We start from the raw sequence: 60,948 nt of genomic DNA, 5'->3' as shown, positions 1-60,948 counted from the left end.
TCCTCGGGTAAGGTAGTCACCCATCCTTCATAATTTTCAAAATCTCTACTGCATCTTTCCGTCTCTACCTTTCAGTGTGTATAACAATGCTTACATTGAAAATGTTTCTCTAATTCTATTCACAGGAGAGGCACATGTGCATCAAGTCCAAAGGAAATACCAAATTTCATTGACAAAAAAGGACAGACGCTGACCTCTCATGATACAGACAGAGAGGTTGTACATCTTCTAAAAACATTGTATATGTCTGCAAACTATGGTTAGTAGGAACATCTTCAAAACAAGAACCTAGAACTAACCATTTATCATGCAAGTTCACAGACGTGTAAACTCACGAGTATATGTAAACACATAATTACACAGATTCTCTTGCATTGATTACTTTTCATATATTAGTAATTCATTCCTTATTAATCAGTTCTCAAATCTTTACAAGAATACAAGAACATGAATACTGATACATTGGTGATATATGTATACAAATGTAAAGAAAAAGACTATTTTTCTGCAGATATTAATGAAACAATAAACTACAGGTAGTTGGTAAGTTTAACGAGAAAATTGATTTGGAACAATGTAACGCACAAGGGGCGACGTGCTACCAATGGACTGAACCAGGGTACGTGAAGTGGCCGGGGGAAATCATAGCAGGTCTTTGAGGCCTGGTTGAGGATAGGGAGCTGTGGTTTCGGTGTATTACACAAAGGAGTTAGAGATTGGGTCAGCGAATCCAGTCTTTCATCGTCTGCTCCTGGCACTACCCCGCTAACGAGGGAAACTACGGACAAGTATGAAAAGACACTGTCTCTGATGACATATAGTTAGATATGTGATCACTGGGTATGTCTGACGCGGGTTTGGAATTATGAAAATTTGGTTACATATGGACAACCATGCGACAACGTATTACGGGCCACGGCTGATGACGGGGCCAAACTTGAAGGAAAGTTACAATGGTCATTGGGCTACAGATAATTTCTGAACAGCTGCTGTTCGTTGGCCTACAGCTGATCATGGGGTTACAGCTGACGCTAGGAACGATCAGGTCATAGGGCTACGGGTTACAAGATGACAATTGGTTACCTAACTACAGATGGCTACGTAGACCGTCTGATGCCGAGAAGAAGCTGGTCACGGGACTACAGACAGCCAGAAGACAGTAGATATTCACAGGTGACAGGTACTACAGCTGTTCAAGTGACTGCAGTTGGTTAAGAAACTTTAGTTTTTTATGGTGACAGTTGATGATGGGGTTACTGCTAATGATGGGGTTACAGCTGATGATGGGGTTACAGCTAATGATGGGGTTACAGCTGATGATGGGTTTATAGCTGATGATGGGATTACAACTCTTAATGTAATTACAGCTGACGATGGGACTACAGCTGATAATGGGGCGACAGTTGACGAGTGGACTACAGATGGTGATAAGACTATAACTGAGGGGACTACAGCTGGTCTCCCTTTCCCCTACGACGTCCCCAGTTGGCGAGATGCTTAACCTTGGAGATAACCAGCTGACGGAGGCTTTGGCGGAAGTTGGAGCCGCAGATGGTGTAAAGGAGGAAGTTGACGGCGAAGTGCAGGTAATAGAGGCACAGAAAGACCTCCTGTACTTGGACCAGTTCCTCTGACTGCGTCAGGTGATGGTTGGCTTCCTCCTCCTGACGGTACTTCAGGACCATGTACACACGCACCAGGTAGCTACAACCAGCCGACATACACGGAAAAATAAATGGTTGTATTTAATAATATTTGCATTGAACACACATATTTCATATATATATATATATATATATATATATATATATATATATATATATATATATATATATATATATATATATATAGTTTTTGATACTGATGTTACTATCTGAAGGAAAGAAATAACTATCATCTTGACAGTCTGCTAGTTGTACTGTCGTCTTCAAATCTCTAGAGGTTTTAATAAATTCTCCCGATGCCACATTATCTGGTGTAATCAAATCGTTACTAAGAGAAAATCAACATAGTTTCCAATGTCCTGCAAAGTTCTTGTGCAATGGACTCTGTAGTATAGAAAAATTGCAAATTGCTAACAGTCAGAATAGTGGCTCGTAATCCCTATCATAAAAGGTAAACAACCGAAAAATACATAAGCTCGTCTACCTTCCTGAACAGAAGGTAAACAAATAGAATCATTCTTGTCAGCAAGGAAATATCACAGGTTCGTAGTATAAACACGAGTCCATACTATTATTAATTTATTTTTAAGGTTTAAGCGCGTGGAAGAAACTGTTGTACGGTGGTGCAGAAATGTCTTTATGTACTCACCAGTTACGGTAAAGTCCTGACAACGAAACAGCGAGTAGGCAGACGCAGGGGAAGTTATGATATAAATACATAATAATGGCGATTAAAAAGGGAAAAGATTGATATTGCATGAGTGTTGGATATGGACACATTTAACTATTTAGAAACACATGAATATAACAAAGCTGTGGCAGACATTTGAGGGACATAGGTAGATAGTAATGGGATAGATGAGAACATTAGATACTCATCTATTAAGCAGAGACCAAATAATTTACATATTGAGGTAGTGTGAGATTATGACATATATACGTTAAAGACGCCGAGAAACGGCAGCTGGGTAGTTAAGAGACAGAAAGGAGCAACGGCACAAGTAAGTAAGGAGACATAATTCGATACTGTACAACAAATGTTACATTGTTGATATGGTCAGAAATTTAAAAAGGATTTAGCAGTGAATTATTGGGGGAGACAAAATACATGAAGATAACAAGAAATGTGTAGTTATTGGTGTGCATATCCTGGACTTACAAAAGATGTACTTTCTGAGGAAAACTTTGGTGAAGACAAAACATTAAAGAAGGAAACCTCAGCTCTGACCCGTTTGTTTGCATACCACCTTACTTACCATATATGTCAAGATGTATTATATGTATTAGACATGCAGATGAAGCATTTTGAGTCCCATGTTGGCCCCTAAGTTTGTTGTGAGAATTTGAATTAAATTATTAGTGGTAGATAAACATTCATAAGATATTGATATCTTTGAATTGAGAATATTAGGGAATAAGCATATCATTGAGAAGCAGACATTTGTGAGAAATTAATGATCCTTCATCGAGTGAACCACCACAGCATGCATATCATTTACCTCACTATTATTTTTATTATTATTATTATTTTGCTTTGTCGCTGTCTCACGCATTAGCAAGGTAGCGCAAGGAAATATACGAAAGAATGGCCCAACCCACCCACACACACATGTATATACATACACGTCCACACAGGCAAATATACATACCTATACATCTCAATGTATACATATATATACACACACAGATATATACATATATACACATGTACATAATTCATACTATCTGCCCTTATTCATTCCCATCGCCACCCCGCCACACATGGAATAACCCCCTCCCCCCTCATGTGTGTGAGGTAGCGCTAGGAAAAGACAACAGAGGCCACATTCAATCACACTCAGTCTCTAGCTGTCATGTAATAATGCACCGAAACCACAGCTCCCTTTCCACATCCAGGTCCCATAGAACTTTAAATGGTTTACCCCAGACGCTTCACATGCCCAGGTTCAATCCATTGACAGCACGTCGACCCCGGTATACCACATTGTTCCAATTCACTCTAATCCTTGCATGCCTTTCACCCTCCTGCATGTTCAGGCCCCAATCACTTAAAATCTTTTTCACTCCATCTTTCCACCTCCAATTTGGTTTCCCACTTCTCCTCGTTCCCTCCACCTCTGACACATATATCCTCTTGGTCAGTCTTTCCTCACTCTTTCTCTCCATGTGACCAAACCATTTCAAAACACCCTCTTCTGCTCTCTCAACCACACTCTTTTTATTACCACACATCTCTCTTACCCTATTATTACTTACTCGATCAAACCACCTCACATCACATATTGTCCTCAAACATCTCATTTCCAGCACATCCACCCTCCTGCGCACAACTCTATCCATAGCCCATGCCTCGCAACCATACAACATTGTTGGAACCACTATTCCTTCAAACATAGCCATTTTTGCTTTCCGAGATAATGTTCTCGACTTCCACACATTCTTCAAGGCTCCCAGAATTTTCGCCCCCTCCCCCACCCTATGATTCACCTCCATTTCCATGGTTCCATCCGCTGCCAAATCCACTCCCAGATATCTAAAACACTTCACTTCCTCCAGTTTTTCTCCATTCAAACTTACCTCCCAATTGACTTGACCCTCAACCCTACTGTACCTAATACCTTGCTTTTATTCATATTTACTCTCAACTTTCTTCTTTCACACACTTTACCAAACTCAGTCACCAGCTTCTGCAGTTTCTCACATGAATCAGCCACCAGCGCTGTATCATCAGCGAACAACAACTGACTCACTTCCCGAGCTTTCTCATCCACACCAGACTGCATACTTGCCCCTCTTTCCAAAACTCTTGCATTCACCTCCCTAACAACCCAATCCATAAACAAATTAAACAACCATGGAGACATCACACACCCCTGCCGCAAACCTACATTCACTGAGAACCAATCACTTTCCTCTCTTCCTACACGTACACATGCCTTACATCCTCGATAAAAACTTTTCACTGCTTCTAACAACTTGCCTCCCACACCATATATTCTTAATACCTTCCACAGAGCATCTCTATCAACTGTATCATATACCTTATTCAGATCCATAAATGCTACATACAAATCCATTTCTTTTTTTAAGTATTTCTCACATACATTCTTCAAAGCAAATACCTGATCCACACATCCTCTACCACTTCTGAAACCACACTGCTCTTCCCCAATTTGATGCTCTGTACATGCCTTCACCCTCTCAATCAATACCCTCCCATATAATTTACCAGGAATACAAAACAAACTTATACCTCACTACTGTTTGTGATATATTGGGTTCAAACACTGCCCATGTAACTTTTCAAATGACAGGTTCTTTTATTCAAGGCATTCATGTGGTAGTTCACTTGATGACATTTTGTTGGCTTTATATGGCTCACAGAATATTGCATTAGTGAACAGATGAGTGGATAGGGTAGACAGATACTCCCAAGATTTTTTATTTGTTCATATACACTAGAATAGTTTGAGTTAGTGAGGTAAAGAAAAGCCATAACGAGACAATGATAGATAGTGAGGGAAATGGGTTGTGAGATTTAATGAAAGGGAATAAGATGGCACTGTAAGAGAGATCATAAAAGATAGTATATGAGACAAGATTTTGTAGAGAAAATGAGAGATCATAAGATAAAAAGAAATAGGAGCTGATGATGAAGAGAACGAGAGAGACAGACACCATGAGAGAGATAAAAAGACATCAAAGAGATAAAAGCAGAGGTAGAGATACTTTAACACTGAGAATGACAGAGGCTGTAGGATAGATGCTAAGACAAGCAGAAAGAGATAATGAGCATTAAGGAGAGACAGATTATGAGAGACAGTAAGAAGCATTAGCAACAGGAAATGTGAAAGGGATAGTCAGAGGGAAAGGATGAGACACCTACCTTGGCAATTGTAGAACGATGAACATAGTGGAGATAAGGATGAGCATCTTGCTTATGTTGTTGTGGGCATGGTCTCTGGTGTGAGTATGGTCTCTAGTGTGAACATAGTCTCTGGTATGGATATGGTCTCTGGTGGGAGCATTGTCATTAGTCTGGGTATGGTCTCTGAGGGAATGGTTTCTTGTATGCATATGGTTTTGTATGTGGGCATGGTATCTAGAGTTAGTGTGAATGTGATCTTTAGTGGTGGTAAGAGCTATATCTCTGGTGGTATGTGTACGTTCTCTAGAAGTATTGTGAGTGAACTTTCGATTATTGGTATTGGCATGGTCTCTGTTGGTGAAAGAAGCATGGTCTCTAGGAAATGCTGTGGTGGTGTTGGAATGGTCTTTTACAGTCTTGTGAGTGTGGTGTCTGGTGGAGAGGGGGCAGTCAGTAGTCATGGTGGTGATGCTGTGGTCTCTAGCAATGATGTGGGTATGGTTCCTGTTGATGTGACTGTGGTCTCCTTTTGTTTGGATGTGGTCTTTTATATTATCCTTAGTATGGGCATAGACTCTTTTGGTTTTGGAGCTGGGGTCTTGAATGTTGGTGTAGTTGTTGTCTTTAGTGGTAGTGTGAATACAGTTTTTTGTGTTAGTATGAACTTGGCGCCAATTTTTAGTATTACTGTGATCTAGAGTGGTCTGGGCTAGGTTCTTACTGATTTGGGTTTGGTCTTTGGTGAGTTTGTCATGATCTTTAAGGATCTGGGCATGGTCTCTCCTGATCTGGTTGTAAGTTCTATTGGCTTGTGTGTAACCCCTGATCCTATGGGTGTGGTCTGTGATGGTCTTGTTGTGAGCCTTGTTGGTCTGGTTGTTGCCTTGAGTGGTCTGAGTGTGGTCTTTGGTGGCCTTGACATGGTCCTCAGGGGTCTGGGTATGGTCTTTGGTGGCTTGGATGTGGTCTCTTATGGCTTGGGTGTGGCCTATAGTGGTCTGAGTGTAGTCTCTGTCCTGGATGGGGTCTCTGGTGGCCTTGACACGGTCCTTAAAACTCTGGGCGTGGCCCTGAGGGGTTTGGGTATGGTCTCTGATGGCCAGAACGTGATCTTGGTGATATGAAATGGAAAGTCAGGTGGTCTGATAAAGGATTATTTTCAGTTTAGGAAGAAAAGAACAGCACCCACTACATTAGACAGATAACTCTTTTGGGGAACCTTTAATGTACATGTGTGGAAATGACAAAAACCCTATTCAGGGCAAAATGAAAATCTTGGGAAATAGATAAACAGCAGTAGAGGTTGTAATAGATATTCTGATCTGCAGAAGAACTTTACTGGTTTCCAAACTAGCACATGTGTCAGAAATTGGAATTTCATACTCTGTCAGACATATCTGGCAGTCTTATGAATTAAATGTAAAGATTGCCTTTAGTTTGATTACCATGACATGTAGTACAGTAGAGGCATGCAAGTGAAAGGAATAAACTCGTATAACAGTTGTTTAGAAAACAGTTTGCTACTGGTGTGATAGTATCTTATCAACTGAGCAGACTAAATTACTCTTAAGGTCTCAAGTTGTAACATGGAAGACACTGCTGATTAGTATCCTTTTTGGTCGTGAGAGATTCTTTGGACACTCGTGTGTTTTGTGAGGTTAGAAACCTGGATAAAGGATTCTCCAAGATATATGAAAAATGGGAAGGTAACAGAAGAAAACAAAAATTATGCCCCTACACACATTCCAGCTAGCATTATCAGTAGTGCTTTGAAGCTTTGCATGGCCAGCAATGATCAGTCTTTTATGAGTTAACATATCACCCAGAAACGTCAGCCCTTCCATTTGGGAAGGCCTGAGATATACTGAAGCTAAGATTGTTGTGAGTGCTTGTATTGTGCAAAGAGGACCCAATGACCTGGTGATCTTTATAAGGCTTGTGGATGTCAAGAATATGCTCATAATGTAAGGGAAAATGAGATGAGTGATGGTTCTTCTGCATCAGCACCAGAAACAATGGCTGATAATAATACTATCTCTTTTTAAACCAGGTATTCCCAATCACCAATCCTTTTTCAGCACACAAATCTACAAGCTCTTCACCATTTCCATTTACAACACTGAACACCCCATGTACGCTAATTATTCCCTCAACTGCCGCATTACTCTTTGGTAACTATAATGTGTAATAATTTTCTGATAATATATATACGAGAACACTTTTTTCTTTTTGATGGTATAATGCATACTTCTGGTCGGTATTTTTCTTTCATTGGGTTCAGCATTGCATTTTATCAGTTGGTCGGAAAGATTTGGGGAATATTCATATTATAGCAGATTTTTACTGATTGCATGAGTATTAGCTTTATTCATACGCTTCACTGGATTGTAATGGGTCCATTCCTAGGTATGTCTTTAGTTGTACAGCGTTATTTCTAATATCAGTCACATAGTTCTTTAACTTTTTAAAATGGAGTTTTTAAAACAGTAAAGATACCTTAAAAGTGTATTGTCATCACTTATTGTTTTACTTTGTGCTTATTTCAGTGTCCTTGATTTTTAGTGAGAAAAAATATTTAACTGAAATTAGGGAAATAATGGATATGGGGGAGGAACTATAAACATATATAAGAGTACTTAAATGGCAATAGAACCAAAGAAATTGGAAAACTTTCTTTCTGATTACAGCAGGAAAGGCAAAAAAATGATCCAGTTTAAAAACTACTGTCATCTTGATGGAAGGGATAAGGCTTGGAATCCTTTAGAAATTATTTCACCACAAAATTTGTTTTTTGGCAGTGAAATTCACAGATACACAAAGATCTGTACATCAGCACTTCACCATTCATTATAAAGAGAATTTTTTTTTACACTTTTGGGTTAGAATTGGACCTTCAAATTGTTTTGAAGGAAATTTGGGTTAAAAAATGTTTTCATGATAAACAAACTTTCATTTATCTTAAATGATCAGAATGTTTATATGAAAGTGGCAAACATAAATGTAACTTTAATACTACCTTTGTTGATATACTATTAGTCATAAAAGGTTAGGGTAGGTCGAATAGGGTGAGGTTGATGTTCAGGTAGGTCAAACAGGTGAAGGTAATTGTGAGTACTTACCCTGAGCAAGATCTTCAGAAAATGACCAGACTTGGTCCTTGTTGCTTCCCTTCATCTGACTTGTAGATAAGTCATTAAGCTGGCTTGTGGTTGGGTCACTTATGTGACCTGAAGATGAGCATTTACTCTGACTTGATGACTCATTCATCTGGTCAGGAAATGTGTCCGTGACCTGACTAATAGGGGACTTCAACGTCTGACCTAATTGTGAATCACTGATATGACTTGTGTATGAGTTACCAAACTGTTCAGAGTGTAAGTTATTTGCTTGACTTGGAGATGACTCAACAACTTGGACAAGGGATAAGTCACTGACTGGACTTACAAGTGGATCACTTGCTTGTTCTGAACTTGTTTTAGTAAGCAAGTGTGGAGTTGAACCAGTGATGTGCCCTAAATGAGTGGGGACTGAATCCATGGTGTGTGTGTGCTTAGATGTGGCAAAAGAAGGTGTAGATGTAGTAAGATTGAAGGAAGAGGTGGCATTATAGTGTGCTGATACAGCAGAATAGGATTTAGAAGTAGCAATGAATGTGGTAGACATGGTGGCATTGGATGTACATTTTGGAACAAGGGTTGAAATCTTGGTAACACATAGTGTTAGTGTGACTCCACATGGGGTAGATATGACTTCATGGCTTTGAGAATGGTGTGAGGATGGTTGAGGTGCAGGCAAGAGGGGTCTAAGTGGTGTCTCTCCAGTTCCTTCACACTAGATTAGTGGGAAAAGAAAAAACTCTAGATAGTTTCATAATATATATATATATATATATATATATATATATATATATATATATATATATATATATTATATTTTTTTTTCATTTTGCTTTGTCGCTGTCTCCCGCGTTTGCGAGGTAGCGCAAGGAAACAGACGAAAGAAATGGCCCAACCCACCCCCATACACATGTATATACATACACATCCACACACGCAAATATACATACCTATACATCTCACTGTACACATATATATACACACTCAGACACATACATATATACCCATGCACACAATTCATACTGTCTGCCTTTACTCATTTCCATCGCCACCTCGCCACACATGGAATACCATCCTCCTTCCCCCTCATGTGTGCGAGGTAGCGCTAGGAAAAGACAACAAAGGCCCCATTCGTTCACACTCAGTCTCTAGCTATCATGCAATAATGCCCGAAACCACAGCTCCCTTTCCACATCCAGGCCCCACACAACTTTCCATGGTTTACCCCAGACGCTTTACATGCCCTGATTCAATCCACTGACAGCACATCAACCCTGGTATACCACATTGATCCAATTCACTCTATTCCTTGCCCTCCTTTCACCCTCCTGCATGTTCAGGCCCCGATCACACAAAATCTTTTTCACTCCATCTTTCCACCTCCAATTTGGTCTCCCTCTTCTCCTCGTTCCCTCCACCTCCGACACATATATCCTCTTGGTCAATCTTTCCTCACTCATTCTCTCCATGTGACCAAACCATTTCAAAACACCCTCTTCTGCTCTCTCAACCACGCTCTTTTTATTTCCACACATCTCTCTTACCCTTACGTTACTTACTCGATCAAACCACCTCACACCACACATTGTCCTCAAACATCTCATTTCCAGCACATCCATCCTCCTGCGCACAACTCTATCCATAGTCCACGCCTCGCAACCATACAACATTGTTGGAACCACTATTCCTTCAAACATACCCATTTTTGCTTTCCGAGATAATGTTCTTGACTTCAACACATTCTTCAAGGCTCCCAGAATTTTTGCCCCCTCCCCCACCCTATGATCCACTTCCGCTTCCATGGTTCCATCCGCTGCCAGATCCACTCCCAGATATCTAAAACACTTCACTTCCTCCAGTTTTTCTCCATTCAAACTCACCTCCCAATTGACTTGACCCTCAACCCTACTGTACCTAATAACCTTGCTCTTATTCACATTTACTCTTAACTTTCTTCTTTCACACACTTTACCAAACTCAGTCACCATAAATATAGTATAAGAACAGGAGAAGAATCATGTTTTGTTTAATTATTCTAAAGATTATGACCATTGTACTAACTGGAGTAACCCCAATTCAGTTATTAACTGTAAATCCTTTCATACAAAAAATATAGAATCTTCTATTATCAAATACGCAAAGAATTGTAAAATTGATGTTAGTGAAGGTCAATATAAACTTGATAGCTTTGTTGTAGGCATAATTTGTATACAGTTCCCTTTCTTGTCCACACAAAAAAAATTCTATGACAGATATGATGCCAGATAAGAACACCAATGACCCAAACACCACCATCCAGTAACGCTTGTTTACCAGTGGCGTTTTAGCTACATCTCTTCCCTGTATATCACAGACTGTTCTACATCTATCTCATTCTTGTATCTGCCCCAACGATGTGATCATTACACGAAAGTGCACTTGGGAATTTTTCATGTTTCAATTTCTTAGTGGTTTTATGCATTTACTAGATCACACACACTGCTATATATATATATATATATATATATATATATATATATATATATATATATATGTTTAATTTGTTTATGGATGGGGTTGTTAGGGAGGTGAATGCAAGAGTTTTGGAAAGAGGGGCAAGAATGAAGTCTGTTGTGGATGAGAGAACTTGTGAAGTGAGTCAGTTGTTCGCTGATGATACAGCACTGGTGGCTGATTCATGTGAGAAACTGCAGAAGCTGGTGACTGAGTTTGGTAAAGTGTGTGAAAGAAGAAACTTAAGAGTAAATGTGAATAAGAGCAAGGTTATTAGGTACAGTAGGGTTGAGGGTCAAGTCAATTGGGAGGTAAGTTTGAATGGAGAAAAACTGGAGGAAGTAAAGTGTTTTAGATATCTGGGAGTGGATCTGGCAGCGGATGGAACCATGGAAGTGGAAGTGAATCATAGGGTGGGGGAGGGGGCGAAAATCCTGGGAGCCTTGAAGAATGTGTGGAAGTCGAGAACATTATCTCGGAAAGCAAAAATGGGTATGTTTGCAGGAATAGTGGTTCCAACAATGTTGTATGGTTGCGAGGCGTGGGCTATAGATAGAGTTGTGCGCAGGAGGGTGGATGTGCTGGAAATGAGATGTTTGAGGACAATGTGTGGTGTGAGATGGTTTGATCGAGTAAGTAATGTAAGGGTAAGAGAGATGTTTGGAAATAAAAAGAGCGTGGTTGAGAGAGCAGAAGAGGGTGTTTTGAAATGGTTTGGGCACATGGAGAGAATGAGTGAGGAAAGATTGACCAAGAGGATATATGTGTCGGAGGTGGAGGGAACGAGGAGAAGAGGGAGACCAAATTGGAGGTGGAAAGATGGAGTGAAAAAGATTTTGAGTGATCGGGGCCTGAACATGCAGGAGCGTGAAAGGCGGGCAAGGAATAGAGTGAATTGGATCGATGTGGTATACCGGGGTTGACGTGCTGTCAGTGGATTGAATCAGGGCATGTGAAGCGTCTGGGGTAAACCATGGAAAGTTGTGTGGGGCCTGGATGTGGAAAGGGAGCTGTGGTTTCGGGCATTATTGCATGTCAGCTAGAGACAGTGTGAACGAATGAGGCCTTTGTTGTCTTTTCCTAGCGCTACCTCGCACACATGAGGGGGAGGGGGATGGTATTCCATGTGTGGCGAGGTGGCGATGGGAATGAATAAAGGCAGACAGTGCGAATTGTGTGCATGGTTATATATGTATGTGTCTGTGTATATATATATGTGTACATTGAGATGTATAGGTATGTATATTTGCGTGTGTGGACATGTGTGTATATAGATGTGTAGGGGTTTGGGTTGGCCATTTCTTTGTCTGTTTCCTTGCGTTCCCTCGCAATGCGGGAACAGGACAAGCAAAATAATAAAAAAAAGAAATTTTTATTTATATATATATATATAAAATTTAAATTATTTTTTTTTTTTATTTGCTTTGTCGCTGTCTCCTGGTTAGCGAGGTAGCACAAGGAAACAGATGAAAGAAGGGCCCCAAACCCCACCCACATAACATTTATACTAACCATCCACACATGCAAATATACATACCTATAATCTAACATAAAATTTATTTTTATATACACCATATTTTATATATAACATTACATTAATTTTTCTGTTCCCTTCTCTTGCACGCCCATAAATTAACCCTCCCATGTCAGAGTAGCCATAGGAAAAGAACAACAAAGGCCCACACCTCATCTCATGGTTTAAATTACAAACACTTAAATTTAAAATTCCAAAAAAAAATTTTTAAAATTTTTTAAAAAAGGGTTTTTGGGGTTTTGAAAAACCCCCCCCCCCCCAAAAAACCCCACCCCCCCCCCCCTGTTTTAAAACCCCACACAAATAATTAACCCCCACTAAAATTTTTTTTTTTAAAAAAAAAAAAAATTTTTTTTTTTTTAAAAAAATCTTTTCCTCCCCTTCCCATTAAAAAAAAACCCTTTTAAAAAACCCCCCCCCCAAAACCAAACAAAAAAAAAAAAACCCCAAAACCCCCCCCAAAAAATTTAAAATTTTTTTTTTTTTTTTTCCCCCCCCCCCCTTAAAAAAAAAACCCCCAAAAGAACCCCCCCCCCAAAAATACCATTATTTACACTCCACCCCTAAAAAACAAAACACCCCCAATTTTTCCCCAAACCCACAAAAAGTACAAAATTTTTCCCCTTTTTTTCTGGCCCCCCCCAAAAAAAAGGAAAAACCCCCTCGTCTGTTGGCGGGGTAGCGTAGGAAAAACAACAAAGGTCACATTTTCAATCATTTCCAGTTTTAAAAAACCCCCCAACACAGCTCCTTTTTCACATCCAGGCACCACAAAACTTTCCATGGTTTACCCCAGACGCTTCACATGCCCTGGTTCAATCCATTGACAGCACGTCGACCCCGGTATACCACATCGTTCCAATTCACTCTATTCCTTGCATGCCTTTTAACCTCCTGCATATTCAGGCCCCGATCACTCAGTTTCTTTTTCACTCCATCTTTCCACCTCCAATTTGGTCTCCCACTTCTCCTCGTTCCCTCCACCTCTGACACATATATCCTCTTTGTCAATCTTTCCTCACTCATTCTCTCCATGTGACTAAACCATTTCAAAACACCCTCTTCTTCTCTCTCAACCACACTCTTTTTATTACCACACATTTCTCTTTTCCTTTCATTACTTACTCGATCAAACCACCTCACACCACATATTGTCCTCAAACATCTCATTTCCAGCACATCCACCCTCCTCCGCACAACTCTATCTATAGCCCACGCCTTGCAACAATATAACATTGTTGGAACCACCATTCCTTCAAACATACCCATTTTTGCTTTCTAAGATAATGTTCTCGACTTCCACACATTTTTCAGTGCTTCCAGAACATTCACCCCCTCCCCACCTTATGATTCACTTCTGCTTCCATGGTTCCATCCGCTGCTAAATCCACTCCCAGATATCTAAAACACTTCACTTCCTCCAGTTTTTCTCCATTCAAACGTACCTCCCAATTGACTCAAATGTACCTCCCAATTGACTTGTCCCTCAACCCTACTGTACCTAATAACCTTGGTCTTATTCCCATTTACTCTCAGCTTTCTTCTTTCACACACTTTACCAACTCAGTCACCAGCTTCTGCAGTTGCTCACCCGAATCAGCCACCAGCGCTGTATCATCAGTGAACAACAACTGACTCACTTCCCAAGCTCTCTCATCGACAACAGACTGCATACTTGCTCCTCTTTCCAAAACTCTTGCATTCACCACCTAACAACCCCATCCATAAAGAAATTAAACAACCAAGGAGACATCATGCACCCCTGCCACAAACCAACATTTACTGAGAACCAATCACATCCCTCTCCTCCTACACGTACACATGCCTTACATCCTCAATAAAATCTTTTCCCTGCTTCTAACAACTTACCTACCACACCATGTATTCTTAATACCTTCCACAGAGCATCTCTATCAACTCTTATCATATGCCTTCTCCAGACCCATAAATGCTACATACAAATCCATTTGCTTTTCTAAGTATTTCTCACATACATTCTTCAAAGCAAACACCTGATCCACACATCCTCTACCGCTTCTGAAACCACACTGCTCTTCCCCAATCTGATGCTTTATACATGCCTTCACCCTCTCAATCAATACCCTCCCATATAATTTCCCAGGAATACTCAACAAACTTATACCTCTGTAATTTGAGCACTCACTTTTATCCACTTTGCCTTTGTACAATGTATGTATATACATGTATGTATATACATGTATATGTGGGTCGGTTGGGCTATTCTTTCGTTTGTTTCCTTGCGCTACCTCGCTAACGCGGGAGACAGCAACAAAGTATAACAGATAGATGAATATATATATATGACAAGTTTTCAACAACTTTACTAATTACTCACATATGAAAAGAGCTCTTAATTTAAAATTTCTTAAAATAGCTTTCTGAATCTGTTCTGATTTTGGAGATTGGAAGACAAAAGCAAATATGTAACAGTTTTTTTTAAAGAATTCTATATTAGTCATCTATTATGATTATAGTTTGTCATGTTTATTAAATCCTGATATATCTTAGAAAAGTCTGGAGAACTGGTAGTGAATGGAATTAGATTTGAAAGCTTAAAAAGTTCTGCAAAAGAAGAAAAATGCACATTTCAACTGTATATTGGCTTAAGCCAGTATAGAATTTGACAGTATAAAAATGAAGGTCTGCATTGTAGTACTGCTAATCCACTGATGTGTTCCAAGGTACATAGAACTGATCATGATGTACATTTCAGGCCTCACAACATAATGCAAACCTTGAAAGACACTGAAGGCTCCATCACACTGATCATGATGCATATCCAGACTCCATTATACAGCTCTTACCTTGAAATCTGTTCATAGTTCCAAAACACTGACCGTGATGCATATTCCAAGCTCCATGAAAAATAACCAGCCATGAGGTAGGTTTAGGGAATCTCATCACACTTATCTCTTGTTTATGTGTTCCAGGTTTCACAACACAAAACCATCCTTTAAAAAGATTAAGGCTCCTATAAAGCATGTTGTTGACAGAAGCAGTCCAGGGAAGTATTATCGTCCTGACTTAGGATTTTTGAAGTGATGCGTAGAACAATCTTACACCTGAATGTTAATAAACAGTAAACAGCGAGTCCCCAGGAAAATATTATCATCCTGACGTAGGAGTGCAGAAATTGTAATGACATGACAAGCACTCAACAGTCACCCTTGCAATCAAGTCTTAAACTCCACTCCACCAGGCATACACCCATTAGAAACTAAACTCCCTAAGCATGTTCAAATTACACTTTCTCATTTGCATTCTGGACACCAACCATTTCTCCAACATTACAAATACTACTACATCATATCACAAGACTCATCATGCCCATGATGCTGAACATTTACTTCTTAGCTGTCCTCCACTCTCTTCACACCACCACACTTCTTGACCCATGGTCCCACCCAGTCGATGTGACCATCTCCTGAGCAATGCAGGAGCCTCAAAGCAGGGGATCCCAGGACAGACAGATTAGTAATTACCTATATGTAATTACCTTGAACTGAACTTCACATTCAACAGAATAACTTTTGCCTTAAAGTATATTTCATGCTTCCCAACATGGCACTTGCCTTGAAGCATGTTTCAGGGCCCATAATGTAACAGTCATCTTGAAGCATGTTTCAGGATCAACAGCATGATACTCACCTTCCTGGAAGAGTCACTGTGGGTCTCTGTGTTGTGGAAAATCCTGGAGAAAGTCCAAAGCCGCCAGACAATGAGGGAGTTCATGACAACAATAAGGATGAAAGGCAGGAATACCATGAGGATGAGGTCTGCCAGGGATAACACGGCCATAACTCGCTTGTACTCTGGGTAGAAGCCACAGTCTGCTATCTGTCGAGGAATGACCTCTTTGATCAAAAGTATGCAACCATTTGGTATCATACCCACGAGTAGTACTGTTGGGGTCAAGAGCTGCACCATTATGTTCATTTAATTAAGGTTAGATGGCAGAGTTGTGCGAGGCTGTGATATCCAAGTATCAAGGTCAGGGGTTTTGGAGAAGACTTGTTAAACTGCTAAAAGTTGCCAACATTTTCATAGTAAGTGAAATAACATTTTTTTTTCAAATTAACAGTAACACTGCTAATAAGAAAACATACAAGGTCAAATAGGTAACTTGAACCAGATGAAAAATTTGACAGAGTTTTAGGGGAATATCAAGTTAAGCCAGCTCATGGCATATTGATTTAATAAATTGCTAGTCAGGTATTGAACCAGAATCATGACAGATAACCATTGTAACAATGATTAAAGCAAGAGGTGTTAGATATTTTAGCTAATCCCTGAATATTGCAATATCAGCATAACATATTTGAGAAAATCATTTGAATCAGTTATAACAAAATCAATAGGTACATATTTAAATAATCATGATTTAAGAATTCAGAACATAGCTGTACTATTGGACAAGCATGTTTAACAAAACTGCTCCCTTTCTACTCTAGTGTTTTTGAATATTTGACAATGGTTAGGATTGTGAGATAATTTTCTTGATTTAAGCACAGCACATGAGAACTGAGTAAGAAAAGTAGGAGGTCAAAGTACAGGAGAAGAGGTACAAAATTGGAAGTCAGCATTAATGGAGTGAAAAAGGAGCAGGGTCCATTTCTCAATGAAGTAGCTCAGGGCTTGGTCCTAGAGAGACTGCTATTCATAACATGTGGGAAGGACAAATAACAAGAGACCTGATGGTCCAAGACAAGGTTATCTGCATTATAAGCTAATTCTGTGACAGAAACAGAATAGCAAAGCAGAAGGCACCTTCCCACCCATTTTTTATCCTGCTCAAATGTTGGCAGGAAAGAGAAATAAGGGGGAATTTTATGGGAGACAAGGTATGATATTACAGTAGTGCAAGGTCAGGTATCAGAGGACTGTAATAAGTTCAAGGATAAAAATATCACAAGATCATAAAGAAACACAAGGTTGGGGCAAAATTAACAAGTTCTAGTTCATTGTAACAAAATATCAGGGATCAAAGTTCTGGGTCATTGTAACAATATCAGGGATCAAAGTAACTAGTTCAGTGGTCAAAGTAACGCTAAGTCAGGGGATCTAAGTAAAACAGAGTGTCAAAAGTAACACAAAGCCAGGGATCATTTTGACAAAAGTTGTCAATGTTCTTCAACCTTAAAATGATTTATGATTTGATCAATAGGTACAGGTGCACTATACCCTGAGGTACACTTACATTGGCAGGTGTACCGTAGATAACCAGCAGGTACAGATAAGATACTGCATTGGCTAAAACGATGATGCAAATGGCGCACTTGGCTCGGCCCACAGTACAGATGGTGGACCGCCGCAGTGGGTACTGTACTGCAATGCACCGCTCCAGGGTGTAAGCCACCGTCAACCTGCCAGATATAAGGCTTAATTCAGGATGGTTATTTCCACATGATGGTTTGTTGTCCGTGTGGATAGTTTTCCTCATGAAGATGGGTTAGTTGTCAGAGTGAGTGGTTATTTCCATGTGAAAATAGGTGCTTACCCATGTGGGTTATTTCCACACGAAGGGAAGGTAGGTGTTCATGTGGGTAATTACATTGTGGTACATTAGTATTATGTGTGGGTGGTAATTTGTACATATAATTTGGTTAGCTGTATGTGAAACTTTTCAGTACAATAGGTTTTAAGCCCTGTACATTTGCTATGGCTTTGGCTGACCACTTATTACTTATTTGTATTGTAAAGTATGGGAAGAGGATTCTACACTGAGGGGCCCCATTTCCTGATTTTTTTTATGCTATCAAGTAGACTTTTAAACATTTCTTATTTCCTTTATTCCATTCCAGCCTTCCACTTCCCTTACGTTGAAACAAAACTTCTTTATATCCTTTCTAAAAAGATCTTTGTCATGGCCTTTAGTTATTCTGGTGCAGCATCTTTCAACATGTCCAAATGATTTGGAAAATGAACTTTGTAATTAGGTCACCCCTTCCTCTACTCTCCTCCATGGTGGACATACTTTTAGCCCTTGGCCTATCATTGTAATTCAGCTCTCTTAATTCAAGTACCAACTTAGTTGCCTTTTTCTGAACCTTTTCTGTTAAATCTTTTTGTCTTTTAAGACGTATAAGCAGTTTTAATATAATATATGTTGTGTTTTACTTGCTTTTGGATCTATCCTTTGACCCCTTCTGATGTATGGTATCCTAACCTAACCTCAGGTGACTTACCAGACGCTGATGCTGTTGGTGGTGGAGCCAATAAAATTGATGAGCTTGCAGGCAAGGGCTGAGTCGAGGATGTCCAACCTGAGGGCAGTGAAGGCATCATGGTGCAGGAGCCAGCGCAGCAGGAGAAGGAGAAGGAACACAGTGTCTGAAGCAGCCATGGCTGCTAGGAAGAATGATGAGGAACGTCGCCGGAGACGTGTCCTGAGGAACACCGCCCCACTGATCACATTTCCCACCACACCTGCTGGGCAGGGCCAGGACTATTCATCCCAGGTTTTGGTTCTAATAGTAATAGTAATCATTTAATTCTAAGATATTGTTTTACCTCCACATAGACTTCCCATTTCTTATTTTTTTGGTAGGATATCTCTGCTCTGTCCTCTTAAAAAAGAAGAGAAAAAAGTAGTAGAATATTTAATGCAAGCTTTGTAATGATACCATTATCATTACAAAGCTTGGTGTAGCAGTTAGTGTTTCTGACCTAGGACACATTCACAGGTCACCCAGGGTCAAGAGCATAGTTATGGCAGTTGGCCCATTTCAACCCAGCTGTTCATCCACCCTTAGGAGATGGCTGATAAAATGGGTAACTTGCTCATGCTAGGAAGTACCAGGAGAGACTGAGTACAGAATGGAAAAAGGTGAGAACAAAGGACGTAAGGGGAGTGGGGGAGGAATAGGATGTATTTAGGGAAGCAGTGATGGCTTGCACAAAAGATGCTTGTGGCATGAGAAGAGTGGGAGGTGGGCAGATTAGAAAGGATAGTGAGTGGTGGGATGAAGAAGTAAGATTATTAGTGAAAGAGAAGAGAGAGGCATTTGGATGATTTTTTGCACGGAAATAATGCAAATGACTGGGAGATGTATAAAAGAAAGAGGCAGGAGGTCAAGATAAAGGTGCAAGAGGTGAAAAAGGGGGCAAATTAGAGTTGGGATGAGAGAGTATCATTAAATTTTAGGGAGAATAAAAAGATGTTTTGGAAGAAGGTAAATAAAGTGCGTAAGACAAGGGAACAAATGGGAACTTCAGTGAAGGGGGCAAATGGGGAGGTGATAACAAGTAGTGGTGATGTGAGAAGGAGATGGTGTGAGTATTTTGAAAGTTTATTGAATGTGTTTGATGACAGAGTGGCAGATATAGGGTGTTTTGGTCGAGGTGGTGTGCAATGTGAGAGGGTTAGGGAGAATGATTTGGTAAACAAAGAAGAGGTAGTAAAAGCTTTGCGGAAGATGAGAGCTGGCAAGGCAGTGGGTTTGGATGTTATTGCAGTGAAATTTATTAATAGAGGGGGTGATTGTATTGTTGACTGGTTGGTAAGGTTATTTAATGTATGTATGACTCATGGTGAGGTGCCTTAGGATTGGAGGAATGCTTGCAGAGTGCCATTGTACAAAGGCAAAGGGGATAGAAGTGAGTGCTCAAATTACAGAGGTATAGGTTTGTTGAGTATTCCTGTGAAATTTATGGGAGGTTATTGATTGAGAGGGTGAAGGCATGTACAGAGCATCAGATTGGGGAAGAGCAGTGAGGTTTCAGAAGTGGTAGAGGATGTGTGGATCAGGTGTTTGCTTTGAAGAATGTGAGAAATACTTAGAAAAGCAAATGGATTTGTTTATAGCATTTATGGATCTGGAGAAGGCATATGATAGAGTTGATAGAGATGCTCTGTGGAAGGTATTAAGAATATATGGTGTGGGGGCAAGTTGTAGAAGCAGTGAAAAGTTTTTATCGAGGATGTAAGGCGGGAGACAGCAACAAAGTATAATACATAAATAAATAGAATAATATATTATTATTATTATTATACTTTGTCGCTGTCTCCCGCGTTTGCGAGGTAGCGCAAGGAAACAGACGAAAGAAATGGCCCCCCCCCCCATACACATGTATATACATACGTCCACACACGCAAATATACATACCTACACAGCTTTCCATGGTTTACCCCAGACGCTTCACATGCCTTGATTCAATCCACTGACAACACGTCAACCCCGGTATACCACATCGCTCCAATTCACTCTATTCCTTGCCCTCCTTTCACCCTCCTGCATGTTCAGGCCCCGATCACACAAAATCTTTTTCACTCCATCTTTCCACCTCCAATTTGGTCTCCCTCTTCTCCTCGTTCCCTCCACCTCCGACACATATATCCTCTTGGTCAATCTTTCCTCACTCATTCTCTCCATGTGCCCAAACCAAAAATAGAATAATAATGAATGATAAATATCTCTCTCAGCACAGATTCATGATGTGGAGTCTGTCATTCAAAGCAGAAATATATTTGGCTAAATGCATGTTACTGTGAGAAGTAAGGAAGGTGAGTTGCTGAATCAAAGGAGGAAGTGAAAGGAAGATGGAAAGTGTTTTGAAGAACTGATGAACATGAGAGAAAGTGAGGCTATGCCAGTGCTAATGACATGACAGACCAATGGGCTACCATACTTATGAACTGCAAGATTAATAGGCTGTTGTAATGGGCTGTCAGACAATTGGGCTGTTTGACTAAATGAGCTGATGGACAAATAGGCTGTCAAAGTAATGGGCTGCTGGGCATATGATTAGTCAGACCAAAGTAATGGGCTGCCAGACTAATGACCTTTTGGACTAATAAGTTGTTAGACTAATTGGCTGATGGACTTTTGAGCTGCCATGTTAATGAGCTGATAAAGTTATGGACTAAAGGTGAACTACTGGGTTGTCTGATTGAGAGGGTGTTGGACGACTAGGCTGTCAGTCATATGAGCTGTCACCTAATGACTTGTTGGACTGATGGGTGTATGGATTACACAGCGGTCTTCACTATGTACAGCCTCTAGCCAGGTCGTCTCAGGTCACCCATGGTCAAGTTAGGTTATGTTCAGGTAGCTCAGATTAATTTTGGTCAGGTTCATAATATGATCATTTACACTAATTTAAGATCTGCCATGGTCAGGTAAGGACAGTAATAGTCAGTAAAGCCTAGGTTTTGTTATGCTTGGTCGCCTCAGGTCAAATGAGGTAAATCAGGTAGGGTTAGGCGAGGTCGATAGCTTACCGACGACAATGATGACCGGAATGTAGTAGAGATGAAGGAGGTAGATCACCCTCGGCTTTCGTGGCTCCTCTTCCTCACCCATCCTCACATTCGACCAAGGTTACCTGTGTGACCACAGTTTGAACAGGTGAATATTACGAGAAATTAGTCAGACACATGACTGATACAGGTCGAGAACATGCCTTAAACCAAGAGGTCAAAATGAGGAGAGGAATGTGTCCCCAACGATGGGCAAAGAACCTGTCTGAAACAGTTGTAGTGATCTAAGGTCACCATAATGACGTAGCCATTGACTGGGTGACAGCCTGTGACCTCTCCTGACTTAATACTCTTAGGAATAATGTATTTGGTGGCCCATCCTACACATCTGCACCTGTAGCATTAATCCCTCGCCACAATGAAGCCTGCCATGAAGATGGAACGTCAGGATGTCGCATTGGGACCTGCTGACGGAGGAGACTCCCTAAGGGCGGCATGAGTCTGGAGTCAAATGACCAAGACTTCAGGTACCGGAGTGGTACACTTGTCTCGTAGTGAGCCAAGTGCCTGACTGGTTTGCTGCGGTGATACACGGGTATATAAGAGGCGGTGAGATCAGGTCTGTGAGGGATAGCTGTTCCTAAAGAGAGTTAGAGACGTCGAAGCCGATTGTCGCAAGCTTCTGATCTCTCTCCATGCTGGTGGACTTGAGGTTAAGTCAGTAAGAGCGGCGCTTCTTGAGGAAAGGGTCAGGTCATGTATAATTACAGAGAGATTTTGACCTGCTACCACCGACAACGAGTGTGGGTGGAAGGGATTAATGTTGCAAGTGCAGATGTGTAGGATGGGCCACCAAACACATTATTAGGTCAGGTAAGGTCACAGGCTGTCACCCAGTCAATGGCGACGTCATTAAAGTGACCTTGGATTACTACATAGGAAATTAACGTGTGAAAAATCAGGTGAAGAACATCAGAAACGGGGAAAAAAGTAATGTTATGATGAGGATCACCTCAAAAGCATTGGAGAAAAACGTAGAAATAAGTAAAACAAATAAGTAAGTAAAGAAAATAAGTATGTGCATCTGAACATGTCAAGATGTTGAAATCAGGTTTGACCACGAGAGAAACAGGTTAGAATACGCCAGAAACAGAACTGAGTCATTGTTGGTTAAAGAACTCGTAATTACGCAGTGGCCCAGGATAAGTGAGGATTACGTTTGAAATACGTGAAATAGGAGTAGTTCTGGTGAGCTATGGCGATGTGTGGCTGCCTGTGGTGATTTGTGGTGGGACATTGGTCATGTGTAGAAAGTTTAAGTATAATGTTTGGTGGCTACGGTGATATCTGATAGGCTGTGGCGATGTGTGGTGGCGTATGGCGGGCTGTTGTGGTGTTGTGCTGTTGAGGTGCGTGGCGGGCAATGATAGTGTGTCGAGCTGTGGTGGGCTATGGATGTGTGGCGTGTTTTTGAGGTGTGTGGCGAGCTATGGTGAAGTGTGGCGTGCTGTGGTGGTGTGTGGTGGGCTGTGATGAGTGTGGGGTGCTGTGGTTGGCTATGGATGAGTATGGCGTGCTCTGGTGGTATGTGGTGGAATATGGTTATGTGTGGCGTGTTGTGGTGGTGGGCAATGAATGAGTGTGGCGTGGTGTTTGGTGGGTTGTTGGGGTGTCCGGCAAGCTGTGGAGGTGTGCGGTAAGCTGTGGTGATGTGTAGCGGTGTGTGGTGGTGTATGATGGGCTGTGGAGGTGTATGGCGGGCTGTGGTTGTACATGGAAGGCTGTTGTGCTGTGTGGTGGGCTTTGTAGCAGATTGTGGTGGTGTGTCGCGGGCTGTTGTGATGTTGCGGTCTTTGTTGGTGTGTGGCGAGCTGTGGTTTTGTCTAGCGGGCTTTTGAGGTTTGTGACGGGCTTTATTTCTGTGGGGCAGGCTGTGGAAGTGTGTGGGAACTGTTGGGTGTAGGGAGGGCTGTGGTGTGTAGCGGGCTGTGGAGCTTATTGGCGGGATGTGTTCCTGTGTGTGTATGGCGGGCTGTGTGATTACTGTTTGCATTTTATACTCGTGTTGTCCCGTGTCTTGACCCTATATATATATATGTACCATGTGTTCTATTCCTGTGTATTTATGCATACACACATAGCTAACGTATGTCAAGTGTGTGGCGAGCTGTGGTGCTGTGTTTGGCGGGTTGTGGTGGTGTTTGGTTGGTTGTGGTGACGTGTGGCAGGCTGTGGTTGTGTATGGCTGGATTTAATGGTGTGTGTAGGCCTGTGGTTATGTGCACAGTACGGGGCCCATCTCTCGAACACTATCTACTATCATAACAACCCCTGAATGTGTTTGCTGTCTACATTAACAATGTCCTCCTGTCTGTTCCATTCATCCTCCACTCTCATACTGTAAATGTACATATTTCCATGTTAATAAGATTCTAACTAAATTTCATGTTATGTTCTCTGGTTGTTCTATCTCTGTCTCACAAAGAACTGTCCACTGTTCACATGGTCAGTCTCTATGAAAATCTTAGAGGTTGTTATCAGGTCATCCTTCTCCCTTGTCCCTAAATTTCAAGCTTCCAGTCTGTCCCTGAAGCGTAGCCTCTTATTTCTGGTATAATCTTTGTCCCCCCCACCCCTCTCTCGACCTCCTCCTCATACGTTGTGAATGGTTCATTCGATGAGGTGAACTCACTTGAGAAGCATATTCTTGTGTTGGTCTTATTATGTAGAATATGAAAAGCTAGCTAACCCTTTCCTTATCCATCCATCTCTTCTGAGTTATTGTGATGTTTGCCAGCAGACAGTTTTCTCTCCTTTATTCTCTAGACACGGAACTCTGGCCACAGGTAACTTACGGTCGATGTCTACTCCCATGTTCTTCTCATACAGAATCGTGAAACTTATTTTCAGTGAAGTAATAATCACATTCAGGCCGCCATTCACTTTACCCCATGCTCATAACTTTGCTTTTGCTTGGGTTGAGTTTCATCAACCACCCTATAAGCTGCTGCAATCCTTCTTGCTCTCCATCTCTCGTATGACCGTTACATCATCTAAACATATCTAGGTAGGATTTCATTCCTTCAGGCAAGTCATTAATACAAATAATAAAAAGTAATGTCCCAGAACAGAACTCCGTGACACTCCGCTGGTCACCTCAACCCATGCGGATTTTCCAGCAAGATGCGTCTGTTTCCTCCCACTGAATTTCCCCTTTATTCCCTCCTACAGGTTATCCAACCTCTTGATCAGCCACTATTTGGTACGGGGGGGGGGAGTAATGTTGGTATGTGGTGGTGGGTTTTGTTAGTATGTTCCGGACTGTAGGACCTGGTATGTGGTGGGCTGTGTTGTGCGACGGATTGTGGTGTGTGGTGGGCTGTGTTGTGCGACGGATTGTGGTGTGAGGTGGGCTGTGTTGTGCGACGGATTGTGGCGGTAGTGTGTGGTGGGCTGTGGTTATTGCCATACTCACGGCCAGGAGAGACGCGCGTCTGGCTGGGCCGACGGGAGGAGACCAAGTGATTCCCTTGCCGGCTCCGACACCTCCCACGGGGAGAGGATAATTGTAAAAGGGGAAGGGGAAGGCCGGGGGGGAGGGGGTGCTTTGAGAGGAAGGGGTGGACAGGGGTAGCAGAAACTGATGGGGAGGGGGGGGGGGGGGAGATGTTGTGGCGAAAGTTGAGGTAAAACGTGGGGGGGGGGGGATGTTGTAGCGAAAGTTGAGGTAAAAGGTAAGGTAGACATTAATCTTATCTTTTGAGTTTAAAGAAAAAGCTGCTGGGTATGGTTGATGGGGAAAGGGGGATTTCGACGGGCAAGGGGGCGTGGATTAATATGAGGTAGAGGGAAAATATTGGAGTAAAGAGAAAGGATGATCATGGTGAGAAAAGGATACAGAAATAGGTGGGAAGGGATCAGGGATAAAGTGGCAGAGCAAGTTAGAGGGGAAATATCGAGGAGCGCCAGCCCCATTCTAACAAAACATTTTATTAGCTAGGTGGTTGAAAGTAATCCAATAAGGGTCTAACATAACTCTGGAGGCATGTAAAAGGCTTTTTCTATTATGCGATGGGGATTTGCTTCCCCTTTTTTGTAAAAAATCCAAAATATATGGTTTTTGGAGGGAATTCCCTTATGGTGATATTTACCCTACCTACATTGGTTTACAAGCAGCCAAAGTTTGTGATAGTTTTGCATTGAAATCTTTGACGTCAGTCATGAGTAGTATAAAGTTTGTTACACGGAAATGTAATTCTTGTACAGAAATTACTTACATGCTTTGTATTTCAGTACATCGACTTGATTTGTGTATGACAGGGCTTGACCAGCTTCCTAATCCATGAGAATTTAAGACTAGAATTTAATTTTTTTTCATCTCTGCTTGTCTTAATAGTCAATTTCTTTAATGAATATAAAGGATAAAACTTGTGTGCTCACAAATGTACAGCAGGTATCAAGGATAGTGAGCTAAGATTGTGATAGCTTTTACTGGAAGACTTAAAATTCATAAAAAGACATTAGTTGACCATGATAATTATGATAGTGAAAGATTTTGTGGTTTTATAGAACCCACAGAGGCATATTCGTTCTTTTTACAAGATAATGTTACAGTGGATTAGAAGTGGAAAATGTAACATGGTGTTCTACTTCAGGAGGTTGATGAATATGAGAAATGTGAAAGTACAGTACAGAAAAAGCAAGAAACCAGAAACTGCAGCAAAAAGCTTCTTCTAAGCATTTGTTTAAAATAGAGTGAGATGTTAATACCTAAAGTACAATGGATATCAGATATAAAGGTGGTTGGGGGATGAAATTTTAGAATCTGGCATGTATGAAAGATGAAATGTCTAGACAGTCATGAAAATATGAGCAAGAGATATTTATTGTAAAATGAGAAATGCAAATGAAGTATAAGACCAATGCAGTGGATAATTACAAGTTTTGTCCAAAATTAGGATGTTACAATAATACCAAGTATGTTCATCTAGTCAAGAGGTGGAATTACAGAACTGTCAAAGAAAGGAGATACAAGAGTTGAGAGGTTTTCGATAATGAGTTGGATGGAAACTGGATCTTGGAAGCATTAAACTTCAAAAGATTTCGTGTATCCCACTAAGATATCCTGTCCAAGTCTGAGTTTATTGAGGAAGCTGTGTCAAGATAAGCTGCAGATCGAGTGAGGGAGAGGAAACAGAATGGAAAGATGTGGATGAATGCAGTGTTGAGTTGTCAGCATATGATTATTTGGATTATTTATGGAGTGAACATTGTTGAAAAAAAAAGAGAAAAAGTGTGGTGGACAGGACAGAACCTTAAGGAACACTGGTGTTGATGGTGAAAAAGGGGGTAGGTTGGCCCATCAACAACCACAGAGATATATCAACCAGAGAGGAAGCTAGATATGAAGGACCAAAGTGAGGGAAGGAAGCCAAAAGAGGAGAGCATGAGTCAAACTGAAATATGTTGCTCCTGCTATGTTCCATTTGGGAAAAAAATGTTTCAAGAATGAATAGGGATCATTAGAGTTGTACATGAGAGAAGTAAGATGCAGTCTGTCTACTTTCGAATGGAAAAGTGGTGATATAATCACTTCATGTTTATAGATGGCTTTAATTGTGATCGAATATTTTCATTATCTGCAATTACATAACAGCAAGGAGGCACAACAGATATATTTGGGAGTTACAAGAAGTACGTATAGGAAGCACATGAAACTCACCAAGAAGGCACTGGAACGAAACCTTGACACAAGGAACACCTTAGAGGTACGTGCAAATTCCTGTTCCAAATCACTAGTCATTGTAAACATTATGTAAACAAAGATACAAAAGCTGATATTTGATCTCTGCATGAGAAACAATGGTACTGAATAAAAATTTGTTTGACAAACTTAAAAAATTTATTCCCTTTGTAAATCTACAAACTGCCACAGTAACATCAGACATCAGAAGGCACTGTCAATGCACAAGGGATGCTAAAATATATGGACATTGATGCCAAGGCATCTTCGTTGTGAAGCAACCATATTTATAAACCTCTTGCATTTCACCTTGCCTAATTATTTATTCAACTGAAAACAAAAATACCAATGTTTACAGTACTTAGTATTTGTTTTTTCATTCAGCTACTCATACTTTATAAACAGCTGAATTATCTTGTCAATTTACCTAGAATTTCAAGACACTAGACAATAGCTGTGCATGATAAAAGTTGAGCATCATATTATTGAAGTGGATGTCATGGTGACAACTCCAGGTTTTTATAAAATACATTTGTAATAATAATTCTGTTAAGTTTACATCATTACCGTGAGAAAATAAGATGAAGAACACAGCTACACTGATACAGCCAAAATCCAGAAATGTAGTAATAAGTCCAATTCAAAAAACTTTTTTTTACAAAGTAACAAGAGTCACAACAGCACTCTGATGAACTATGTAGACAAAAGTCATTTAGTCATTTATTCTAAGATTTTCCACAAATAACAGAAGTATTACAATATCATTCTGAGAATGAACACTAATAAATCTATTTGTAATCTTTTAATCTAATACGTTTATGACTAAGAAAGATTCTTACAGATTACGCATAGCAGATGTACAGTAGCAATATAAATGAAAGATTCATCTTGCATCATTTAATTCCATGAAATTTAGTCATGTTTAAACTTACTGAAAATTTATCAATCTCATGTACGAACTTCACAAGAGCAAAACAAACTGAACTTCCCACAGCATTGCCAGAGAAATTTATGAAATAACTGTACTAATCTAGATTTAAGGTACTATTCCCCCACTACCACCATAATTTTCATTTAATTATCCTTAATTTATTGGTTTCACATTATCATCACAACAAAACTAATCTCAAGTATGTGTTACAATAAAGAATGGTATAGTGTACATTTCAGTTTCATACAAGTTTCAAGAATCTATATCACAGTGGATGATACAAATAATTTTTTGTCAAATTAAATGTTTGTGTGGACTTAGAAAACTAAATAAAAAGATTTGTAGGTGGCAGTTATAAAAAAAAAATAAGTAGCTTTTACTTATCATATTTGCCATGATTATATTTTAGACACATCCACAACAACACATATATCTCTTTAAGTTGTATATAATATTGTGTTGGGTGTTGAATGCATTGGGTGCTTGTCACAGCTCTACTCACAAACAAGTCATTTCTATTGCCATTAAGTATAAGCAGAAGAGAAATCTTGTATCAGATAAAAATTACAATGTAAATTTCATTTCTACCAATACCAATGCAAGATAATGAGGAATCTCTGTTTTCAAACTCATATATCTGTTACTGACAGTGACAAATATCTGAGACTACGACCACTGTTAATAAATCAATTACAGATATCCACATGGATTTCAGCTACTATGAACAGACATTTGTTCCAAAGGATACTATAGCTTTGTAAAAGCTTCTATAGCAAACATCCCAATGGCTGTTTAAAAAAAAAAAAAAAAAAAATTAATGGCTACTGTACTTAATAAACCAATGACTATTGTATCTTCAGCAATCCATTCTTGTGGACACTAAATTTCAAGAACCTCCCTTATGGGCTAATTCATTTCATAAACTTAAGCTGAAAGTTACTCTCAGTAACCATTCTCATGGCAACTGTATTCTGATAACCATCTAACTGGCTGTTATATTTTAAAGACACTGCCAGGCTCCACCTGCACGCTGTTACACTGTGAATGAAAAGTCACTTTCAATGAGACTGTGTCACTGTCAATGGATAAAAAGGGGGAGTACAGTCTTGTCCATTAACTTCTCATGCCAAAGGAGTCCATAATTTCCCTATTCCTAACTGAAGCGCAACCTTGAAGCTACAGGAGCCCCACAAATGGGGTCGGGTTGTGTAATTTAAGATTTACATTTCAGGAAACATTTAAAAAACACTTTTTCATAATAATTTACTTAATACTAGCTGAAGTATTAACAAAAGCTTGTTAGTCTGTAATCCCAAAAGGCCATGCACACAAACATGTAAAGTACCAGTTACATTAAAAGATCACCCTCATTGTGCAATATAACACACCATCCTTTTACTAATATAATATACCATCTTTACTCAATTGCCAGTTTTGCCTCAAGTTTACCACTACTCCTGCAATGATAATGTTATTCTCTACAGATGAAGCACTAGCATAGTTAGTTAGAATGAAAACTGCAGTGAACTTATTCAGGGAAGAACCTAACAATATTCATGAGTTGTTATGTGTTACTCATGCAGGGTTGGACTCCATAAAAATATTTTGTGCTTTACATTTTTACATGTGTTAAATAAATATGTATATCTTGAAGCTGCTACATTCAAGGCTAAAATCATGCATATTTCTTATGAAATCATAAAAACACACAAAGGCTTTATCAACATGTAACTTTATACCAAACCCACACACTGGCACTGTATGGATCCCTGGCAAAATAAAATCTATGTTTGAGCGGGAACTTGCCAGTGCTGGTTACTGACTTGAATGGCAAGATAACGAGCGAATACAAGTCTGAGAAGCAGGTAATTTCACAAATTACCAGCTTCAACTCTAAAAATGTATATTATGTGAATAAATTCATTTGCTCCTTACATAGTTCATAATTTTGTAAACTGTCAAAAAACAAGCAGGCTGGAGGAGCTGCCATCATCATTGTGGGAACATGATCCCAGCATTCTTACATCTATTTTATATCATCTATAAATACAGTACAATACTTACATCACAACCTCAATGAATATAACTACCTTATAAATATATTACTACATTATGCCCTTTTAGAAAGATATCTAAAACCTACGATATCACTGGATGAAAGACAATTTCCACAGATGTGAACTGAAGTTGTCAACCTATACCCGACATGGGATAAGTAAGAAATATTTAGTCAGAAACATACTGAACATATCTGAGACATCTATCAAGAACCTTCCTGAGATAAAACTCAGATTTCTACATTTTGGTATGATATTTTCTGGTAAACTTTGCTACTCAATAATGCCAAAGCTCTCAATTATTCACATCTTAGATTAATACAAAGAGAAACTAAAATTCTGTAATTTATTTTCTGAAATTTAGATCTGAGTGAATTCTATATTATGCATAGATAATTATGACTTTAGTATATCTTAAAAATTACAATTTTGTGTAGGCGTACACACTCAAGTTTATATCAGTCATTTTACTCACAAAATTGCAATGTCAGCACATCTCAAAAATTTCAATTTTGTGTAAGGGTCCACATTCAGTCTTTATCAGTCATTATACTCATAAAACTACAACTTCAGCATATCTTAAAAATCTTTTACCACTTTGTGAAGGGGTACACACTCAAACAGTGTCTATCATCAATATTATCATTTCAAAACAATGTGTTTGTACAGAATATTCTCGAAGTGTATTTTAGTTACAGATCCCAACATACTTCCCAATTATTACTCCAAACTTTTGCATATTATACTTCATTGCTGATTCATCTTTATTATCTATATTTTCATGCTCATGAGGGAGATTTGATGTCAACTTAACACCTTTATATGTAATATCTATTCTTAAGGTAATATAATCTACATCATCTCTTATTAATATACCACTTGCTGTTATGCTTCTTTTGTATTCTTCCTAACCATGGCTCATAGAATATATATATATATCTCTCTCTATATATATATATATATATATATATATATATATATATATATATATATATATATAAAGTTATTAGAAGCAGTGAAAAGTTTTTATTGAGGATGTAAGGCATGTGTATGAGTAGGAAGAGAGGAAAGTGATTGGTACTCAGTGAATGTTGGTTTGCCGCAGGGGTGCGTGATGTCTCCATGGTGGTTTAATTTGTTTAAGGATGGGGTTATTAGGGAGGTGAATGCAAGATTTTTGGAAAGAGGGGCAAGTATGAAGTCTGTTGTGGATGATAGAGCTCGGGAAGTGAGTCAGATGTTGTTTGCTGATGATACAGCGCTGGTGGCTGATTCGGGTAAGAAACTGCAGAAGCTGGTGAGCTGGTGACTGAGTTCGGTAAGGTGTGTGAAAGAAGAAAGCTGAGAGTAAATGTGAATAAGAGCAAGGTTATTAGGTACTGTAGGGTTGAGCCACGTCAATTGGGAGGTAAGTTTGAATGGAGAAAAACTGGAGGAAGTGAAGTGTTTTAGATATCTGGGAGTGGATTTGGCAGCGGATGGAACCATGGAAGCTGAAGTAAGTCACAGGGTGGGGGAGGGGGCGAATGTTCTGGGAGCATTGAAAAATGTGTGGAAGGCAAGAACATTATCTCGGAAAGCAAAAATGGGTATGTTTGAAGGAATAGTGGTTCCGACAATGTTATATGGTTTCAAGACGTGGGCAATAGATAGAGTTGTGAGGAGGAAGGTGGATATGCTGGAAATGAGATGTTTGAGGACAATATGTGGTGTGAGGTGGTTTGACCAAGTAAGTAATGAAAGGGTAAGAGGGATGTGTGGTAATGATAAAAAGAATGGGGTTGAGAGAGCAGAAGAGGGTGTTTTGAAATGGTTTGGTCACAGAGAGAATGAGTGAGGAAAGATTGACAAAGAGGATATATGTGTCAGAGGTGGAGGGAACAAGAAGTGGGAAACCAAATTGGAGGTGGAAGGATGGAGTGAAAAAGATTTTGAGTGATCAGGGCCTGAATATGCAGGAGGGTGAAAAGCATGCAAGGAATGGAGTGAATTGGAACAATGTGGTATACTGGGGTCGACGTGCTGTCATTGGATTGAACCAGGGCATGTGAAGCGTCTGGGGTAAACCATGGAAAGTTTTGTGGGGCCTGAATGTGGAAAGGGAGCTGTGATTTCGGTGCATTACACATGACAGCTAGAGACTGAGTGTGAATGAACGTGGCCTTGTTGTCTTTTCCTAGTGCTACCTCGCATGCATGCGAGGGGAGGGGGGTATCATTTCACGTGTGGCAGGGTGGCGTGATGTCTCCATGGTTGTTTAATCTGTTCCAACAATGTTATATGGCTGCGAGGCGTGGGTTGTGCGGAAGAGGGTAGATGTGTTGGAAATGAGATGTATTGAGGACAATGTGATGTGGTTTGATTAAGTAATGAAAGGGTAAGAGAGATGTAAGGTAATAAAAAGAGTGTGGTTGAGAGAGCAGAAGAGGGTGTATTGAAATGATTTGGTCAGATGGAGAGAATGAGTGAGGAAATATTGACAAAGAGGATATATGTGTCAGAGGTGGAGGGAACGAGAAGTGGGAGACCAAATTGGAGGTGGAAGGATTATGTGAACAAGATTTTGAGCGATTGGGGCCTGAACATGCAGGAGGGTGAAAGGCGTGTAAGGAATAGAGTGAATTGGAATGATGTGGTATACTGGGGTTGATGTGCTGTCAATGGATTGAACCAGGGCATGTGGAAAGGGAGCTGTGGTTTTGGTGCATTATACATGACAGCTAGAGACTGAGTGTGAATGAATGTGGCCTTTTTTGTCTTTTCTTAGTGATACCTCACGTGCGTTCAGGGGGAGGGGGGTGTTATTTCATGTGTGGTGGGGTGGCGACGGGAATGAATAAAGGCAACAAGTATGTTTTTTTTTTGTTTTTTTTGCCGTTGTCTCCCGCGTTTGCGAGGTAGCGCAAGGAAACAGACGAAAGAAATGGCCCAACCCACCCCCATACACATGTATATACATACGTCCACACACGCAAATATACATACCTACACAGCTTTCCATGGTTCACCCCAGACGCTTCACATGCCCTGATTCAATCCACTGACAGCACGTCAACCCCGATATACCACATCGATCCAATTCACTCTATTCCTTGCCCTCCTTTCACCCTCCTGCATGTTCAGGCCCCGATCACACAAAATCTTTTTCACTCCATCTTTCCACCTCCAATTTGGTCTCCCACTTCTCCTCGTTCCCTCCACCTCCGACACATATATCCTCTTGGTCAATCTTTCCTCACTCATTCTCTCCATGTGCCCAAACCATTTCAAAACACCCTCTTCTGCTCTCTCAACCACGCTCTTTTTATTTCCACACATCTCTCTTACCCTTACGTTACTTTCTTGATCAAACCACCTCACACCACACATTGTCCTCAAACATCTCATTTCCAGCACATCCACCCTCCTGCGCACAACTCTATCCATAGCCCACGCCTCACAACCATACAACATTGTTGGAACCACTATTCTTTCAAACATACCCATTTTTGCTTTCCGAGACAATGTTCTCGACTTCCATCGCCACCTCGCCACACATGAAATAACAACCCCCTCCCCCCTCGTGTGTGTGAGGTAGCGCTAGGAAAGACACCAAAGGCCCCATTCGTTCACACTCAGTCTCTAGCTGTCATGTATTAATGCACCGAAACCAAAGCTCCCTTTCCACATCCAGGCCCCACACACTTTCCATGGTTTACCCAAGACGCTTCACATGCCCTGGTTCAATCCATTGACAGCACGTCGACCCCGGTATACCACATCGTTCCAATTCACTCTATTGATTGCACGCCTTTCACCCTCCTGCATGTTCAGGCCCCGATCACTCAAAATCTTTTTCACTCCATCTTTCCATCTCCAATTTGGTCTCCCACTTCTCCTCGTTCCCTCCACCTCTGACACATATATCCTCTTGGTCAATCTTTCCCCACTCATTCTCTCCATGTGACCAAACCATTTCAAAACACCCTCCTCTGCTCTCTCAACCACACTCTTTTTATTTCCACACATCTCTCTCACCCTTACATTACTTACTCAATCAAACCACCTCACACCACATATTGTCCTCAAACATCTCATTTCCAGCACATCCACCCTCCTGCGCACAACTCTATCCATAGCCCACGCCTCGCAACCATACAACATTGTTGGAACCACTATTCCTTCAAACATACCCATTTTTGCTTTTTGAGATAATGTTCTTGACTTCCAAACATTCTTCAAGGCTCCCAGAATTTTCGCGCCCTCCCACACCCTATGATTCACTTCCGCTTCCATGGTTCCATCCGCTGCCAGATCCACTCCCAGATATCTAAAACACTTTACTTCCTCTAGTTTTTCTCCATTCAAACTTACCTCCCAATTGACTTGACCCTCAACCCTACTGTACCAAATAACCTTGCTCTTGTTCACATTTACTCTCAACTTTCTTCTTTCACACACTTTACCAAGACTCAGTCACCAGCTTCTGCAGTTTCTTACATGAATCAGCCACCAGTGCTGTATCATCAGCAAACAACAACTGACTCACTTCCCAAGCTCTCTCATCCACAACAGACTTCATACTTGCCCCTCTTTCCAAAACTCTTGCATTCACCTCCCTAACAACCCCATCCATAAACAAATTAAACAACCATGGAGACATCACACACCCCTGCCGCAAACCTACATTCACTGAGAACCAATCACTTTACTCTCTTCCTACACGTACACATGCCTTACATCCTCGATAAAAACTTTTCACTGCTTCTAACAACTTGCCTCCCACACCATATATTCCTAGTACCTTCCACAGAGCATCTCTATCAACTCTATCATATGCCTTCTCCAGATCCATAAATGCTACATACAAATCCATTTGCTTTTCTAAGTATTTCTCACATGAAGTCTGTTGGGGATGAGAGAGCTTGGGAAGTGAGTCAGTTGTTGTTCACTGATGATACAGCACTGGTGGCTGATTCATGGGAGAAACTGCAGAAGCTGGTGACTGAGTTTGGTAAAGTGTGTGAAAGAAGAAACTTAAGAGTAAATGTGAATAAGAGCAAGATTATTAGGTACAGTAAGGTTGAGGGTCAAGTCAACTGGGAGGTAAGTTTGAATGGAGAAAAACTGGAGGAAGTAAAGTGTTTTAGATATCTGGGAGTGGATCTGGCAGCGGATGGAACCATGGAAGCAGAAGTGAATCATAGGGTGGGGGAGGGGGCGAAAATCCTGGAAGCCTTAAAGAATGTGTGGAAGTCGAGAAAGCAAAAATGGCTATGTTTGAAGCAATAGTGGTTCCAACAATGTTGTATGGTGTGGGCTATGGATAGAGTTGTGCGCAGGAGGGTGGATGTGCTGGAAATGAGATGTTTGAGGACAATATGTGGTGTGAGTGGTTTGACCAAGTAAGTAATGAAAGGGTAAGAGGGATGTGTGGTAATGATAAAAAGAATGGGGTTGAGAGAGCAGAAGAGGGTGTTTTGAAATGGTTTGGTCACATAGAGAGAATGAGTGAGGAAAGATTGACAAGAGGATATATGTGTCAGAGGTGGAGGGAACAAGAAGTGGGAAACCAAATTGGAGGTGGAAGGATGGAGTGAAAAAGATTTTGAGTGATCAGGGCCTGAATATGCAGGAGGGTGAAAAGCATGCAAGGAATGGAGTGAATTGGAACAATGTGGTATACTGGGGTCGACGTGCTGTCAATGGATTGAACCAGGGCATGTGAAGCATCTGGGGAAAACCATGGAAAGTTTTGTGGGGCCTGAATGTGGAAAGGGAGCTGTGATTTCGGTGCATTACACATGACAGCTAGAGACTGAGTGTGAATGAACGTGGCCTTGTTGTCTTTTCCTAGTGCTACCTCGCATGCATGCGAGGGGAGGGGGGTATCATTTCACGTGTGGCAGGGTGGCGTGATGTCTCCATGGTTGTTTTAATCTGTTCCAACAATGTTATATGGCTGCGAGGCGTGGGTTGTGCGGAAGAGGGAGATGTTTGGAAATGAGATGTATTGAGGACAATGTGATGTGGTTGATTAAGTAATGAAAGGGTAAGAGAGATGTAAGGTAATAAAAAGAGTGTGGTTGAGAGAGCAGAAGAGGGTGTATTGAAATGATTTGGTCAGATGGAGAGAATGAGTGAGGAAATATTGACAAAGAGGATATATGTGTCAGAGGTGGAGGAACAAGAAGTGGGAAACCAAATTGGAGGTGGAAGGATTATGTGAACAAGATTTTGAGCGATGGGGCCTGAACATGCAGGAGGGTGAAAGGCGTGTAAGGAATAGAGTGAATTGGACAATGTGGTATACTGGGGTTGATGTGCTGTCAATGGATTGAACCAGGGCATGTGGAAAGGGAGCTGTGATTTCGGTGCATTACACATGACAGCTAGAGACTGAGTGTGAATGAATGTGGCCTTTTTTGTCTTTTCTTAGTGATACCTCACGTGCGTTCAGGGGGAGGGGGGTGTTATTTCATGTGTGGTGGGTGGCGACGGGAATGAATAAAGGCAACAAGTATGTTTTTTTTTTGTTTTTTTTGCCGTTGTCTCCCGCGTTTGCGAGGTAGCGCAAGGAAACAGACGAAAGAAATGGCCCAACCCACCCCCATACACATGTATATACATACGTCCACACACGCAAATATACATACCTACACAGCTTTCCATGGTTCACCCCAGACGCTTCACATGCCTGATTCAATCCACTGACAGCACGTCAACCCCGATATACCACATCGATCCAATTCACTCTATTCCTTGCCCTCCTTTCACCCTCCTGATGTTCAGGCCCGGATCACACAAAATCTTTTTCACTCCATCTTTCCACCTCCAATTTGTCTCCCACTTCTCCTCGTTCCCTCCACCTCCGACACATATATCCACTTGGTCAATCTTTCCTCACTCATTCTCTCCATGTGCCCAAACCATTCAAAACACCCTCTCTGCTCTCTCAACCACGCTCTTTTTTTTTCCACACATCTCTCTTACCCTTACGTTACTTTCTTGATCAAACCACCTCACACCACACATTGTCCTCAAACATCTCATTTCCAGCACATCCACCCTCCTGCGCACAACTCTATCCATAGCCCACGCCTCACAACCATACAACATTGTTGGAACCACTATTCTTTCCAAACATACCCATTTTTGCTTTCCGAGACAATGTTCTCGACTTCCATCGCCACCTCGCCACACATGAAATAACAACCCCCTCCCCCCTCGTGTGTGTGAGGTAGCGCTAGGAAAGACACCAAAGGCCCCATTCGTTCACACTCAGTCTCTAGCTGTCATGTATTAATGCACCGAAACCAAAGCTCCCTTTCCACATCCAGGCCCCACACACTTTCCATGGTTTACCCAAGACCTTCACATGCCCTGGTTCAATCCATTGACAGCACGTCGACCCCGGTATACCACATCGTTCCAATTCACTCTATTGATTGCACGCCTTTCACCCTCTGCATGTTCAGGCCCCGATCACTCAAAATCTTTTTCACTCCATCTTTCCATCTCCAATTTGGTCTCCCACTTCTCCTCGTTCCCTCCACCTCTGACACATATATCCTCTTGGTCAATCTTTCCCCACTCATTCTCTCCATGTGACCAAACCATTTCAAAACACATACTTCAAGATAATCACCGAGTTCAACGGAAACAAAACTCACGCCCTCCTCACTGCTCTCTCAACCACGCTCTTTTTTTTTTCCACACATCTCTCTCAACCCTTACATTACTTACTCAATCAAACCACCTCACACACATATTGTCCTCAAAACAAAAAAAATCCTCATTTCCAGCACATCCACCCTCCTGCGCACAACTCTATCCATAGCCCACGCCTCGCAACCATACAACATTGTTGGAACCACTATTCTTTCAAACATACCCATTTTTTGCTTTTTGAGATAATGTTCTTGACTTCCAAACATTCTTCAAGGCTCCCAGAATTTTCGCGCCCTCCCACACCCTATGATTCACTTCCGCTTCCATGGTTCCATCCGCTGCCAGATCCACTCCCAGATATCTAAAACACTTTACTTCCTCTAGTTTTTCTCCATTCAAACTTACCTCCCAATTGACTTGACCCTCAACCCTACTGTACCAAATAACCTTGCTCTTGTTCACATTTACTCTCAACTTTCTTCTTTCACACACTTTACCAGACTCAGTCACCAGCTTCTGCAGTTTCTTACATGAATCAGCCACCAGTGCTGTATCATCAGCAAACAACAACTGACTCACTTCCCAAGCTCTCTCATCCACAACAGACTTCATACTGCCCCTCTTTCCAAAACTCTTGCATTCACCTCCCTAACAACCCCATCCATAAACAAATTAAACAACCATGGAGACATCACACACCCTGCCGCAAACCTACATTCACTGAGAACCAATCACTTTACTCTCTTCCTACACGTACACATCCTTACATCCTCGATAAAAACTTTTCACTGCTTCTAACAACTTGCCTCCCACACCATATATTCCTAGTACCTTCCACAGAGCATCTCTATCAACTCTATCATATGCCTTCTCCAGATCCATAATGCTACATACAAATCCATTTGCTTTTCTAAGTATTTCTCACATGAAGTCTGTTGGGGATGAGAGAGCTTGGGAAGTGAGTCAGTTGTTGTTCACATGATGATACAGCACTGGTGGCTGATTCATGGGAGAAACTGCAGAAGCTGGTGACTGAGTTTGGTAAAGTGTGTGAAAGAAGAAACTTAAGAGTAAATGTGAATAAGAGCAAGATTATTAGGTACAGTAAGGTTGAGGGTCAAGTCAACTGGGAGGTAAGTTTGAATGGAGAAAAACTGGAGGAAGTAAAGTGTTTTAGATATCTGGGAGTGGATCTGGCAGCGGATGGAACCATGGAAGCAGAAGTGAATCATAGGGTGGGGGAGGGGCGAAAATCCTGGAAGCCTTAAAGAATGTGTGGAAGTCGAGAAAGCAAAAATGGGTATGTTTGAAGGAATAGTGGTTCCAACATATTGTATGGTGTGGGCTATGGATAGAGTTGTGCGCAGGAGGGTGGATGTGCTGGAAATGAGATGTTTGAGGACAATGTGTGGTGTGAGGTGGTTTGACCAAGTAAGTAATGAAAGGGTAAGAGAGATGTGTGGAAATAAAAAGAGCGTGGTTGAGAGAGCAGAAGAGGGTGTTTTGAAATGGTTTGGGTACATGGAGAGAATGAGTGAGGAAAGATTGACCAAGAGGATATATGTGTCGGAGGTGGAGGGAACGAGAAGTGGGAGACCAAATTGGAGGCGGAAAGATGTGAAGCATCTGGGGAAAACCATGGAAAGTTTTGTGGGGCCTGAATGTGGAAAGGAAGCTGTAGTTTCGGCATTATTGCACGACAGCTAGAGACTGAGTGTGAACGAATGGGGCCTTTGTTGTCTTTTCCTAGCACTACCTCGCACACATGAGGGGGGAGGAGGATGTTATTCCATGTGTGGCGAGGTGGCGATGGAATGAATAAAGGCAGACAGTGTGAATTGTGTGCATGTGTATATATGTATGTGTCTGTGTGTGTATATATATGTGTACATTGAGATGTATGGGTATGTATATTTGCGAGTGTGGACGTGTATGTATATACATGTGTATTTGGATGGGTTAGGCCATTTCTTTCATCTGTTTCCTTGCACGACCTTGCAAACGGGGGAGACAGCAACAAAGCAAAATAAATAAAATAAATAATATATATATACATACATATTATCCCTGGGGATAGGGGAGAAAGAATACTTCCCATGTATTCCCTGCATGTCGTTGAAGGCAGCTGAAATGGTGAAGGGAGCGGGGGCTGGAAATCCTTCTCTTTTTTTTTTTTAATTTTCCAAAAGAAGGAACAGAGAAGGGGGCCAGTGGATATCCTCAAGGCCCAGTAATGTTCAAGTTATTGGGGGTGGAGTATGTTTATTAGTTATTGTTTGAGATGTTCCCTCTGTCCTTAACGCTACCGCTCGCTAACGCAGAAAATAGTGAATAGTATGAAAAAAAAAAAATATATATATATATATATTTTTTTTTTTTTTATTTTTTTTTTATACTTTGTCGCTGTCTCCCGTGTTTGCGAGGTAGCGCAAGGAAACAGACGAAAGAAATGGCCCAACCCCCCCCCCCCCCATACACATGTATATACATACGTCCACACACGCAAATATACATACCTACACAGCTTTCCATGGTTTACCCCAGACGCTTCACATGCCTTGATTCAATCCACTGACAGCACGTCAACCCCGGTATACCACATCGATCCAATTCACTCTATTCCTTGCCCTCCTTTCACCCTCCTGCATGTTCAGGCCCGGATCACACAAAATCTTTTTCACTCCATCTTTCCACCTCCAATTTGGTCTCCCACTTCTCCTCGTTCCCTCCACCTCCGACACATATATCCTCTTGGTCAATCTTTCCTCACTCATTCTCTCCATGTGCCCAAACCATTTCAAAACACCCTCTTCTGCTCTCTCAACCACGCTCTTTTTTTTCCACACATCTCTCTTACCCTTACGTTACTTTCTTGATCAAACCACCTCACACCACACATTGTCCTCAAACATCTCATTTCCAGCACATCCACCCTCCTGCGCACAACTCTATCCATAGCCCACGCCTCACAACCATACAACATTGTTGGAACCACTATTCTTTCAAACATACCCATTTTTGCTTTCCGAGACAATGTTCTCGACTTCCATCGCCACCTCGCCACACATGAAATAACAACCCCCTCCCCCCTCGTGTGTGTGAGGTAGCGCTAGGAAAGACACCAAAGGCCCCATTCGTTCACACTCAGTCTCTAGCTGTCATGTATTAATGCACCGAAACCAAAGCTCCCTTTCCACATCCAGGCCCCACACACTTTCCATGGTTTACCCAAGACGCTTCACATGCCCTGGTTCAATCCATTGACAGCACGTCGACCCCGGTATACCACATCGTTCCAATTCACTCTATTGATTGCACGCCTTTCACCCTCCTGCATGTTCAGGCCCCGATCACTCAAAATCTTTTTCACTCCATCTTTCCATCTCCAATTTGGTCTCCCACTTCTCCTCGTTCCCTCCACCTCTGACACATATATCCTCTTGGTCAATCTTTCCCCACTCATTCTCTCCATGTGACCAAACCATTTCAAAACACCCTCCTCTGCTCTCTCAACCACACTCTTTTTATTTCCACACATCTCTCTCACCCTTACATTACTTACTCAATCAAACCACCTCACACCACATATTGTCCTCAAACATCTCATTTCCAGCACATCCACCCTCCTGCGCACAACTCTATCCATAGCCCACGCCTCGCAACCATACAACATTGTTGGAACCACTATTCCTTCAAACATACCCATTTTTGCTTTTTGAGATAATGTTCTTGACTTCCAAACATTCTTCAAGGCTCCCAGAATTTTCGCGCCCTCCCACACCCTATGATTCACTTCCGCTTCCATGGTTCCATCCGCTGCCAGATCCACTCCCAGATATCTAAAACACTTTACTTCCTCTAGTTTTTCTCCATTCAAACTTACCTCCCAATTGACTTGACCCTCAACCCTACTGTACCAAATAACCTTGCTCTTGTTCACATTTACTCTCAACTTTCTTCTTTCACACACTTTACCAGACTCAGTCACCAGCTTCTGCAGTTTCTTACATGAATCAGCCACCAGTGCTGTATCATCAGCAAACAACAACTGACTCACTTCCCAAGCTCTCTCATCCACAACAGACTTCATACTTGCCCCTCTTTCCAAAACTCTTGCATTCACCTCCCTAACAACCCCATCCATAAACAAATTAAACAACCATGGAGACATCACACACCCCTGCCGCAAACCTACATTCACTGAGAACCAATCACTTTACTCTCTTCCTACACGTACACATGCCTTACATCCTCGATAAAAACTTTTCACTGCTTCTAAACAACTTGCCTCCCACACCATATATTCCTAGTACCTTCCACAGAGCATCTCTATCAACTCTATCATATGCCTTCTCCAGATCCATAAATGCTACATACAAATCCATTTGCTTTTCTAAGTATTTCTCACATGAAGTCTGTTGGGGATGAGAGAGCTTGGGAAGTGAGTCAGTTGTTGTTCACTGATGATACAGCACTGGTGGCTGATTCATGGGAGAAACTGCAGAAGCTGGTGACTGAGTTTGGTAAAGTGTGTGAAAGAAGAAACTTAAGAGTAAATGTGAATAAGAGCAAGATTATTAGGTACAGTAAGGTTGAGGGTCAAGTCAACTGGGAGGTAAGTTTGAATGGAGAAAAACTGGAGGAAGTAAAGTGTTTTAGATATCTGGGAGTGGATCTGGCAGCGGATGGAACCATGGAAGCAGAAGTGAATCATAGGGTGGGGGAGGGGGCGAAAATCCTGGAAGCCTTAAAGAATGTGTGGAAGTCGAGAAAGCAAAAATGGCTATGTTTGAAGGAATAGTGGTTCCAACAATATTGTATGGTGTGGGCTATGGATAGAGTTGTGCGCAGGAGGGTGGATGTGCTGGAAATGAGATGTTTGAGGACAATGTGTGGTGTGAGGTGGTTTGATCGAGTAAGTAATGTAAGGGTAAGAGAGATGTGTGGAAATAAAAAGAGCGTGGTTGAGAGAGCAGAAGAGGGTGTGTTGAAATGGTTTGGGTACATGGAGAGAATGAGTGAGGAAAGATTGACCAAGAGGATATATGTGTCGGAGGTGGAGGGAACGAGAAGTGGGAGACCAAATTGGAGGCGGAAAGATGTGAAGCATCTGGGGTAAACCAGGGAAAGTTCTGTGGGGCCTGGGTGTGGAAAGGAAGCTGTAGTTTCGGGCATTATTGCACGACAGCTAGAGACTGAGTGTGAACGAATGGGGCCTTTGTTGTCTTTTCCTAGCACTACCTCGCACACATGAGGGGGGAGGAGGATGTTATTCCATGTGTGGCGAGGTGGCGATGGGAATGAATAAAGGCAGACAGTGTGAATTGTGTGCATGTGTATATATGTATGTGTCTGTGTGTGTATATATATGTGTACATTGAGATGTATGGGTATGTATATTTGCGAGTGTGGACGTGTATGTATATACATGTGTATTTGGATGGGTTAGGCCATTTCTTTCATCTGTTTCCTTGCACGACCTTGCAAACGTGGGAGACAGCAACAAAGCAAAATAAATAAAATAAATAATATATATATACATACATATTATCCCTGGGGATAGGGGAGAAAGAATACTTCCCATGTATTCCCTGCATGTCGTTGAAGGCAGCTAAAAGGGGAGGGAGCGGGGGGCTGGAAATCCTTCTCTTTTTTTTTTTTAATTTTCCAAAAGAGGGAACAGAGAAGGGGGCCAGGTGAGGATATTCCTTCAAAGGCCCAGTCCTCTGTCCTTAACGCTACCTCGCTAACGCAGAAAATAGTGAATAGTATGAAAAAAAAAAAATATATATATATATATATTTTTTTTTTTATTTTTTTTTTATACTTTGTCGCTGTCTCCCGTGTTTGCAAGGTAGCGCAAGGAAACAGACGAAAGAAATGGCCCAACCCCCCCCCATACACATGTATATACATACGTCCACACACGCAAATATACATACCTACACAGCTTTCCATGGTTTACTCCAGACGCTTCACATGCCTTGATTCAATCCACTGACAGCACGTCAACCCCGGTATACCACATCGCTCCAATTCACTCTATTCCTTGCCCTCCTTTCACCCTCCTGCATGTTCAGGCCCCGATCACACAAAATCTTTTTCACTCCATCTTTCCACCTCCAATTTGGTCTCCCTCTTCTCCTTGCTCCCTCCACCTCCGACACATATATCCTCTTGGTCAATCTTTCCTCACTCATCCTCTCCATGTGCCCAAACCACTTCAAAGCACCCTCTTCTGCTCTCTCAACCACGCTCTTTTTATTTCCACACATCTCTCTTACCCTTACGTTACTCACTCGATCAAACCACCTCACACCACACATTGTCCTCAAACATCTCATTTCCAGCACATCCATCCTCCTGCGCACAACTCTATCCATAGCCCACGCCTCGCAACCATACAACATTGTTGGAACCACTATTCCTTCAATACCCATTTTTGCTTTCCGAGATAATGTTCTCGACTTCCACACATTCTTCAAGGCCCCCAGAATTTTCGCCCCCTCCCCCACCCTATGATCCACTTCCGCTTCCATGGTTCCATCCGCTGCCAGATCCACTCCTAGATATCTAAAACACTTCACTTCCTCCAGTTTTTCTACATTCAAACTCACCTCCCAATTGACTTGACCCTCAACCCTACTGTACCTAATAACCTTACTCTTATTCACATTTACTTACTCTTAACTTTCTTCTTCCACACACTTTACCAAACTCAGTCACCAGCTTCTGCAGTTTCTCACATGAATCAGCCACCAGCGCTGTATCATCAGCGAACAACAACTGACTCACTTCCCAAGCTCTCTCATCCCCAACAGACTTCATACTTGCCCCTCTTTCCAAAACTCTTGCATTCACCTCCCTAACAACCCCATCCATAAACAAATTAAACAACCATGGAGACATCACACACCCCTGCCGCAAACCTACATTCACTGAGAACCAATCACTTTCCTCTCTTCCTACACGTACACATGCCTTACATCCTCGATAAAAACTTTTCACTGCTTCTAACAACTTTCCTCCCACACCATATATTCTTAATACCTTCCATAGAGCATCTCTATCAACTCTATCATATGCCTTCTCCAGATCCATAAATGCTACATACAAATCCATTTGCTTTTCTAAGTATTTCTCACATACATTCTTCAAAGCAAACACCTGATCCACACATCCTCTACCACTTCTGAAACCACACTGCTCTTCCCCAATCTGATGCTCTGTACATGCCTTCACCCTCTCAATCAATACCCTCCCATATAATTTACCAGGAATACTCAACAAACTTATACCTCTGTAATTTGAGCACTCACTCTTATCCCCTTTGCCTTTGTACAATGGCACTATGCACGCATTCTGCCAATCCTCAGGCACTTCACCATGAGTCATACATACATTAAATAACCTTACCAACCAGTCAACAATACAGTCACCCCCTTTCTTAATAAATTCCACTGCAATACCATCCAGACCTGCTGCCTTGCCGGCTTTCATCTTCCGCAAAGCTTTCACTACCTCTTCTCTGTTTACCAAATCATTTTCCCTAACCCTCTCACTTTGCACACCACCTCGACCAAAACACCCTATATCTGCCACTCTATCATCAAACACATTCAACAAACCTTCAAAATACTCACTCCATCTCCTTCTCACATCACCACTACTTATCACCACCTCCCCATTTGCGCCCTTCACCGAAGTTCCCATTTGCTCCCTTGTCTTACGCGCTTTATTTACCTCCTTCCAGAACATCTTTTTATTCTCCCTAAAATTTAATGATACTCTCTCACCCCAACTCTCATTTGCCCTCTTTTTCACCTCTTGCACCTTTCTCTTGACCTCCTGTCTCTTTCTTTTATACATCTCCCACTCAATTGCATTTTTTCCCTGCAAAAATCGTCCAAATGCCTCTCTCTTCTCTTTCACTAATACTCTTACTTCTTCATCCCACCACTCACTACCCTTTCTAATCAACCCACCTCCCACTCTTCTCATGCCACAAGCATCTTTTGCGCAATCCATCACTGATTCCCTAAATACATCCCATTCCTCCCCCACTCCCACAAGATAATGATCAGACATCCCTCCAGTTTCACCTCTCAGCACATTAACATCCAAAAGTCTCTCTTTCGCACGCCTGTCAATTAACACGTAATCCAATAACGCTCTCTGGCCATCTCTCCTACTTACATAAGTATACTTATGTATATCTCGCTTTTTAAACCAGGTATTCCCAATCATCAGTCCTTTTTCAGCACATAAATCTACAAGCTCTTCACCATTTCCATTTACAACACTGAACACCCCATGTATACCAATTATTCCCTCAACTGCCACATTACTCACCTTTGCATTCAAATCACCCATCACTATAACCCTGTCTCGTGCATCAAAACCACTAACACACTCATTCAGCTGCTCCCAAAACACTTGCCTCTCTTGATCTTTCTTCTCATGCCCAGGTGCATATGCACCAATAATCACCCACCTCTCTCCATCAACTTTCAGTTTTACCCATATTAATCGAGAATTTAGTTTCTTACACTCTATCACATACTCCCACAACTCCTGTTTCAGGAGTATTGCTACTCCTTCCCTTGCTCTTGTCCTCTCACTAACCCCTGACTTTACTCCCCAGACATTCCCAAACCACTCTTCCCCTTTACCCTTGAGCTTCGTTTCACTCAGAGCCAAAACATCCAGGTTCCTTTCCTCAAACATACTACCTATCTCTCCTTTTTTCACATCTTGGTTACATCCACACACATTTAGGCACCCCACTCTGAGCCTTCGAGGAGGATGAGCACTCCCCGCGTGACTCCTTCTTCTGTTTCCCATTTTAGAAAGTTAATACAAGGAGGGGAGGATTTCTGGCCCCCCGCTCCCGTCCCCTCTAGTCGCTTTCTACGACACGCGAGGAATACGTGGGAAGTATTCTTTCACCCCTATCCCCAGGGATAATATACATATATATATACATATACACATACACACACATATATATATATATACATATGAAAAATGTAAGAAACAATTTAGAAAACTGAAACTTCTAGCTTGAAATGAATGTAAAAAAAATGAATGTCACATAATGGTTCAACCTCTGGCTATGGAAAAAAGGAAATGTATATATATATATATATATATATATATATATATATATATATATATATATATATATATATATATATATATATATATGCTCACCTTTATCCAGTTCCCAGCACCACCCCACCCCACAGGAAAAAGCATTGACACTCTCTGTGACAGCAAGGTAGTGCCGGGAAACATATAGAGAAAGGCCATATCCATTCTCTTGCTGTCATGTGTAATGCACCAAAACCACAGTCCCCTATCCACATCCAGGCCCTACAGACCTTTCCATGGTTTATATATATTCTTTCTTTCTTTCATACTATTCGCCATTTCCCGCATTAGCAAGGTAGCGTTAAGAACAGAGGACTGGGCCTTTGAGGGAATATCCTCACCTGGCCCCCTTCTCTGTTCCTTCTTTTGGGAAAAAAAAAAATGAGAGGAGAGGATTTCCAGCCCCCCGCTCCCTTCCCTTTTAGTCGCCTTCTCCGACATGCAGGGAATACGTGGGAAGTATTCTTTCTCCCCTATCCCCAGGGATATATATATATATATATATATATATATATATATATATATATATTTTTGTTGCTGTCTCCCACGTTTGCGAGGTAGCGCAAGGAAACAGACGAAAGAAATGGCCCAACCCACCCCCATACACATGTATATACATACGTCCACACATGCAAATATACATACATACACAGCTTTCCATGGTTTACCCCAGACGCTTCACATGCCCTGATTCAATCCACTGACAGCACGTCAATCCCGGTATACCACATCGATCCAATTCACTCTATTCCTTGCCCTCCTTTCACCCTCCTGCATGTTCAGGCCCCGATCACACAAAATCTTTTTCACTCCATCTTTCCACCTCCAATTTGGTCTCCCACTTCTCCTCGTTCCCTCCACCTCCGACACATATATCCTCTTGGTCAATCTTTCCTCACTCATTCTCTCCATGTGCCCAAACCATTTCAAAACACCCTCTTCTGCTCTCTCAACCACGCTCTTTTTATTTCCACACATCTCTCTTACCCTTACGTTACTTTCTCGATCAAACCACCTCACACCACATATTGTCCTCAAACATTTCATTTCCAGCACATCCATCCTCCTGTGCACAACTCTATCCATAGCCCACGCCTCGCAACTATACAACATTGTTGGAACCACTATTTCTTCAAACATACCCATTTTTGCTTTCCGAGATAATGTTCTCGACTTCCACACATTCTTCAAGGCTCCCAGGATTTTCGCCCCCTCCCCCACCCTATGATCCACTTCCGCTTCCATGGTTCCATCTGCTGCCAGATCCACTCCCAGATATCTAAAACACTTTACTTCCTCCAGTTTTTCTCCATTCAAACTTACCTCCCAATTGACTTGACCCTCAACCCTACTGTACCTAATAACCTTGCTCTTATTCACATTTACTCTTAACTTTCTTCTTTCACACACTTTACCAAACTCAGTCACCATATATATATATATATATATATATATATATATATATATATCCAGCCACCAGTCATGAAGCACTTCTGACCCATTCTAATGATATTCCTTCTCCCAAAGATCACTGTAACATACTTAAGAGACACTAATAAAAAAAACATCAAACCAAACTGACCCATAAACAGGAATGTCATGAAGAACCCAAAACAAAAACCATCCAGAGACAACTACCCAGTCATCCTTCACCTCAAATGACAATAAATGCAATTAAAAGCTTAAAGAACTCTCCTGCTAAAGGCCAAGACAACATATCAGACCTTCAAATAAAGTACTTTGGCCCATTTACAATTCAAGCACTTACTGATACATATCTTCAACCACTCCTGGACTACACAGCAAAATCCTTTACATCTGGAAAACTGACAACATAATACTAATCTTAAATCCTTCCAACCCACTCACCCCTCCTCCTCCCACCCTATTTCACTTCTGTCATTACTATCCAGACTCTGAAAAACTGATCATCTAATTCATATGAAACAAACCCCTCTCACCCACACAATATGGTTTCAGACTCATCCACTCCACCACCAGGATACACAATGACCTCATACACTGTATCCTAGATAGCCTGAACTGAGCACAGCTCCCCTCCCACACAATACAAACATCAGCAAAAGCATTTGACACTGTCCCAGACACATCCTAACAGATCAAATACTTGACATCATCCTCCACAACAATGACAAACAGTGGTTGGCCAATTTCATATTTGGCTGCCATGGTAATCACTCACAATAGCTTCACCTCTAAAACGTTTAGGCTCTACAACAGAATTCCCTACAGTGCAATTCCCTTAAATCTCTTTCTACACAACCTCCCATTTTCTCTAACAAACCACAACTTGAAGGTCTTTTCATATTCCTCTGACATCACAAGGGAAACAAACAAACATGCAGCACTTCATTCCATTACTGGGACAGTGACTTGCCCATAACAGAATGTCTGCATCTTAACAGAGGTCTTCAATCATCCTTTTAACAACAAATTCAGCTTATACCCTCCAGTCACCCTGAACTGAAGAACACACCATACGACAGACAGTATTCATTCCCATTCACTAATAACATCAACAAAAAATCAACTCACAAAGTTAATGTTCTCAGAATGCTAACTGAGACAAAGATCCTCCCAGTACAGTCCCACACACTCAACACTCAATTCTATGCAAAAGCAGTAATCCCCTCCAATCCTAGCCACTCTAAAACTAACCATCAAGCCCCATAAAGAAATAAAAAGTTTACCCATGCCTCACTTCAGTAACCTTTGCATACAGATCCCCCACCTGAACAAAATAACAATGACAAAACACATATGCATTGAAATAACCTGTCAAGCACTACACAGCCACCCATCTAACTCAAGTTTTAAATTCCATCCCACAAAACACATCCATCAGAAGCAGCACTCCCTAGACAAACAAGAGTCACACTTTCCTGTCTATGCTCTGGATACCACACATCCTTACAACACAACAAATACTGTTTCAACATGTCCCAAGATAGTTCATGCCCACATGCAACTTCAACAATGAAGACATCAAGCATTTACTCTTCATTTGCCCTGCACTTTACACAAACAGATCCATACACAACATTTTATGACCTAAAGACCTGAGCACTGCAGGACTTTTGTAAAGACAGAAGAGACTCCCAAGGCAGTAAGAATGTTGATATATAAGATAGTCTGGAAAAGAAGTTTGCAAGAAGAGATACTATGAAAGACTGAGTGGAGTATGGAAAAATGTGAGAGTAAATGACATAAGAATAGTGGCTACTTAGGGAAGAAGTGCTGACATGTGAGAGGAGTGCATGGCATGTAGAAGGTGGGAGATGGGTAAGTGAGAAAGGGTAATGTGTTGGGGAATAATGAAGCTGCTAGTGAATGAGAAAAGAAAAATGTAAAGGCACTACTTACAGGGAAGTAGTGCAAGTGAAAGGTTGTACAAGAGAAAGCACCAGGTTAAGGGAGGTGCAAATACAAGTGACAAACAACTTAAATGTTCAAGATGTCATTGGAGAAAAGTAAAGTGTCAAGGGAAATCACAAATATCATCCTTATCTTCATGAAAGGAGACTAGAACAATGTGAACTATAGACTGGTCTCCTTGATAAGCATAGTCTGTGAAATCCTGGAAAAGATAATGGAAAAGCAAATGGATGACCTCCTACAGAGCTGAAAAAAATATGAGACAACATGGTTTTAGGGAAAGGAAGTCACGTGTACCAAGCCTCTTAGAATTATAAAACGGTGAATTCTATGTTAGATAAAAGAGAAGGCTGGGCAGATTGTCTTGATCTGGACTGCCAAAAGGCATTTGACACTGCCACATAAAAGGATGACAAAGAAGCTGGATCTTCTGATCTTCTCACACAAATAAGGAGACTCCTTTGATAAATATGAGATTATCTTAGTGGATAATTGTTGTGCGCAGGAGGGTGGATGTGCTGGAAATGAGATGTTTGAGGACAATATGTGGTGTGAGGTGGTTTGATCGAGTAAGTAATAACAGGGTAAGAGAGATGCATGGTAATAAAAAGAGTGTGGTTGAGAGAGCAGAAGAGGGCGTTTTGAAATGGTTTGGTAACATGGAGAGAATGAGTGAGGAGAGATTGACAAAGAGGATATATGTGTCAGAGGTGGAGGGAACGAGGAGAAGTGGGAGACCAAATTGGAGGTGGAAAGATGGAGTGAAAAAGATTTTGAGTAATCGGGGCCTGAACATGCAGGAGGGTGAAAGGCATGCAACGAATAGAGTGAATTGGACAATGTGGTATACTGGGGTCGACGTGCTGTCAATGGATTGAACCAGGGCATGTGAAGCATCTGGGGAAAACCATGGAAAGTTCTGTAGGGCCTGGATGTGGAAAGGGAGCCGTGGTTTCGGTGTATTATTACATGACAGCTAGAGACAGTGTGAACGAATGGGGCCTTTGTTGTCTTTTCCTAGCACTACCTCGCACACATGAGGGGGGGGGGGGGGGGGTTGTTATTTCATGTGTGGCGAGGTGGCGATGGGAATGAATAAAGGCAGACAGTATGAATTATGTACATGTGTATATATGTATATGTCTGTGTGTGTGTGTATATATATGTATATGTTGAGATGTATAGGTATGTATATTTGTGTGTGTGGACGTGTATGTATATACATGTGTATGTGGGTGGGTTGGGCCATTCTTTCGTCTGTTTCCTTGTGCTACCTCGCTAACGTGGGAGACAGCGACAAAGCAAAATAAATAAATAAAATAAATCTTAGTGGAAGGGAGCAAAGGATGTATGTCAGAAGATTCTTCTCAAAATAGGTTCTGGTTACCCATGACATGCCACTGAGTTCTGTTCTGGGATCAACGCTTTCCATGAATTGAGCATGATTCATCGAAAGGCTTGGACTCCAACCCAAATATGTTTGTGGATGATGCCAAGATCATGATATAAGAAAATAGAGAAGGATCACATCAACTTACAGTGGGGAACTAGACAAACTCCAAACTTGATCTCATGCATAGTTCATGAACTTCAACCCTAGTATTGTAAAAACTTAGTAATGAGGATGGGACACAGCACAAGAAAGCTTTGATACATTATCCAGCAGGCTATTTGATGGAGGAATCTGTGTGAAAGGAGTTTGGGAGTAGTTTTCAACCTGTTGCCAGAGTCCCATCTTATGAGAATAATAAATGAGACAATCTGTCTGCTAGCAAATATTTGAATTGCATTCAAGTACATGGATAATGATAAACTCAGCATGCTGCTCATATCCTACATTAATCAAAAATTAGAATATGCTTCTTCAATTTGGTCCCTGCAATTACATAGCAAAGAACCAACCAAGAACAAGAAGAGAATAACAAAAAAGATAGTAAAGGAGCGGACTTACAGGGAAAAATCAAGAGGCCTTAAATTTTTCACCATGGGAGAGAAAATGATAGGGGTAACCCCCAATTACAATCTCCCTGATTTTATGTCAGAGTGATGTAAGCAAAGAACAGTCCTTCAAAAGATGCAAGAAAAGAAAAACATAGCATGACATTAAGCAAGAGTATGTTAGAGATGGTGTGAAGAAGTTCTTTTACAGCATTGGAGTAAGGGATGAAATGAATAAACTAAGTGACAGAACTGTTAATGTGGACTGCACACAGAAATTTAAAAAGTTGTATGATAGTCTGGAAAGTTCTAGAGATAGGGTGCCATGAGTGTAGGACTCCCTCTCTCTACAGTACATATAGGTAATTACTAGTGTTCTTAGGCTCTGCCAACAAGTGGTAACAATGCAAGCAATAAGTCATCCTGCATGACATTGCATCAGTGACAGTTGATAGAAAGAACAGCCTCACTGACAACCTTCCTACTACAGAGGAGCTAAAAGCTCATCTTAACCTGTTCCTGCATGGATCATAGCCTAGAAGCTGCAAGAGCCCAATAAAAGGGGTCCTTGGATTGCAAAACAAATTAATGCACACACACACACACACACACATGTTCATCTCTGGAAATTACTTCTTATAATCACATCTAAATTCATGCCTATGTTCATAATATGGCATACCTAATAACATCCTGTACTTCCTGCATTCAAAACGATGTCCCTTGAATACTTTTCATCTGATCAAAATTTCTATCACTTTTCCTGTTTGATAATACCAGCTTGATTGCTTGAACTTTGATTAAAAATATTGCAAAAAAAAAGATGTCCTATATCTATCAACACTGTTTTGGACTCAATCTGTTCATTTGTTTCAATCTGATTTTCTTTTCTGCTCTGCACAACTGCATTCCAACTGGATCTCCCTTTAACACTATTTAATCAAAATATCCACACAAAGAAAAAAGTCACCATAAAACATCTATCCCTGGGGATAGGGGAGAAAAAGAATACTTCCTACATATTCCCTACGTGTTGTATGAGGCGATTGGTGGGGGTTGGGGGGGCTGACTGGCTGTAAATCATCTCCAGTTTTTGCTTTTCCAAAAGAAGGAACAGAGAAGGGGGGAAATGAAGATTTTTCCTCTTACGGCTCAGTCCTCTGTTCTTAACGCTACCTCACTAAAACAGGAAATGGCAAACATTCATATAAAAAATAATCTGCATGTTCTCTCTCTGTGCACATATATAAGAGTGAGTGCTCAAATTACAGAGGTATAAGTTTGTTGAGTATTCCTGGTAAATTATATGGGAGGGTATTGATTGAGAGGGTGAAGGCATGTACAGAGCATCAGATTGGGGAAGAGCAGTGTGGTTTCAGAAGTGGTAGAGGATGTGTGGATCAGGTGTTTGCTTTGAAGAATGTATGTGAGAAATACTTAGAAAAGCAAATGGATTTGTATGTAGCATTTATGGATCTGGAGAAGGCATATGATAGAGTTGATAGAGATGCTCTGTGGAAGGTATTAAGAATATATGGTGTGGGAGGCAAGTTGTTAGAAGCAGTGAAAAGTTTTTATCGAGGATGTAAGGCATGTGTACGTGTAGGAAGAGAGGAAAGTGATTGGTTCTCAGTGAATGTAGGTTTGCGGCAGGGGTGTGTGATGTCTCCATGGTTGTTTAATTTGTTTATGGATGGGGTTGTTAGGGAGGTGAATGCAAGAGTTTTGGAAAGAGGGGCAAGTATGAAGTCTGTTGGGGATGAGAGAGCTTGGGAAGTGAGTCAGTTGTTGTTTGCTGATGATACAGCGCTGGTGGCTGATTCATGTGAGAAACTGCAGAAGCTGGTGACTGAGTTTGGTAAAGTGTGTGAAAGAAGAAAGTTAAGAGTAAATGTGAATAAGAGCAAGGTTATTAGGTACAGTAGGGTTGAGGGTCAAGTCAAGTGGGAGGTGAGTTTGAATGGAGAAAAACTGGAGGAAGTGAAGTGTTTTAGATATCTGGGAGTGGATCTGGCAGCGGATGGAACCATGGAAGCGGAAGTGGATCATAGGGTGGGGGAGGGGGCGAAAATTCTGGGAGCCTTGAAGAATGTGTGGAAGTCGAGAACATTATCTCGGAAAGCAAAAATGGGTATGTTTGAAGGAATAGTGGTTCCAACAATGTTGTATGGTTGCGAGGCGTGGGCTATGGATAGAGTTGTGCGCAGGAGGATGGATGTGCTGGAAATGAGATGTTTGAGGACAATGTGTGGTGTAAGGTGGTTTGATCGAGTTAGTAACATAAGGGTAAGAGAGATGTGTGGAAATAAAAAGAGCGTGGTTGAGAGAGCAGAAGAGGGTGTTTTGAAATGGTTTGGGCACATGGAGAGAATGAGTGAAGAAAGATTGACCAAGAGGATATATGTGTCGGAGGTGGAGGGAACGAGGAGAAGAGGGAGACCAAATTGGAGGTGGAAAGATGGAGTGAAAAAGATTTTGTGTGATCGGGGCCTGAACATGCAGGAGGGTGAAAGGAGGGCAAAGAATAGAGTGAATTGGAGCGATGTGGTATACCGGAGTTGACGTGCTGTCAGTGGATTGAATCAAGGCATGTGTATGGGGGTGGGTTGGGCCATTTCTTTCGTCTGTTTCCTTGCGCTACCTCGCAAACGCGGGAGACAGCGACAAAGAAAAAAAAAAAATATACGAAAGAGTATACAGTAATGCAACACCAAAAGAACACAAGTCTCATGTAAAAAAAAAAGGCTTCAGCTGGCTGTTTGGCTGGCTGGAAATCATCTCCAGTTTTTGCTTTTCCAAAAGAAGGAAATGAAGATTTTTCCTCTTAAGGCTCAGTCCTCTGTTCTTAGTGCTACCTCACTAAAGCAGGAAATGGCAAATATCCACATAAAAGAAAATCTGCATGTTCTCTCTCTGTGCACATATATATATATATATATATATATATATACAAAAGAGTATATAGTAATGCAACACCAAAAGAACATGAGTCTCATGTAAAAAAAAGGCTTCAGCATAGAAAAAAAATTGCATGAACATGGCCTGTGTAATTCATTCATGTATTCTTTGTTAATATGCACATTGACAGTTTATGGTTTACACAAGCAGATATTTCACATCCTGAAACATAAACATTTGAACATTCACATTCATGTTAGTAATAATGGCTCTCTTTAATCGGATGTTACATAAACAGGCATGACCTTTGTGCCATAAAATAAAGCAATGCTTTTCAGATCCTTAAATGGCATACCATTTATCCAGGAATGTATAACATGCCTACATCTGTATAAGGCTTAGCTAAACTATAAAAAGGCCCTGCTGCTTGCCCATTCATCCCCGGTCTCCAGACATGGCATGAAAGGTGCCAGATATGCATGAAGACCAACCCCACACACACAGTTGCTATTTATTCATCCATCTCCTTCGCAGGACAGAAACTGCTAGCTGCTGAGGTAAAATATTTTCAGGTAAATATTTTAATGTTAAGAGGGAGGGCTGTGGCAGCAGTATGAGAAATATGTTGGGATGAAAGGTTAAACCAATGAACATGCCATCTGCCATTCTGGGCATTGTATGCAGTAAAAGGAAGGCATGTTGTTTACCAGAGAGGGAGGGCATGGTGGTGGCTAGCAAGAAACAGCAGTGTTGGCCAGGGAGGGATGAGATGGCAGTGGCCAAGAAAGGAGGGCATGGTGATGACCAGGGAGGGGGGATGTGGAGCACAGGGAGGAGGGTGTAGTGGTTGTGGTGTGGAAGGGTGAGGTGGTTATCCACAGGAGTAAGCAGATGAGGGCCCAAAGGTCCCAGATCTGCTAATGTATAATAAATCCAACTTTACAAATAATCACATGCAACATGTGCACTATGCAATCCAACAAGAAAGAATATATTTACACACTATGCCAACAAACAATATGGATCAAATAAAAAAATTCTGCATAATCCCATCAAATTTCATATTTCATCTATGATGAAAAAGGACCAATGGCAACAAACTTTATCATGCTTCTGCTTGTCATCAGCTAAAGTTAAGAACAAGGCACATTAGCAGCTACACAACATTTTGACCAATGACCACTACTGGATGGACTAGCACCAATAACAGTACACAGTAAACCTTATAAGTTCCACATATTTCAGTTTCACTTTTAAGACCTTCATGACCTTTCAAAAAGAAACATGTCTTAAACCAGCCTTCTGCAAGAAATTAATCAATTTCACAACCCTTATATGGTCCTTAAAAATTCAAGGCAAACAAAGAAACCTAAAACCAAAATATGACATGTTTTCGGGGAATATACAGTCCCAGAACATACAATATTATATACAGTATTGTATATATCTGAAAGCAGTGCTCTGCCCCACTCAAGTAACAAATTGTTGCATTTCATCTAGTATTCTCTTCCCTTATATAACTTTATGTCAAATTAATGTTTTCGTGTTGACTACAATACATAATGTGTTAATATTTATTTCATGGTTAAATTGGTTGTTCTAAAATGCAACCATGAGCCCATTAGTTCAAGTATTTATAATTTTGTAATACACAGCCTCACAAAACTGCAAGAATCTACTGTACAGCTAAAATCTATTACTAAGGCATCCTAACACCTATGACATCATGATCAACAACTGCTTTCAGCATATATACAGTACTGTACATACCTAAAAGCAGAGCTTGGCCCCACTCAGGTAATAAATTGTTATATTTTGTTTGGCATTCTCATACCTAATTCACCTTTAATTCATGTTGGATTAGTGTTTTCACATTGACTATACATCATATAATGTGTTAATCATTATTTCATGTGACTAGGGAGTTAAATTAGTTGTTCTAAAATGCAGCTGTTTTCTCCAGTTCAAGTATTCAGAATTTTGCAATACACAGCCTCACAAAACAGCAAAAAATGACAGCACAGATACCAGGTCATGCTATTACCTGTAATGGTATGACCAACAACCACTTTCAGCAGCATTACCAGTTACCTCTGGGAAAATAAGAAACTCTAATAGTAAAGTCAATAACCAAAGCCAGACCATATCAGGTGCTATTATAGTCCTCCATGACAAAAAAATCACTGACGGCTACACTTAATTCTTTTCATTCTGGCTTGGATAATTACTGATTATTTTCATAAATGTCATTTTCACCAGATTAAATGTCTACCGCTTGTCTCCCTTTTTAATTAAGGTATTTAATCCCCTGAACACAAGTACCACTGGCAGAAGTAATCTTGAGTAATATAAATCCTCATTCTTTATAACGAATCCCAACCAATTTCTATGACAGAGTATGCAAAAACTTTTTGAATATATTTCTGCTCATATCAGTAGCACTTTCTTGAAAAAAAAAAATCTTTATGTGAGACAAAAGTCTAGAGCTTAACAACAACAAATTTCCACCTTCTGGAATGTTATATGTATTGCCAAGTTCTATTTCTGTGGAATCTCTAAGGTTCCAAATATATTCTAGTTTGTACTGCTATACGCCCATTTCTCTCAATAACCATAAAGCTAAAATTCTGATCTCGCCATTTCACAATGTGCACAGTACCATTCTCCCAGGCGAGAAAGAATTAGCTTTTCCAGAATGCTTGGGTAAGAGAGAGACTTGCTCTAAGCATAACCATGGCAAGTTGCACAAGGCCAACTCTGCCTGGCACCCATCACAAATGTGATTGCAGATCTCTACCCCTCATATTTTTATAACTGACACTTCTTGTTCCACATATCAGTGACTTAACCAAAGTCTATTCCCCAACACTGAACCTACTACATATCCTCAGATACTTTATTAAAATGTCATCCCCTTCATTAGAAAAAAAAATGTATGTAAGAAGCATGCACACATGCATGCAACTAAAAGACTGACGAAAGAGAAAGACTCACACTTACATAAATGATATATACAATTTAGAAAAATACACACACTATGCACACAGACACTAACTATACTATCATCCCAACTATCCATCCATTAAGTCTAACCTCTCGCACCACCTTGAGCTTTATTCAACCTCTTCACATATACAAGCAACTAATGCAATCTTCCAATATAATGTTAGCAATCCTCTGCCTCTTTACACTTGACACTCTTCATGCATGCATACCATAAAATCATCCTCTAAGCACACCATTATTAGCCTTCTCCTGCTTCTTCATATGGATTCCCAACACTCATTTACACTACTAAAATAACCTCCCACATGACATTCAGGCTGCCCCTGCTTTTTTTCTATGACAACTTACTCAAAATATGCTCTTTTTTGTCATTTTCCAGAAACAAATGAAAGTGAAGTATAATGCTATGCAGTAACATACCAAAGGCTTATGACTTACAAAAGCAATTGGGTGTCCATCATCATGCTAAGAAAGAAGAGTATTGTAAGAATGCTGAAATATACAGTCATGCATCTGTATTTAAGGGTATAAGCAATATACAGTTGTACATTGAGCAATTGCTCAGCAACATGTCTCTAAACTGGACCCCTTACTGCTAGCAGCAGAAATAAATTCTGGATTTATGCATATCTAATAAAAAACTGTTGCATGGAAAGCAAAGTAACACAAGCATTACTCTCCTCAAACACCCCAATAAGTGTATGTCTCATCACTTAGCACAGAAGACTCAAGGGCAAGGTGCTGAACACTTTTAAAAGAATTCTGTATGCTGCTTTGGCTGCACCACAAGAGCAGTTGCCTTCTAGATTTAAAAGGAAATTACATCATGTGTAAGTTCTTGTAATGTTGTGAGAAACAACAACTGCTGATTTTAAAATCTTGCTACAAAATGTATGCCAATAATGACATGGTGAACATATATATATATATATATATATATATATATATATATATATATATATATATATATATATATTTATTTTTTTTTTTTATAAAATGTAGTAATAAAAAGACACTGCTACAATCCTATCAATACTGATGTAAAATTAATTACTTAGTGATTGCTAAAACATCCATGTCATCTCGGCAACGTGGGATATACAGAGGAACACAAACATGTTCCCATATATCTTGGGGATAAGCATTCTCAACACTCCACAGACCTTTTTCTAAGTCATAACACTCTATTACACCTGTGGCACGATCAAAAGTAGCATCGGAATGAAATCCACCAATAACATAGAGTCGAGAACTTATAACAACAATGCCCGCATGATACCTAGGAGTGGGAACTCGACTCACCACAGTCCAACAATCAGTAATGGGGTTGTAGCAGTCGATGGTGTCAACTAAAACTCTTGTGTTGGTGGCCTCATCTTCATACCATCCACCACAGATATACAAGCAGTTGGCATAAGTGACACAGTAATGGTCTGCCCGTGGTGTCAGAAGTGGTGCACGGGGTTCCCAAGTGCCTGTGCTTGGATTGTAAGCATGGCAAGAGTCTAGAACTTGATCCCCTTCTAACCCACCACTGACATATAGTAGACCATCTAAGGCAGCAGCTGCATGTTGTGCTCGTGCACCTGGCAGCCCAGCAATCGGTGTCCAGGTATCTGCTGCAGGATTATATGCTTCACACAAAGTCTCGTCTTCAGCAATACCATCCTCACTGGCTTCAGTAGCTCCACCTACAGCATATAAATGGCCATCCAGAACACTCAAAGAAAACCTGCATCTCTCACGCTGCATAGGGGCCATTGTACTCCACTTGTTCTGTTGAGGGTTATATCTAAAACCAAAAGGGTGGATATTTTCCTGTAACGACTGATTGAAGCAACCACCAATGACATACAGTTGGTTGTTTAATACTGCAGTACCATAATTACATTGCTCCACATGAGGGATGGTGGTCAAGTGACGCCAGCGGCCAACTGATGGTAAAAAGTAGGTAATCTCATTTGTGATACCAGCAATACTAAACCCACCTACTTTCACCACAGCTAGTTCCAGTCCTCTTGAATTAATGAGACCAGTGGGAGGTGCTGGCATTACGGGAAGGGCTGTAAGACGGAGGGCTGCTCTTAAGGGCTCCTCTAACACAGAGAGGCGAGCTGCTCGTTCCAGGACTGACGCAGGAACCTCTTGCAAGTTGAGGGCACACAAGAGGGCAGGTGCATGACAGGCACGTTCTGATGGGCAATGCTGAAGCCATCCAGCTACTGTTAACAGAACCTGAGCCTCACTACAGTCCACAGGGTAGTCGCATGATAACAAGTGC

The 60,948-nt window shown here is 41.0% G+C and overlaps 2 protein-coding genes across 3 annotated transcripts in view; both read right to left on the bottom strand.

Annotated features, from left to right (window-relative positions):
* Positions 1–253: 253 nt before the first annotated feature.
* On the bottom strand, positions 254–25,439 carry LOC139746452 (uncharacterized). Its single transcript, XM_071657702.1, has 8 exons — positions 25,371–25,439; positions 21,917–22,020; positions 18,882–19,122; positions 17,894–18,059; positions 16,345–16,533; positions 8,652–9,363; positions 5,551–6,643; positions 254–1,704 (listed from the first exon to the last, which is right to left on the bottom strand). Exons 2-8 carry the CDS (start codon positions 21,996–21,998, stop codon positions 1,449–1,451), a joined length of 2,739 nt encoding a protein of 912 aa, XP_071513803.1. The 5' UTR covers positions 21,999–22,020; positions 25,371–25,439; the 3' UTR covers positions 254–1,448.
* Positions 25,440–59,642: 34,203 nt separating this feature from the next.
* LOC139746388 (kelch-like protein 26) overlaps positions 59,643–60,948 on the bottom strand; it is a 16,138-nt gene continuing 14,832 nt past the window's right edge. The window contains exon 4 of one of the 2 annotated variants that reach the window (XM_071657591.1): positions 59,643–60,948. This exon is cut by the window's right edge and continues 158 nt beyond it. In XM_071657591.1, coding sequence (XP_071513692.1) covers positions 59,718–60,948 — 1,231 coding nt within the window. In that variant the 3' untranslated portion in view covers positions 59,643–59,717. The other variant, XM_071657592.1, reaches the window with a different exon arrangement.

This window comes from Panulirus ornatus, chromosome 65, assembly GCF_036320965.1.
Source record: "Panulirus ornatus isolate Po-2019 chromosome 65, ASM3632096v1, whole genome shotgun sequence".
Taxonomy (NCBI): Eukaryota; Metazoa; Arthropoda; class Malacostraca; order Decapoda; family Palinuridae; genus Panulirus; species Panulirus ornatus.
The sequence above is the reverse complement of the archived record's forward strand: the minus strand, read 5'-3'. Positions and strand labels throughout refer to the sequence as shown.

Excerpts from the sequence above, each read along its gene's own strand:
- LOC139746452 (XM_071657702.1), bottom strand. The coding sequence starts at position 21,998 with ATGGGTGAGGAAGAGGAGCCACGAAAGCCGAGGGTGATCTACCTCCTT. Across the intron at positions 6,644-8,651 it reads TTCTGAAGATCTTGCTCAGG|ATCACGTTCTGGCCATCAGA; the intron begins GTAAGTACTCAC and ends CATATCACCAAG. Across the intron at positions 1,705-5,550 it reads ATCGTTCTACAATTGCCAAG|CTACCTGGTGCGTGTGTACA; the intron begins GTAGGTGTCTCA and ends GGCTGGTTGTAG.